The sequence below is a fragment of the Nicotiana tabacum genome, chromosome 5 (genome assembly GCF_000715075.1).
Source record: "Nicotiana tabacum cultivar K326 chromosome 5, ASM71507v2, whole genome shotgun sequence".
NCBI classification, from domain to species: domain Eukaryota; kingdom Viridiplantae; phylum Streptophyta; class Magnoliopsida; order Solanales; family Solanaceae; genus Nicotiana; species Nicotiana tabacum.
In genome coordinates, this window is record NC_134084.1 from 7,737,520 (window position 1) to 7,805,886 (window position 68,367).

The window sequence follows — 68,367 nt, forward strand, 5'->3', positions numbered from 1 at the left end:
GAATTATATGCTTCGGGCATTTTCAATCCTTTAAGGATCTTCATATAGATTTAGCCAAATAAGTCATATATAGGTTAAGACTTGTATCTAAATGGTATGACATCTTCAAGTGTCTGGACTGCTAGTCCGATCCTCACAATCTTTTACAATATTGTGCACTATATTGTATTAAATATATTGTCGACGATCATTTTGTGTCAGTTCCGAAGCGACATAACTTGTGGAGATCTCATCACTTTCTTTATTTTCAGGTACCTGAACTTTTTCGGGAGTTTCATGAAATGTTATGTCGTGGGCTCTTCTAGAGCTTATTTCCTCCTCATTATGATCATTTTGATCATTAGCTCCTACTATTTTTCAAGGATTGTTACCTTTGGAACCGATTGGTCTACCACGCTTCATGCGTACAGTAAACTCTATCCTTCAGGGACTTTAATTTTAATAGGAATATTTGCAGCTGAAATATGATATTTAATTTTGGATCAGCAAATGCTTCTGACATTCGACTTGAATTAACTTCTAAGTGAGGATCATGATAATTCGATTCATATAGCATATTTTTCAACTATTTATTTCATCCCCCAAATGTTAGAAAAACTAACATATATCCCCAATCATCTTTGGGAAACATATCTTTGTGTATTATGGTAGAGAAATTAATCATATACCACGCAACAAAAGATAGTAAAAATATTTGGTTTCTGATCCTAAACCAATTGTGAAGGGAGGACTTATCATATATTGTTGATCTGATGCATACAAGTGCTGTTATATGCAATTTAGAAAATCTTAGACCAACACCTGAAGCTTTGTTCTCATAAGCAATGGTTTAGCCATTAATAGGAGGTATTCAATGCTAAACCAGCTTGGATATAAACCAGCATTATCAAGATGAACTCTCTTGATTTCATAATCTGAAAATTATGCTCTTAATCGAGAAAAGCAATTCCAAATGCCAAACTGCAGGTTGACAATAATTACACATGTAACCATCTCATATATGCACCTATAAGTGGTTCACATGATAGGTGAACGGGCCCATATTCACCTTTTATATATTTCAGAATCAGGGGTCTTAGTCCCAACTTTAGCTGGTATAATCAATTCATTATGAGAACAAGCAACACATGAGAATTCCTGAAGAATCTTCTAGTTCTTTAGTATATGCTTATCTGAATTCTCAAATAGCTCATTTAAAAATGGCAAATGAAAACTTCAAGTTTATCATGTCATGTGCTATCTCTTAGTAAACTTCTGGTTTACTATGACATAAACTTTTGCTTTAGTAAACTTCTGGTTTACTGTGATACATGATATAGTACAAATTAAAGAATAAGGCGGGTAACTTCTCACATACATATTATTTTACCCCCTATGATTGTGGAAATATGAAGATTATCAATCTTCCAATCATTTGTAGTCTCAATATGATAGTCATTTGTATTAGTAAACTTCAGGTTTACTACAACATATGTTTTGACCATAATCATATAATATGAATGACATATTTGTATATAAGCTCTTCGAGAGCCTTCATTTATTATCCACAATCTAATATTTATCTGGCACTACTGGTGTCATGTATTCTTTAGGCAAACATTTAGCTCTTCAGGAGTTGTTGATACATTTTGTACTATCAAATATTGCTCAGACGCTGCTAGTATCATGAGAGAAAATCACAATCAAATAAACAATGTAAAACAATTGTTTAAGCACACGAAAACTCCTCTTCATAATATTTTTCCACTTCAGGAGGCAATTTCAATTGTGTTACTTCTTCAGGAGCAAATTTAAAATACGAAATATTAAGTGTATATTCTCTCAATTATATTAACTCTTCTAGAGGTGAATTGTAATGTATTCACATCAAGAGCGCGTTCATATTTACCCGACTTATTAGTATTGTCACATTCACTTCAGGGAATGGATTAATATTATCAAAAGTTCTCATCCTTCAAGAAATCGAACATAATTATTTGAATGCGCATTAATCACATCAAATTGTGATGCCTCAACTTCTTTTAAAATATTTACTACTTCAGGAGCAAATCGAGGCGTGCATTTAATATAGAGAATATTTATGTAGCTTATCTTCAATTGTAACCATAGAAAGCTTAAATTATCACTTCTGGTGATCATAGGCATATACCACTTCTGGTAGTTAACAAAATATAATTACAATGAGATATACGAAATATAACCACTTCTTGTGGTTGTATATTTCTTGCAAACTCTGTTAGAGTTTAAGTTGATCTAATAATGTTATCCATATTCTTCAAAATGACATAAACAAGATATATTATAGTAAACATCATTATCAAATCATAATTTTTCTTTATGTACAACAATTACATAACCATACTATCTATTACAAATAACAAAAATTAAAATATTTACATTTCTACAGATTCACCACCGATTACATGACTTGTTTCTCCTTCTGGGAGTGCAAGGTAATCAGTTACATCCAAATGCATGAAGTCTAAATTATCTTCAGAAATAAAATTTGCTTCAACATTTTTCTCTGTCTTCTTTAGGGAGGCTTGATAAAGCTCAACCAGGTGCTTTGGCGTACGACAGGTACGTGACCAGTGCCCTTTTTCTCCACATCTATAGCATGCATTTTCTGCATTTGGTGCTTGCACCGCTTCATACTTTTGTTCCTTCATTTTCCACTGCTGGTGGTGAGGAGTGTTCTTTGGTGCATTATTATTACCATGATTAGAGTTTCTTTCCCGACCATGACCATGACCACGACTGGGGCCACGACCTTTTCCACGTTTAGCCTGGTGGAAGTTCGTCTCATTCACTTCAGGGAATGGACAAGAACCAGTAGGTCGTCTTTCATGATTTTTCATTAATAGCCCATTATATTGCTCAGCTATAAAAAGATGTGAGATAAGTTCAGAATACTTTTTAAATCCCATCTCTCGATATTGTTGCTGTAGGAGCATATTCGAGGCATGAAAAGTGGTGAAAGTTTTCTCCAACATATCATGATCAGTAATATTATCACCACATAACTTCAATTGGGAAATAATTCTGAACATAGCAGAATTATACTCACTGATAGATTTAAAATCGTGTAGCCTTAGATGAGTCCAATCATATCGTGCCTGTGGAAGAACGACCATCTTCAGGTGGTCATATCTATCTTTCAAATTATTACACAGTATGACTAGATCTTTAACAGTGAGATATTTCATTTTCAGGCCCTCATCAAGGTGATGGCGTAGGAATATCATTGCTTTGGCACGGTCTTGGTTTGATGCCTGATTTTTGTCTTTGATGATGTCTGCCAGACCCATCGCATCAAGATGAATTTCAGCATCAAGCACCCAAGACATGTAACTTTTGCCCGATATATCCAGGGCTACAAATTCAAGTTTAGAAAGATTTGACATTATTTAAGAAAAGAAAGTTCTTACCTCAGATACTCTCAAAATATTTGCTCGAGATGGAAAAGTCTCGTGCTGATAACGTGTTATAAAACAAAGACTATAAAGTAAAGACAAGTATAAAGAGAAACTGATATATTATTCGAATTCAAACTGATGTACATAATGAACTGAAATCTCTTCTATTTATAGAAGAAAGGAAGTTGTTGTGTAAGCTGCTACTATACCAGATATGGATAATCTTCTACTGAGAGCAATGTTTATCCATAACGGAGTACTGAAAGGATAAGCTTATTATACCCGATATGGATAATCTTCTACCGGGGGTAATGTTTATCCATAACTGAGTACTAAAAGGATAAGCTTATTATACCCGGTATGGATAATCTTCTACCGGGGATAATATTTATCCATAACTGGGTACTGAAAGGATAAACTTATTATACCCGGTATGGATAATCTTCTACCCGGGTAATGTTTATCCATAACTGGGTACTGAAAGAATAAGCTTATTATACCCGGTATGGATAATCTTCTACCGGGGGTAATGTTTATCCATAACCGGGTATCGAAGTAATAAGCTTCTTCAGGAAGCTTATTTCCAATAGAGTACGTAAATAGATAAACATATTTACGGTGGAGTCCCATATGGATAAGCTTCTTCATGAAGCTTATTTACAACGGAGTACTAAATGAACATCCATAATATAATATATTTATAACCCATGATATATTATTACACCTTAATTTTACTTTACAATATTTATGAAAAGTGAATTTTAAAGTAAATTGAAATCTTATCTCAATTAAGTGATTTTTCAACAACAAAAATTATTAATTAATAAATACTTATGAAATCAATTAAAATTCTCAGTCTTGAAAACATATGATTTTATATAGTTATTAATATTACTACTTTCAAATATGTTTAAACTAATACACATAATATGAGAAAAGTTTATGAGATTTTCTTCATTGTAAGATATGAATTATTATTATTTTCACAAGATTAGAAGGTTATCTTTTCTTTTTTTTTACCATTTTAAAATTTAAGTAGACAAAAATTTATACTCTTTATATGAGATTAAGAAAATTATAAGTTGAGAAAATATATGTATTTTTACATAGATATTTTAATAAAATAATAGTGTATGAATTTATTTTACATAGTACCACATGACGTAATAGTACGGTGTATAAAGTGTATTAAAAATAAGTAATTTGATTAAGTAAGTAAGTTTATTAAGTAATTTGAAATAATTCTTAATTATGCAGGTAATTGGTTAATTATCGGATAATGAAACATTACCTAATTACTTAATAAGTGAATAAAAATTAAACTTTCCCCACCCCACCTCCACGTGGCAGCAAGCCACTAAACCAAACAATGACTCATAGTCCCTTTTAATTAGATGGCCATTCTTTAGTTCTTCTGAAAACTTTATAGGCTTTTAGGCTCAGCTTCATCAAATCTTCCTTGCTAAGAAATTGGAGGCGAGGTTGAATATTACCACAACAACAACTAGGCTACTTCCCATCAACCACCTTCACTTTCAACTGCGAATGCCTTCTTATGTAAAGTTCACTGTTATTATTCAACTCTTCCTCCTGTTAGAGTGTTACATTAGTGTAAAAGTGTAAGTATCAATTGTAACCCTCTTTCGTCCAACCAACAAACATTGGATATGGGTTGTTGGGAGATTTTTTTTTTTTTTAAAAATAATCATTTTCTCCCTAACAGTGAGTATCTGTCATAGCTAACAGAATGTTTTTCTCAGAAAATTGCATTTTAGGTAGAGATCATGCATTTTTCTTATATATAAAGTAAGGATGAGAATATTCGATTTTCAACACTGAAGGTGTGGTGAATTTTAGAGGGATTGTCAAGAGAATCGGCCCATATATGTTAAGGTTATCCTTCTTTCTTTTTGGCATGATCCAAATTATATAAAAGAAACGAGCAAACGCACAATTTTCATAAACGACTCTATTCATAGTGATACTAGGGGTCTTTGTGTTCTTGATTCTCCATGTGACATATTATTATATCTTATGTTTATGGGTCTCAGAATAAAACGTAGTTGATAAAGTTTACCCGAAAGGAATAATGAGATTATTAACATATTTTCATGCATTTCATTCATTTATACATGTACTTAGACGGTGTTATATATATATATATATATATATATATATATATATATATATATATATATGTATATATATATGTATGTATGTATATATATATATATATATATATGTATATGTATGTATATATATGTATGTATGTATGTATGTATATGTATATGGGAAATGGTTACGGTGTTATATACGCACCACCACCTGATCAGCTGGTATACGATGATGATGATGCCCACAGTGGCTGAAATAATATGATGGGATGCCCTCAGAGGCTTGACGATGTTGTGTACGTAAAGACCTATGCATTACATGACATTTATATGCATATGCATGACATTATAAATATTTTATGATTTACAGAGTTATCCAGACTTACAAGTTGAGTCCTTTACTCCTGTTTCTTTCATGTTCTTTATATACTGATTTGCATGCCTTACATACTCAGTACATTATTCGTACTAGCGTCCTTTTGTTTGGGATGCTGAATTCATGCCTGCAGGTATAGATAATCAGTTTGACGAGCCTTCATAGTAGACGAGATTGGCTTCAGCGAAGGATCGGTAAGACTCTACCTTATCCAGAGTGCAGCTGAGTCTATGAGTCATCGTATTACAAGTTTACTACAGACTTATAGGTAGGTCGGTACCCTGTCCCATTTTATGTCAAATACTCTTAGAGGCTTTGTAGACAAAGGTTCATTTTGTACAGTATGTCAGAGGCCTTGCCGGCCCATATGTATTCATGTTTTAAGAACGATAGTTTATTAATACAGTGTTGCCCGCTTATAATTATGCATTACGAGTTATGGCCATGTTGGCCCACGATAGATACAAAAGGAATAAGTCTAGGTAACTCGACCTATGTATGTTCTAGTTTTGGTCAAACGATCATGAGTTACAGAGTAGTTCGCTCGAGCCAGCACGGCACCGGGTGCCAGCCACGCCTCCCCCGGTTTGGGGCGTGACAAAATGTTTCCACCAAAACTCTTTGCAACGTGAAATAAGCAACAAGAATCACAATGAGGTACCGACTCGTATAATAAAGAATCATAACCGAGGTACCGCCTCGTATTAACATTTCTCAATTTCAATCACAATCTTTCCTTATTCCGCCACGTGAGCCTTACATTTGAAATAGGTTTTGAAAACAGTTTTCCCGAAATAGCTACACGCACTTTAACCTACCTTATGACACCGTGTGGCATCACATAGTTCCCTACAAGTAAAATGCACATAAATCCCCCCCCCCTTCTACTACCACATTCACATTAACCCCAAGCATTATATCGCCGCATGCGCGTCAAATCACATCAAACTAACATCTCACAACACAAGTGCCCTGTAACGACCCGGCTGGTCGTTTCATGAGTTACCGCTTCGTTTTTCCCATTTCTGCTTCTTATTGTCTTGTTCATCTGCATTATATGTTATCGGGTTGATGGGTTCGGGTTCGGAAAGGTTTTGGTAAGGTTTGAGACACTTAGTCTCTTTTGAGTAAGCTTGAGTTGGAAAAGTCATCCGGATGTTGACTTATGTGAAAAAGGGCTCGGATGTGAATTCCGATGGTTTGGATAGCTTCGAGAAATGATTTGGGACTTAGTAGAGTGTCAGAATGTATTTTGGATGTCCGTACTAGATTTAGGCTTGAATTGGTGAAAATGAAATTTTGGCGTTTTTCGGTCGATAGGTGAGATTTTGATGTAGTGGTCGGAATGGAATTTCGGGAGTTGCAGTAGGCCCATTGTGTCATTTGGGAAGTGTGTGCAAAATTTAAGATCATTCGGACGTGGTTTGATAGACTTTTTGATCAAAAGCGAAATTCGGAAGATTTTGGAACCTTAGGCTTGAATCTGACATGATTTGGTTGATTCGATGTTGTTTGAGATGTTTTGAAGATTTGTATAAGTTTGGATATTGGTACGTGACATGTATGTGCTTTTGGTTGAGGTCCCGGGGGCCTTGGGGTGATTTCATATGGTTGTGAGAAGGTTAGGAATTTGGAGTTACAGCTGAAGTTTATGGCTGCTGTCATAACCGCATCTGCGGTTAGGAGGCCGCAGGTGCGACTCTCGCAGATGCGGAATAAAGCTGCAGAAGCGGCCAATAGGTGAGTTTTGAGGAACCACAGAAGCGGCTAAGGTGGCGCACCTGCGGTAGCGCATGTGCGGTGATGTTATCGCAGATGCAAAAAAATGACCCTTAAGTGGAAACCGCAGATGTGGTGGGTTAAACCGCATAAGCGATAATGGGACCGCAGGTGCGAAAAGCCTGAGTCAGAAAGTATAAAAGATTTCCTTTGCGATTTTTGAGTTATTCTTCACCATTTGCATGCGGGTTTGAGCTTGAAGGAGCTATTTGAAGAGGGATTTCATAGAGGTAAGATTTTTGGACCCTAAACTCATTTCTATGGTGTTATTTCACTGATTTGACTTGTAATTGATAGAAATAAAGGGTTAAAATTGGGAATTAGGGCTTGAGATTGGAGACCTTTGAGTAAGGGTTTGAGGGGTCATTTGTGGTTGGATTTTAGTACTTTTGATATGGATAGACTCGTGGGAGGATATAGATTCTATTGACGTGATTTTTATGGAATTTCGAGACGTGGGCCCGGGGGTCGGGTTTGGCGAATTTCGGAATTTTTAGTATAATTTGATTATTTTCGCATGGGCTTTGTTCCCTTAGCATATTCTAATGTTATGATTCTGATTTTGGGTAGATTCAGTGCGAGTTGAGGCCTAGGCGAGAGGCAAATGCGTCACGGAGTAGTATTTCATCCGGTTTGAGGTAAGTAACCATTGTAAATCTGGAACTGAGGGTACAAAACCCCGATATTTCGTATTGTTTTGATAAATGAGGTGACGCAGATGCTAGGTGACGAGCGTGTGGGCATGCACCGGTAGGGATTGTGACTTGGTCCGTCCCGTAGCGATTTTTAAGCCGCATATTTGATTTGAAATCTTATGATATCACGTATTTTAGAGATTGATACTATATTATGGGTTGTACGCCATTGTTTGGGGGCTTGTGCCGATCTGTTGAGACCCTTAGGGGTATTTTTACTGTTTTTCGTCACTCTATTTGTTTGAAAGCATATCCTCAGTTATGTTTTACCTGTTTATTATTTAAGCCTGGTTTTTATCACCCTACTTCTTAAAATGTGAAACTTGTTTGGGCTGATTTCCACTGTTATGCCCGAGTGGCTGTGAGATTAATGACTGAGAGAGGTTGAGGACCTAATGGTGAGGATCATATATATATATTACAGATCGGGTTGCACGCCGCAATAATATTATATGTATGTATTATGGATCGGGCTGCACGCCGCAGCGATATATATATATATATTGTGGATCGGGCTGCACGCCGCAACGATATATATATATATTGGATCGGGTTACGCGCCGCAGAGATATGACACTTGGGTTGTAGGAGCCCCTCCGGAGTCTGTACACTCCCAGTGAGCATAGTCGACTATAAACTATGGATCAAACTACACACTGCAGCAGTTATTATAATTATTACAATTATGAGATATTATTGAGCCTGAGTGCTGAGTGTGAGTACTGTGTGACGAGAGCTGAGTCACGAGTGACTGAGAGGCTGCCATAGAGGCTATATTTATGAGTGATACCTTGCCCAGGAGCCATTGATGACATTTTTGATGATTTCACTCTTCTTTTAAATTGAGCCTCTATTGGAAAACTGCTAAGCAAATGATTTCAAAGTATTTCAATTGAAACTGAAGTTTTACAAAGTAACTGGCTCTTAAACTGTTGAGTTTGATTTGATACTCTGTTGTGTACTCTTATATATGATTTTTAACTGCTCGTTACTGCACCCAGACCTTATTTACTTTAGTTACTTACTTATTTGACGTACTCACGTTACTCCATGCACCTTGTGTGCAGATCCAGGTGCCCGAGCGGCAGAGTGAGGGTCCTTAGCATTATCGAAGTTTACCGGAGATTGCAAGGTAGTTGCATGGCGTCCGCAGCCCTGCTTTCCTCCTTCCTATCCTTGTTTTTCTGAATTTGTAGACTTGTTATGTGATAGACAGTTAGACTAGTTGTATTTAGAGGTTTTAGACTCGTGACACCAGATTGTTGGGCTGTGTTGGTTTGATGTTTTACTGTTTTCCGCACATTTCAGTGATTTAAATATTTCTTATGAAAAAATGAGACTTAATTAATGTTAGAAAAATGTTTTTATTTAAAAGAAATTTACTGAGGATACTTGTCTGGGTTGGGTTGCCTAGTATTATGATAGGCGCCATCACGACCGGGTACTTGGGGTCATGACATGCCCATATATCACAATTTTCCAATAATCAACAATATCAATTTTTCCGCAACAATAGCCTACAGCTCCACCATATCGGATACAAGAATATCAACAACAATAATTAATGTAAACTGCTCAACAAGGAGGGTGTTTCACCTCAACGTGATAACGACTTTAGCAACTTCAACGCCAATAACTCAACAATGAGAGACAAAGCATAACGACGATGTTAAATAAGAGTAATTCACAATGGAAGAGATAACGTGTAACAATGACTTCAAATAATGAAAATCCACAAGGGAAGGATAACATGAACAATAACTCCAAATAATGATAATCAACAACGAGAGAGATAACACGAATAGTAACTTCAAATAGTGATAATCAACAATGAGAGAGATAACATGAACAATAACTTCAAATAATAATAATAATCAACAATGGAAGAGATAACATATACCAATAATAGAGGCAACAAGTTCAACTAAAGCATGAGAGCAAATTATGACTTAGAATGTATAACAGGTGTTAACAAAATCATTTAAGTCATGTAAGGATAGACTAACACAAGGAAGAATAGATATACTATGAGAACTTAGAACATGATACTACAATTCAATTTAAGCATGGAAAGAGTCTAAGTAGCCTAAACTGGTCAATTAGCACGTACAACCCGTGTACCCACTCGTCACCTTGCGTACACAGATTTCACATAGGACAAATGAATCAATCAATATCAATCCTAAGGGGTAGTTTCCCCATACAAATTTAGGCAAGACACTTACCTCAAGTAGGCCAATTCAACACTCGAAAATAGCTTTTCCCTTAAAATCCGCTTCCACACGGCTCAAATATAACCAAAATCGACTTAATATCATCAAACAATGCTAGGGAAATCAACTACAATAGATAAATCTAAAATCTTTATACTTTTCACAAAAAATCAACAAAAGTCAACTCAAGGCTCGTCCAGTGAAAATCCGGGTCCAATGGTATATTCCAACTACCCATGACCCACGAACTCATATATGTGATTAGTTTCAAAATTCGAGTCTTAATCAACTCTCAAAACTCAAATTTTTCTTTTTCAAAAACTTGACAAATTTTTACTTTAATTCACATGATTTTGAGGTTAAAATTTAAGATATGTTGATGGAATATGATTAGAAATAGGTTAGAATTACTTGCCCAAGGTTTGTAAGTGAAACGCCCCTCTCCAAATCGCCTCCTACCGAGTCCAGGGTTCAATAATATAATAATAAGACTAAAAATCATGTCTCCCTGCCTTTAACCAGTTCCAGATGTTGCATTTGCGACACAGGGTTCACATTTAACGAACCCTGATAGCCTCATGCATCCTCGCAATTTCAAACTATCCATTATCACAAAAGCGAATTTTTGTTCGCAAATGCAAACTATGCTGGAATCTTGTAGCCTTCGCAATGCGAAGGGGAAGCTGCATTTGAAATATCTGACCCCCTACTGTCACCTTTGCAATTGTGAGGATGTTGCTCGTAATTGCGACGACAGCACCAGCACTCCAACAATCCATTTTCAATTTAAAAATATTCTGATACATGTACCGAACTCATCCGAACCCTCGGGGATCCAAACTAAACATCCACACAAGTCTAAACATACGAACTCGATTGTGCGAATAAAATATAAAAATAACATCTAAATCTATAAATCGAACACTAAAACGTAGGAATTTCAAAGTAAAGTTTAAGAATTTCTAAAGTTATAACTAAACGTCTGAATCCTATCAAATCAACTCCAAACGACACCAAATTTTGCAGACAAGTTCTAAATACCATGACGGACCTATTCCAAGTCCCCAAATCAAATTTCGAGCTAGATAACTAAAAGTCTACCTACAGTCGAATGTTTCAACTTCACATTTCCAAATATCGGCAAATCAGTATAAATCAACCTACGGACTTCTAAAATAAATTTAGGGCATACGCCCAAGTCCGAAATCAAGATACAAAGCTATCACAGTCATCAAAACATAGTTCCAAGACTGTTTTCACAAAAGTTAAAGTTTGATCAATATTTCTAATTTAATCTTCTAATTCAAGAGTCAAAGGGTCCAAATCAACTCGAAAACTTCTCGGAACAAAAATAACGAACCCCACAAGGCATAAAATCATAAACACACATGTATGAAGCATAAAAAGGGGTGATTGGGCAAAATTTCACAGAATGACCAATTAGGTCGTTACATTCTCCCCATCTAAAAATAAATATTCATCCTCGAACGTGCATAAGGACATACCTGCAGTGGTGAATAGATGAGGATAATGACTCAGCATGTCGTGTTCGGTCTCCTAGTTTGCCTTTTCAACCGGATGACCCCTCCATTGAACCTTTACTGAAGCAATATTCTTTGATCTCAACTTTCAGTCCTGTCTATCCAAGATTGCCAAAAGCTCCTCAATCTTAGTCAAATCCTCGTCCCATTGGATTGTGCTGAAGAATAGAATATGAGACAGACCCCATAATACTTCCGGAGCATAGATACATGGAACACCGGATGAGTCGCAGATAAGGTGGCAAAGCAAGCTTGTAGGCCACCTCTCCAATCGTCTTAAGGATCTCAAAAGGTCTGATATACCTAGGGCTCAACTTTCCCTTCTTCCTGCACCTCATTACACCCTTTATGGGTGAAACTCGAAGCAAGACTCGCTCTTTAACCATGAATGCAACATCACGAACCTTCGAATCCGTATAATTGTTCTATCTAGATTGGGCTGTACGAAGCCAATCCTAGATCATCTTAGCCTTCTCCAAGGAATCTTGCACCAAATCTGTGCCTAATAGCTTAGCCTCTCTCGGATAAAACCATCCAACTGGAGAACGACATTGTCTCCCATATTGGGCCTCAAAAGGAGCAATATGGATGCTCGATTGATACCTGTTGTTGTAGGCAAACTCCGCAAAGGGAAAAACTGATCCCAAGCACCTCCGAAGTCTTACACAGGCGCAAAGCATATCCTCCAATATCTAAATAGTGTGCTCGGACTATCCGCCCGTCTGAAGGTGAAATTGTGTGCTCAACTCAACCTGTGTGCCTAGATCACGCTGCACAACTCTCTACAAACACGAGGTGAATTGCGTACCCTAGTCAGAGATGATTGATATCGGTATACCATGAAGTCAGACAATCTCGCTGATATAAACCTGATGTAGCTACTCTAAAGAATATGTAGTCACTACCGGAATACAATGAGCCAACTTTGTCAAGCTATCCATAATCACCCATACCACGCCAAATTTCTTCTAAGTCTGTTTGGAGCCCAACAATGAAGTCCATGGTGACATGCTCTTATTTCCACTCGGGAATCTCAAGTCGCCGGAGCAAACCACTCGGCCGTTGATGCTCATACTTCACTTGCTGACAGTTTAGGCACCGAGCTATATAATCCACTATGTCTTTCTTCATTCTCCTCCACCAATAGTGCTGCCTCAAGTCTTTATACATCGTAGCAGCACCCGGATGAATGGAATACCACGAACAGTGGGCCTCCTGAAGAATCAACTCACGCAAACCATCTACATTGGGAACACATTACCGGCCATGCATCCATAACACACCATCATATCTAATAGTAACCTCTTTGGCATCGCCGTGATGAACCGTGTCCTTAAGGATAAGTATATGGGGGTCGTCATATTGATGCTCCCTCATACAATCATATAGAGAAAACCGAGAAACCATGTAGGCAAGAACTCAACTCGGCTCCGAAACATCCAATTTAACAAACTAGTGGGCTAAGGCCTGAACATCCACTAATGGCCTCTCTGTTGACGGTAGATATGCGAAATTACCCAAACTCTTTGCCTTTTGACTCAATACATCGGCCACCACATTGGCCTTAATGGGATGATATAGAATGGTGATATAATAGTCCTTGAGCAACTCTAACCACCTCCGCTGCTGCAATTAAGATCTTTCTATTTGAACATATGTTGTAGACTTTAGTGGTTGGTAAAGCCCTCACAAGGAACACCGTACAAATAATGGCGCCAAATCATTAATGCATGAACAATGGCTGCCAAATCCAAGTCATGGACTGGATAATTCTTCTCATGGGTCTTCAGTTGTCGAGATGCGTAGGCAATCACCCTATCATCTTGCATCAACATTGTTACAACCCATATCCACACGCGTTAGTTCATGCCATATATTAGTTAACATAAATTCAAGAAGGAATTACCTTTGAGATGATAAGAAGTTAATTCTATTGGTCTTAAGTGATACAAGGGTGTATAAGGGTGATTAACAAGTATTAGAAGTTAAACGAATCAAGGATGTGGTAACTCGTATTTTCAGGTAAACCTAGAGGTTCTTAATACACTCAAGGTCATGTATTAAGGTGTTTGAATCATATAATATCCGTATCATAAGTCTTGAAGTCAAACGAGTTATGAAACAAAAGTCGACAAACGTTGTCGCAACTTAGGTTCATAATTTTACTTAAACATTAGGTTAAATGTTTCTAAGCTTTTGTCCTAATTTACAAGGAATTACGGGGTGATCTACCCACCAAATTAAATATCAATGAGTCTAGTTTCTAACGCATTAAACCATTTATCAATACGATCTCGGAGTATAGAGATATTCATATTTTCGCAAGCTTGCGCAGATTGGTAGATGACAAGTAGGTGCATCACCTACTTGCCAAAATGATAGGACAAAATTAAAAGACCTAAGTCGGCCAAGAGAGGACTTTTAAGGGGTTATGAACTCAGTTATTTCATCCATATTTCAGACCCTCAAAACCAAAGTTAAACCCTGTAACTCCTCCTCAAAAATCCCACACAAACCCTAATAGATTTTCCCTCTCTTTCAAGTTCTATTTGAAGGTAAAACCTAGAGTTTGAAGAACCAAGGGAAGAGCTGAGTTATCCAACAAGTAAGGTAAGTTACTGCCATCTTTCATATATTTTTCTCTGCTGTGAATTCATGGTAATTCGTTCTATACATGTAAGAACTCACGGGACAGTGATCGGAAGCCGTGAGTTTGAGTTATTCACTTGTAGCGGACTGTTTTGTGTTGCTATTGGGCTGCGTGTTTTACTACTATTTTGTGGATTTTTGGAGGTGGAAGGGTGTGGAGGAAAACCATATATATGTAGGGTTGTGGGCTGATAGTGATTCGTAACATTTCCGGGTCGTTTGACACGACTACGGTGGTCGTCGTATGTATGATGTAATAAGGTTGTGCGTGGACTGTTTTGGGAGGCTCAATATGTTTATTATTGATGTTGTTTGGGCTGTTTTGTGATTGTTTGGAATGGTGTGAAGTCATATATATATAGGGGAGGTGCTGTCCGTTTCAACGTAAAATAGGTTGTGGTCGATACATAATAGTTATGACGCTTAAATGATAACGATAGTATCGTTTCTCTTATTGTAGACTAAGGAGTTGTGACAATTGCATAGCTTGTGATTGGGGAAGTATATACAAGGTATGTGAGGCTATCCCTTTTCTTCTTTTTCACGACTCCGATTGTACATAATGTAATGAACGAGCTTCCAAAGATACTCTACTCTTAGAAGCTAGCAGTACTTACATTGCTTTCCCTCTTATGGAACGATTGATGTTAATGTTGCTTCTCTTATTCTTATGTTATCAATGTTGTTGGTACTTCATGATTCTTATAAGGTTCGTAATGAAGAGTTGGTCCTAATAACATGTACAGAGGATACCGACCTTACGTCACTCCGAAAGGTTTAGAATGTGATTCCATGAGTCGAGCATGCATTATATATATGTATCTATTTTACTCTATCGAGCCACGCTATATTCAGCCGGGTACGGCACCTATTGTGTAACCACTGATCAGTTGGGTTTCACCGAGCTCCACGTGGCCAGGTACGATTCTACCGAGCCTTATGATGGCCGGGTATGTTTTTACCGAGCCTATTATGGTCGGGTACGATATGATGATGATGATGCCCACAGAGGCGTACGTTTTAAAAGTTTATGTATACATACATATGTATCATGCATTGCATGTCAGTAGCCCTCAGAGGTACTCAGATTTTCCAGGTTGTATATTCTCTATCCGTGCTTACATTATTGTTCGTATTTATAGTTCCCTGCCTTACATACTCAGTACTTTATTCATACTGACGTCCTTTTGTTTGTGGATGCTGCATGTCATGTTGCAGGTCCTAATAGACAGGCAGGTGCAGCTCCCCTACCACAGTAGGCTGTCCAGTTCAGCGGTGATTGGCGAGATCCCTTCTCCGGACTTGCCGTGGTCTTGGTATGCATTTCTGTTATAGACATTATGGGTATGTCGAGGCCCTGTTCCGGCTATGTTGCAGCACTTACGTTCATTTAGAGGCTCATAGACAAGTGTCGACTCATGTATAGTTTGGTATGCCTTGGCGGCTAGTTTTTGTTGTATAGTCTTTCATGGTAGCGTGGTAGCTCATACCTTATATGTAGTTTCTTGATTGTCTGGTCATCCCCTGCTATGTATGTTCATGCCGTCATATTTTATTGCTGGTTGTCCATGATCCAGGTCTACCATTTATATTGATCTCATCAGCCCTAAAAGATAATAAAGAAGGTTAGATGAAATGTACGTTAGTGCTCGGCAAGTATGGTCGGGTGCTAGTCATGGCCCTCCAGTTTGGGTCGTGACAAACTTGGTATCAGAGAAAGTCTGTCCTAGGGATTGTCTATGAGCCATGTCTAGTAGAGTCTTGATTATGGATGTGTAGCGTGCCACATTTATAATCAGGAGGCTACATGACATCTAGGGTTGTTACCTTCTTCCTGAATCTAGATCGTGCGTAGAGTTGAGTCGTAAGTGTTTGTCTCTAATATTCACCTTATTTTCTTTCAGCGATGCCTTCGACTAGGAAGCAAACAATTAGTAGACGGCTTGATACAGCTGCGGGAGAGGGTACCAGTCAGGTGCCCCAAGCCAAAGCAGGCCAAAGTGAGGCTCAGAGTGAGATGTCATCTCATACCTCATCTACCCCGTCTCCTCCAGAGGATATTAGGAGGCACCCAGCACCTCCAGTTCCTCCGTCTGGCACTACAGACCAGGATATGCGGAGTGCTTTGCAGTTATTGACTAGCTTGGTAGCTGCTCAGGCTCAGAGGCAGAATACAGGTGCTGCTGAGAAACCAGTTAGTACGAGAGTTCGTGATTTTATTAATTTAGACCCTCCAGTGTTTACCGGATCAGACCCCAAGGAGGACCCGCAAACTTTTATTGACCAGGTTCATCGTACACTTCGGGTTATGCATGTTAGTGATATAGAGGCAGTAGAGTTGGCTTCTTATCGGATACGGGATTTAGCGGTTCTCTGGTATGATAGTTGGGAGAGATCTAGGGGTTCGAACGCTCCTCCAGCTGTGTGGAAGGAATTTTCTGAGGCCTTTCTTCGTCACTACTTGCTAGTTGAGATACGACGAGCTAGAGCTGATAAGTTCTTGAACCTTAGACAAGGTAATATGAGTGTGCGAGAGTATAGTATGCAGTTCGATTCTTTAGCAAGGTATGCTCCCCATATGGTGGCCGAGATAAGTGATAGGGTGTATTTGTTCGTGAACGGATTGGGACCACATCTGATAAATGAGTGCACGACAGCCTCCTTGGTGGAGGGCCTGGATATTTCCCGTATTCAGGCTTATGCCCAGACCCTAGAGGATCGTAAGCGCCAGCAGAGGGCAGATAGGGAGCAGGATAGGGGCCAGCATAAGAGAGTGAGATTTGCAAGGTATTCTAATGACTTCAGAGGCAGCGTCAGGCCCCAGTCTTCGAGGAGTTCGGCGCCACCTATAGCTAGTGCACCCCCACAGTTTTAGAGGCCTCAATATGATCGATTTACCCATTCCGGTCCAGGTCAGAGTTCGCAGGCATCAGGCTCGCAACATCACAGGGATACTAGTCAGACCAGACCCACAACACCACGTTATGATCATTGCGGCAAGGCCCACTTTGGACTGTGCCGTCAAGGTTCTGATGCATGTTATTCTTGCGGACAGCCTGGCCATATGATGCGGGATTGTCCTAATAGGAGAGGTGATGGTATGGCTCAGCCGACTAGATCTGTGTTTGCTTCTTCCTCATCAGTTCGACCTCCAGCACAGGGTTTTTAACAGTCGACAGGTCGTGGTAGAGGTAGAGGTGCAGTGTCGAGTTTGAGGGGTGGTCAAAATCGAACCTATGCTCTAGTAGGTCGACAGGATCTCGAGTCGTCTCCAGATGTTGTTACAAGCAGGTATTATATCTGTGTTTTCTTATGATGTATATGCGCTAATTGATCCGGGATCTACATTATCATATGTTACACCCTTTGTGGCTAATAAGTTTGGCATTGAACCTGAATTGATAAGTAAACCCCTTGCGGTATCTACTCCGATAGAAGATTTTGTGATTACTAGAAGGGTATATAGATGTTGCACTGTGATAATTTGTAGTCGTCAAACCTCGGCAAATTTATTTGAGTTAGAAATAGTTGATTTTGATGTGATAATAGGAATGGACTGGTTGGCCTCATGCTATGCAAATGTTGATTGTCGTACGAAGATGGTTAGGTTTTAATTTCCTGGTGAACCCATCATTGAATGGAAAGGGAATATTGCTACACCAAAAGGTAGGCTTATTTTCTATCTTAAGGCAAGGAAAATGATCTCAAAAGGTTACATTTATCATTTCGTTCGTGTTAGGGATGCGGAGGCGAAACCACCTACTTTACAATCAATCCCCATGCTCAACGAATTCCCAGATGTTTTCCCAGATGAAGATGTTTTCCCATATGAACTCCCAGGCCTTCCTCCTGAAAGGGAGATTGAGTTTAGCATTGATGTGTTGCCTGACACTCAACCGATCTCTATCCCTCCATACAGAATGGCCCCGGCAGAGTTGCGAGAGTTGAAGGTGCAGTTGAAGGACTTGCTGGATAAGGGATTCATTAGACCTAGCACTTCACCTTGGGGTGCACCATTCCTATTCGTGCGAAAGAAAGACGGGTCGTTACGGATGTGTATCGACTATCGATAGTTGAATAAGTCTACTATAAAGAACAAGTATCCACTTCCAAGAATTGATGACCTGTTTGACCAACTCCAGGGTGCCAAATATTTTTCCAAGATTGATTTACGTTCAGGGTATCATCAGGTGAGGGTTAAGGAGAAGGATATTCCAAATACGGCCTTCCGGACAAGATACGGGCACTTTGAGTTCTTGGTGATGTCGTTCGGGATAACAAATGCCCCAGCAGTTTTTATGGATCTTATGAATACTATATTTAGGCCCTATCTTGATGTGTTCGTGATTGTATTCATTGATGACATTCTAGTATATTCTCGTTCGGAAGCTCTCCAAATGTGAATTTTGGCTGAACTCAGTAGCATTCCTTGTCCATGTGATATCTGACGAGGGTATTAGTGTCGACACTCAGAAGATCAATGCAGTAAAGAATTGGCCGAGACCTACAACACCATCAGAAGTCCACAGCTTCCTAGGGCTAGCAGGATATTATAGGCGGTTTGTGGAAGGGTTTTCCTCTATATCATCACCATTGACTAAGTTAACACAGAAAGCTACAAAGTTCCAGTGGTCTGACACTTGTGAACGTAGTTTTCAGGAGCTGAAGAATCGATTGACATTCGCACCAGTGCTCACTCTTCCTAAAGGAACAGAAGGTTATGTGGTATATTGTGATGCCTCAGGTATAGATTTGGGGTGAGTATTGATGCAGTGTGGGAAGGTGATTGCTTATTGTCACACCTCCTTTTTCCGCACCCGAGTGGGCGCAAGGGAGTTTTTCCCAATTAAAGGACAATCGAAACGGGATTGGTTTAATTATTTCAGAGTCGCCACTTGGGAGATTTAGGGTGTCCCAAGTCACCAATTTTGATCCCGAATCGAGGAAAAGAATGACTCTATATTACAGTCTGCGTACCAGAAATCCGGATAAGGAATTCTATTAACCCGGGAGAAGGTGTTAGGCATTCCCGAGTTTCGTGGTTCTAGCACGGTCGCTTAACTGTTATATTTGGCTTATTTATCTGCTTTTAAGTACAATATGAACTTATGTGCAAATTTTAATTTTTAAACCGCTTTTATCATTTACTGTTATTTTATAAGGCTTGCAACGTCGTGAAAACATATCTCGAACCACATTGCATCAATGCACCCGTGATTGTTGACATATTTCGACTCGGTTGAGATTTGGATTTAGGTCACATAAATGGGCACCCGAATTAAGGAGAATAAATTATTAAGACGTGCCTAAAGCAACTAGCGTATTGTTGTTTTGGGTAAGGCCGAAAAATTCGCTAAACGGCCTGTCCCGAATTCTAAGTGTTTTAATATATATACAGTTAGAGGGCCCCGCAGCTGTGTACATTTTTTGTTTGACGAGGCTCGTCTCGTTCTACTTTTAAAAGGAATTCGCGACGTCATGGATATGCCTTTCGGACTACGTCACAATCGATGTACCCGTGATTAGAAATACATTTCGAATCCGTCGAGATTAGGATTTGGGTCACATAAATGTGCACCCGAGTTTAAGAAGGTAAGATTTATTAAGGCGCGTCCTAAAGAGTCTAACGTATTGTTATTTTAGGAGGGTTGTGAGATTTGCTAAACAACCCATCCTGGAAACTAAATGCTTCAATAATATACATTTAACAAGGGCCCCGCATCTGCGCGTTTTGTTTATTTTCATCGAGGCTCATCTCGTTCTTATTTTTTAAAGGATATCCTATAGCAACTACGTTTCTTGTCGTGCTTGTCTCTATCAATTGAAAACAGTAGATAGTCCTAATTAATTACATGTTTGCAAATTGTTTGTAACAACATTCAGAAAAGCTTGAAAATCAGAAATGAGGCTGCATGTACAGTCAGCCGAACAAATAATCATGGGCCCAAATCCAGCCCATGCGTGATAGGCCAGACCTAGGCCACTGCTTGTTCGATGCGGGCCTACTTGGTTTGCTTCGATTTGGGCTCGACCTTCATGAGGTTGAGGCCCTGAACTGGTTCTTTGTTCTATAAATGAGTTTATCAATTTATATGTGACAATCTGACAAAAGAGGAAAGTACTTTAACTAAAGTGGGTAGTTTTCCTATTTGACCTACGTTAGAGAATATACTATATCATCAGAATAAGTTTAAAATACAACTTATTGCAATGGGAATATTTTCACCTAACAGCATACATATATGACTAGCATTCACTTACCTACATTGATATACTAAGCATGTAGGCTACTTCTATTATCCAAACGAAAATGTAACTATTATATACTACATGACATTTAATACAACAGTCCATGTATATATAAAAACAATCTGCAGGTCCTCTCTTTTGCATTCATGCTCAAACTCTCAGTTACATTGGTGGTATCAATTGTGTACCTGGTAAGGAAAGGAAAGGAAGAAGGAGAGTGATCAGTTGAGTAGTATGCAACGAATACAGCAGCAGCAGACACACAGCAACAACACAGCAACAACCAACCAAACCAAGTGTTTTCCACAACCACAGACAACCAATAATGTCTCCCAGAATACAAGGACTAGCAGATAGTCGAGTACCAAGCCAGTAATCCCATGAAAGAGTAAGGAAATAATAGCAGTAACTGAGGGTTCAAATGCAGTAAAACCACCAGTTCAACAACCACAAACAACTCAATCGATGCAAGCAACAGAACTTGGCCAAGACAGCTTGACCAATATGCACTCTTATACAACTTTCAGGCAGTGTTTGGTCACAATGTCTATTGGAAACCACCTTATGTTTATACTGTTATGATTTGGGACTCACTAGACCTCTCTTCAGACTAAAGTTTTTTCAGCCTTTTGTTTTGCTTTTCTTTTCTGAAGACCAAAAGTCCAGCCCTCTTTAAGTTCTCGAATGGCCTATTTATAAGCCAAATGACCAAGTGCAGCTAAGCTGCCTCCCTCCTCCTTGCAGACTGCCCATACCCCTTAACTCCCCATGCCTAAAGGCATCTTTCTTGGAATCCTTAATCAGCCCCCATGCCCTGTCTTATTACTCTAATCAAGGGTTATGGGTTTAGTTAAGTATTCAATTAATTCCCATACTCTTAGGTCTGGTCCCCCATTGGCATTAATTTAATCCCAAATTAGTACCCTACTTGTCAGCTCATTTAAACTAATCTTTCTGCCCTTTTTAACACCCCAGAATACCCCTGCTTAACCTTGATTATTACTGCCCTGCCCATTGCAGCATCAGGGCATTTTTGAACTGATGAAAGTTCAAATTCAAGACTGCCTGGACTGAACCCTTTTCAGTCATTTTTACACTGCAAACAAACCATTTCAAACAATGCTGGGGCATTCGGTCAGTGGCAAAGTTCAATTAGTCATGTGACGTTATTAGCTCATTCGATTCATTAGTTATAGAAAACTAATCGACGACATGTATCGAGTCGACTATACTAATTATAACAGGTAATAATCAGTCGCTCATATAAACAATACGTTTAGGGACCTAAAGGGCATCAGACAATTTTTGTTCAATTACTGGAGCCTATATGAGTTAGCTTATCTGACGATTAAACTAATCGACGATCATGTTTATCACAGAGTACATTCAGAACATACACATAGGAAATCAATCGACCAAATAAAAGGTCTTTACAGAGATGAAAGAAAATTAAGAAACTATCAGAAAATAACAAACAATTACCACAAAGCATGCTAATGACTTAATCAGCAGTTAATATAAACGAAAAGGGAAAGAAAAACTTACCGACAAAGTTTGAAATCAAAATGACCCAAATCTGATTCAACTTCGAACTTTTGAGGCCGAACAAACTTTAATCAGGGTGTTCTCACATGAGAACACCTTGATTAAGATCTATTAGACCTCAAACCCTTGTCCAGACCGGCCGGCTTCCCCAGGTGCATGTGTTCTAAGGTCTGGATTTTCAGATCTGGATTTTTAGGAGTTGTGGGTAGATTCGGACCAAACCAAGCTTGGTTTGGTCACGAGGAAGGTCAGGGGAGTGTCTGGTATGAGGATGGGGTAGTTTGGCATAGTTCCGGGTTCGACTCAAATCTTCAAATGAAGATTCGAGCCGAAAGAAGATGATTCGAGGCAAATGGATAGCAGATCCATGTTTAGGACAGTGAAGTGGTCTTAGGGTGTTCAGGAGGTGGCCACCGGCGTTCGTGCCGCCGGCTTTAATGGCGAAGGAGACTAGGGCAGCTGCTAGGGTTCGGGGGTTTCAGGTTTGAGTTTGGGGACGATGAAGGGTGGGGTTGGTATAGGGGGTGCGGGGTATGATAGGAGGCTTATATACGGGGAGGCTAATTAGATCTGAGCCGTTAGATCAGATGATCTCAACGGCTTAGATATGATGCTGAGAAATGAGACGGGGTCGTTTGGTAGTTAAACGGGGTCGTTTGGTTTAAGTAAAGGGTTGGGTCAGACTGGTTATTGGGTCGGGTTTGAACACGGGTTGCTGAAGGGGGTCCTGAGCCGTTGGATTGGCCTGGACGGATGGCTCAGATCGAACGCCCTCATACGGCGTCGTTTGAATTGCTGCTTAGGCAGCCGGTTTTGGACTGGATCAGTGCTGGTTGGGCCTGTTTTCGTTTCATTTCTTTTGGGCCCAACCGATTTCCTTCCCTCTTTGTTTTCTAATTTCATTTTTCTTTTAAAACAAAAAAATAAAAATAAAAATAACAAAAATAAATAAAATAACGAAATTAAAACTAAACAACAATGCAACATTTTAACACAATTATCACAAAATATTTAAGTAAGTGAACTAAAAGCCTAGAACGAACGATGCACATATACATATATATTTTTTTTGAATTTTCTTTTAACGACAGGCATTTTTGTATTTTTGTTTAATAATGACTAGATGCAAAATGGACAGACCCACAAATGACCAACAACACATGTTACGGAAAGATCGAAAAATTGTATAGCGAAGCCATTTGCCACTATTTTTATTTTCTTTTGGAGCGATTGTCCGTGAAGCAAAAATCACGTGCTTACACTTATGCATCAAGACAATTGAAGAAGCATGAAAAAAATTATCCAACCCATGATTTGGAATTGGCTGCAGTAATATATGCTTTGAAGATATGGCAGCACTACTTATGCGGCATCCATGTTGACATCTACACAGATCATAAGAGTTTACAATACATCTTCAAGCAGCAAGAGTTGAATTTGAGGCAGCGTAGGTGGCTTGAATTACTGAAAGACTACGACGTCGAGATATTGTATCATCCCGGTAAAGCCAATGTTTTGGCAGACGCTCTCAGCCGTAAATCAATGGGAAGCTTAGTACATATTGAGGCAGGTAGATGGGGGTTGACTAAAGAGCTTCATCAGCTAGCAATATGAGAATCAGATTGTGAGACTCTGATGACGGAGGTGTTACTGTACAGAATACATCAGAATCATCTTTGGTAGCCGAGGTAAAAGAACGGCAATATGAAGATCCTATCTTAGTATGATTAAGAGAGAGCATTCAGTAGTGTAAAAGTACGACTTTTGAGATCGGAAGAGATAGGGCACTGAGATACCAGGGCCGATTATGTGTGCCTAATGTGGCAGGGTTGCGAGAGAAGATTATGAATGAGATTCATCAATCCCGATATTCCATCCATCCCGGCTCGACAAAGATGTATCATGATGTCAAGGAGCAGTATTGGTGGGATAACATGAAGAAGTCTATTGCAGAATTTGTAGCCCGGTGTCCCAATTGTCAACAAGTAAAGATAGAACATCAGAAACCCGGTGGATTGCTTCAGAATATAGAGATTCCGACCTGGAAATGGGAGGTGAATAATATGGACTTCATTATCGGATTACCTCGCTCTTATCATAAGTTTGACTCCATCTGGGTGATAATTGATCGACTTACAAAATGTGCCCATTTTTTTCCAGTTAAGACAACTTACACGGCTGAAGATTATGCGAAGTTGTATATCAAGGAGATTGTTAGGCTTCATGGTGTGCCGGTATCTATTATATCAGACCTAGGAGCTCAATTTACAGCTAACTTTTGGAGGTCTTTTCAGAAGGGTTTAGGCACACAAGTGAATCTCAGCACTGTATTTCATCCGCAGATGACGGACAGGCTGAACGTACCATTCAGACACTGGAAGATATGCTATAAGCATGTGTTCTAGATTTTAAGGGAAATTGAGATGACCATCTTCCACTCATAGAATTCGCCTACAATAATAGCTACCATTCCAGTATTAAAATGGCCCCATACGAGGCACTATACGGGAGAAGATGTAGATCACTAGTTGGATGGTTCGAAGTCAGTGAAATAGAATTATATGGGCCAGATTTGATTCACCAAGCTATTGAGAAGGTGAAAGTGATACAGGAGTGATTGAGGACGGCACAAAGCAGGCAAAAATCTTATTCCGATGTCCGACGTCGTGATCTGGAGTTTGAGGTTGGTGATTGGGTTTTCCTGAGGATCTCACCAATAAAGGGTATTATGCGTTTTGGGAAGAAAGGTAAGCTGAGTCCAAGGTATATCGGGCCGTATAAAATTCTTCGACAGATTGGACAAGTTGCTTATGAGTTAGAATTGCCATCCGAATTGGAATTTGTCCACCCGGTATTCCATGTATCTATGTTGAGGAAATGTATTGGATACCCTTATCGAGTCGTCCCTATCAAAGATGTACAGGTTATAGAGGACCTATCATATGAAGAAGTGCCATTGGCTATATTAGATCGACAAGTCCGCAAGCTGAGAACAAAAGATGTAGCTTCCATCAAAGTATTGTGGAGGAACCAGAATATGGAAGAAATAACATGGGAAGCAGAAGAGGAGATGAAGTCTAAATACTCGTACCTATTCCAGAATGAAGATAACAAGGATGCTGGTGGAACACATGATACATTGGAAGGTGAAATGGCTCTATGAGGTAAGCAATAACTTGAGAATACTCTTCCTTAATACAAAATGGCGATATGCAGATAATGTACATGTCCATAATGCTTTGCATACTCTTGTAAGGCCATACGTTGAGTTAACCGCTTGCAAGTTTGTCCTCTATTTATGGGAGAAACTTGACCGGAATCCACGATGATTTAAACTCCCCATGAACCCTTACATTCGAGGACGAATGTTCCTAAGGGGGGAAAGGTGTTACAACCCATATCTACATACGTTAGTTCATGCCATATATTAGTTAACATAAATTCAAGAAGGAATTACCTTTGAGATGATAAGAAGTTAATCATATTGGTCTTAAGTGATACAAGGGTGTATAAGGGTGATTAACAAGTATTAGAAGTTAAACGAATCAAGGATGTGGTAACTCGTATTTTCAGGTAAACCTAGAGGTTCTTAATACACTCAAGGTCATGTATTAAGGTGTTTGAATCATATAATATCCGTATCATAAGTCTTGAAGTCAAACGAGTTATGAAACAAAAGTCGACAAACGTTGTCGCAACTTAGATTCATAATTTTACTTAAACATTAGGTTAAATGTTTCTAAGCTTTTCTCCTAATTTACAAGGAATTACGGGGTGATATACCCACCAAATTAAATATCTACGAGTCTAGTTTCCAACGCATTAAACCATTTGTCAATATGATATCGGAGTATAGAGATATTCATATTTTCGCAAGCCTGCACAGATTGGTAGATGACAAATAGGTGCATCACCTACTTGCCAAAATGATAGGACAAAATTAAAAGACCTAAGTCGGCCAAGAGAGGACTTTTAAGGGGTTATGAACTCAGTTATTTCATCCATATTTTAGACCCTCAAAACCAAAGTTAACCCCTGCAACTCCTCCTCAAAAATCCCACACAAACCCTAATCGATTTTCCATCTCTTTCAAGTTCTATTTGAAGGTAAAACCTAGAGTTTGAAGAACCAAGGGAAGAGCTGAGTTATCCAATAAGTAAGGTAAGTTACTGCCATCTTTCATACATTTTTCTCTGCTGTGAATTCATGGTAATTCGTTCTATACATGTAAGAACTCACGGGACGGTGATCGGAAGCCGTGAGTTTGAGTTATTCACTTGTAGCGGACTGTTTTGTGTTGCTATTGGGCTGCGTGTTTTACTACTATTTTGTGGAGTTTTGGAGGTGGAAGGGTGTGGAGGAAAACCATATATATGTAGTGTTGTGGGCTGATAGTGATTCGTAACATTTCCGGGTCGTTTGACACGACTACGGTGGTCGTCGTATGTATGATGTAATAAGGTTGTGCGTGGACTGTTTTGGGAGGCTCAATATGTTTATTATTGATGTTGTTTGGGATGTTTTGTGATTGTTTGGAATGGTGTGAAGTCATATATATAGGGGATGTGCTGTCCATTTCAACGTAAAATAGGTTGTGGTCGATACATAATAGTTATGACGCTTAAATGATAACGATAGTATCCTTTCTCTTATTGTAGACTAAGGAGTTGTGACAATTGCATAGCTTGTGATTGGGGAAGTATATACAAGGTATGTGAGGCTATCCTTTTTCTTCTTTTGCACGACTCCGCTTGTACATAATGTAATGAACGAGCTTCCAAAGATACTCTACTCTTAGAAGCTAGCAGTACTTACATTGCTTTCCCTCTTATGGAACGATTGATATTAATGTTGCTTCTCTTATTCGTATGTTATCAATGTTGTTGGTACTTCCTGATTCTTATAAGGTTCGTAATAAAGAGTTGGTCCTAATAATATGTACAGAGGATACCGACCTTACGTCACTCCGAAAGGTTTAGAATGTGATTTCATGAGTCGAGCATGCATTATATATATGTATCTATTTTACTCTACCGAGCCGCGCTATAGTCGGCCGGGTACGGCACCTATTGTGTAACCACTGATCAGTTGGGTTTCACCGAGCTCCACGTGGCCGGGTACGATTCTACCGAGCCTTATGATGGTCGGGTATGTTTTTACCGAGCCTATTATGGTCGGGTACGATATGATGATGATGATGCCCACAGAGGCATATGTTTTAAAAGTTTATGTATACATACATATGTATCATGCATTGCATGTCAGTAGCCCTCAGAGGTACTCAGATTTTCCAGGTTGTATATTCTCTATCCCTGCTTACATTACTGTTCGTATTTATGGTTCCTTGCCTTACATACTCAGTACTTTATTCATACTGACGTCCTTTTGTTTGTGGATGTTGCATGTCGTGCTGCAGGTCCTAATAGACAGGCAGGTGCAGCTCCCCCACCACAGTAGGCTGTCCAGTTCAATGGTGATTGGCGAGATCCCTTCTCCGGACTTGTCGTGGTCTTGGTATGCATTTCTATTATAGACATTATGGGTATGTTGAGGCCCTGTTCCGGCTATGTTGCAGCACTTACGTTCATTTAGAGGCTCATAGACAAGTGTCGACTCATGTATAGTTTGGTATGCCTTGTCGGCTGGTTTTTGTTGTATAGTCTTTCATGGTAGCTTGGTAGCTCATACCTTATATGTAGTTTCTTGATTGTCTGGTCATCCCCTGCTATGTATGTTCATGCCGTCATATTTTATTGCTGGTTGTCCATGATCCAAGTCTACCATTTATATTGATCTCATCAGCCCTAAAAGATAATAAAGAAGGTTAGATGAAATGTACGTTGGTGCTCGGCAAGTATGGTCGGGTGCTAGTCATGGCCCTCCAGTTTGGGTCGTGACAAATACCATGCCAAGGCCAACACTGACACATCACAATACACAGTATAAGACCCCGAACCCGTAGGCAACACAAATACTGGGGTTGTAGTTAAAGCAGTCTTGAGATTTAAAAGCTCGTCTCACATTCCTTGGACCATCTGAAAGAAGCACCCTTCTAGGTTAATATGGTCATAGGTGCAGCAATAGATGAGAAACCCTTTATGAAAAGACGATAATACCCATCCAATCCAAGGAAACTCTAGATCTCGGTGGCTAAAGACGATCTGGTCCAACTCTACACTGCTTTAATCTTCTTCGGATCTACCTTAATCCCCTCACTCGACACCACATGACCCAACAACACTACTGAATCAAGCCAGAATTCACACTTTGAGAATTTTGCATACAATTTCTTCTCCCTCAAGGTCTAGAGCACTAAGCTGAAATGTTGCTTATGATCTTCCCAGTTGTGGGAGTACCCAAGATGTCGTCAATAAACACAACGATGAATGAATCAAGATAAGGCTGGAATATATTATTCATCAAGTGCATAAATGTTGTTGGGGTGTTGTTCAACCCAAATGACATCAACAGGAACCTATAGTGACCATACCGAGTCCTGGAGGTAGTCTTCAGAATATTCGGATCCTGAATCTTCAGCTGATGATAACCTAATCACAAATCAATCTTCAAGAACACTCTGGCACCCTGTAGCTGATCAAATAAGTCATCAATGTATGGCAATGGATACCTTTTCTTCACGTTAACCTTGTTCTCGATAATAAATACACATGCACATAGAATCATCCTTTTTCTTCACAAATAAAATCGGAGCACCCCACAACGATACACTAGGCTGAATGAAAAACTTATCAAGCAACTCTTGCAACTGCTCCTTTAACTCATCCAACTATTCCTTTAACTCCTCCAGCTCCACTAGGGCCATACGATATGGTGGAATAGAAATGGGTTGAGTGTCCAACAACAAGTCAATACCAAAATCGATACCTTGTCGGGCAGCATGCCTAGAAGATCTGCTGGAAATACATCCGAAAAGTATCTCACTACTGGAACTAACTCAACTGTATGAGTATCAGCACTGGCATCTATCACAAAGGCTATATAAGTATCACACCCCTTCTCAACCATCCGCTGAGCCTTTACAAATGACACAACCCTACTAGGAACATAATCCAATGCACCCTTCCACTTTAACCATAGCAAATCTAGCATAACCAATGTCATTGTCTTAGCATGACAATCTAGAATAACATGATAGGGCGGCAACCAGTCCATGCCCAAGATAACATTAAAGTCTACCATACTAAGTAACAATAGTCAAATCTAGTATCAAAACCACCAATAACAACTAAACACGACCGATATACACGGTCCATAACGATAGAATCTCCCACAGGTGCAGACACATATAATAGGAGAACTCAAAAATCATGAGATATGCAGAACAAAGTAAGATGACATATATGAATAAGTGGATCCCTGATCAAATAAGAGTAATGCATCACTATGGTAAACCACCTATAATAACTGAATCTGAAGTAATTACCTTTGTCATATCTGGAAAAGCATATAATGTGACTTGGACTCCTCCTTTAGGGCGACCTCTACCCGTTCATCCCCAACCACTAGCTGGTTGTGCGGGTGGAGCGACAACTGGGGCAGCAACCATGGCCTGAGAATTTTGTGGGCTTGACTGAATCCGTAGAACCTGAGTAGTCTAGGAAGGCGCACCCCTCCTGAGTCTGGGTCAGTCTCTAACCATGTGGCAGATATCACCACACTTAAAGCAAGCTCTTGATGGACGTGGAAGCTGGGACTGACTTAGGCCTGGTCGACTGGACTGACCGTGGAAGGCACCCCGTGTAGGAGGTGCACTAGAAAGTGGCTGAGCAAAGTGTGCAACCTGAGACCTCAGAATACCCGGAACACCACTAGAAGCTGGAAGTGCTGAATGAACTGGAAGACTCACATAGCCTCTACCATGATGGGTTGTAGCTGCAGCGTGACCTCCAACCTCCGTGCAATCTCTAGCACCTGCTGGTATGGGGGTATCTATCTCCAACGCTCTATATCCATGTTGAATATAATACTATAGTTGAGCCCCTCAATGAATCGACAGACTCGCTCTTTGACCATAGAGACCAAGGTAGGTGCATGTCTAGAAAAATTACTGAATTCGAGAGCATAATCCGACATTGTCATAGTACCCTAGCACAGCTGCTCAAACTCCACGCGACATGCATCCCCAAGGGTCTGAGGAACAAACTCTCTAAACAACAAGTCTGAAAACTGAGTCCATGTTAGTGAAGTTGCATCGACTCAGCTACCCTCCTCGTACACTCGCCACTACTGATATGTTGCTCCCTCAACTGGAACATAGTAAAAGTAACCCCACTCGTCTTCACAATACCCATGGTGCGGAGAATACGTTGGCAGTCCTCAAGAAAACCATGTGCATCCTCTGAAGCAAAACCTGTGAAAGTAGGAGGGTAATACTTCTTGAACCTCCCAAGTCTAAGCTCTTCCTCCTCAGGTGTTACTGCCCTAACCGCAAGTTGAACCGAAATAACAGGTTGTACTAGTATAACCTCTAAGGCCTTATCAACCTGGACCTGCTACTCTGGGTACGGACTGCGGGAGTCTGAGCTCCTTCCTCAGCATAAGATGTAGCTGGTGCAAGTGGAATCAATCCCGCCTGAGCTAAGGTACCGAACATGCTCAAGAATTGTGCGAGGGTCTCCTGAAGTACTGGGGTGACAACAGGAGCCTCGTGTGCCTATCCCTAAATCGGAACTACTGGTGGCTCCTCTATAGTTTGTTGGTTTGTGTTTACTAGGAAAGATTTTGGATTTAGAAGAAAATGGTTTGGTCTTCCTAAACTTGGGTGCGAAAGACCTATATTTCGTAATCTCTATATCCTTGGTTATTCATCTCTTAAGAGGCTTTTTGCTACAAGGTGGTAAACCAAATTGTTCACAGAAACTACCTAGTTCTCGACGAGTCTGTGCTCTATCTTTGGCTAATTGTCTCAATATCTTATCATGCCGACAGATTTTGAGAGCGACATGTTGAATGAGACTGGTGAGTTGGCCATAGGTGATTTGTTCATAAGGAATAACATCACCAGAATACTGATTTTGGAGTTCTTCTTTAACTAAATCCCTAAGAAACTTCGGTAGGCCATCTAGGAATTTATCTTTCCAATATGGGAGATTTCCATCAGGTTTTTCGTAGATTCAGATAAGAAAGGAATCTTTATACTATCTGAAATCAAAAAGAGTTTTACATTTAAGGTTGTTAAGTATCTCAGAAGATCTTTCCCTAAAGATACCTGGACTACCTATGAATGTTTTGATAATGATATACATCAGGGTGTTGGTTGAAGCAGGAATGGTAAGTCCATCCTTAAGCAGTGGTTCTCCCATTGAATCAACTCGGACACTTAAGAGAATTTGGTTCTTATCTTCTTCACTAAGATGGGTATCCCAGCATCCCTTAAGTTGACCTGTGAAACCTGTTACTAAGACATGGGTAGTAAGCTAGTCAGAACAGTTATGAGAAGTTCGGTATGCAGTGGCTACCATAGTCATTTGCTGTAGTTTGGCCAAAATATTGTATTCAGAACAACCATATATGTTTCACTCATAGATATTATTGGCATTATAATTGTTTTGCATAACATTAGGTCTTTCTTCTAAGGCTACATCAGGATGGGTAGCTCTAGAATAGTAAAGTCTTTGGGGTTGACGCCAGTTGAAGGATCCTGTTCTAACAGGGAAAATTTGTAGGGAGGATTGTCATGAAATTGTTCTGGCTGTAAATTGGTGTCTTGGTCAGAATTGACTTCTCGGAGAACCTATACAGAAGAATCGTTAGTTGAGATATCCTGAGCTATCAGGGTTTTCTCAATTTCTAGGATCTTACGTTGAAGGTCAGAGAACTAAGGATAGTCTTTAGCTTGGTGGGTCCGAAGTTCCATAGCAAAAGTTCTAGGGATGTCACAAGGTTTATCTTTTTCTAGCCTCTATATATATACTCATGTATAATATATGTATAATTGTGTTGAATTAGCATCAATTATATATATTGGCTAGAAAAAGATAAATAATAAATCACTACGGCTATTTAGGTAAAGATCCGTTAAAAATATTTGTCTTTTACTCTAGATTTTAACAATATGTTACATAAATAAAATGAATGCTTTATATTGAAGATTTTTCCTTTATACAAGTATAATATTTAGTAAACCTGGTTAATTTGCATTTTTGAGAAACAAAAGAGAAAAATTGTTAGGAGAAATTATCCATTGAAAAAAACACGTATGATCCATGATAAAATCTCTTCTTTCACTGGAAATTTTTCTTTGATTTTATTTTGAAGATATTCTAACCAAGTGATGCATTCAAGTCTGATATGATAATGTAAAATAAATAATAGCCAGTTATAATCGGTTAAATTATATTGATTATATAAAATAACTTATACGGATAATATAAAAATTATAATAGTTGATATTTGAACTAGGGATCTCCATATTATTGTTCATGTGTACCTCACCTCAATCATTTAATCATGCCCTTGGGTCAATAAAATAAAAGCTAATTCCTTATCTTATAGAAGAGGGCAGTGGCAAAATTAAATAGACTTGGAAATTTCACTTTCGAAGCTGTGGAAAGACAGTGATGGATCAAAAGTTTGCTTGTTGATTTTTGTTTATTGGTCTTTATATAGAAAATCGGGTATCGCGTACTTCACGGCTAACTGAAGCCAATGCAGATAATTCTAAGGAAGCAAGAAGGAAGGATTTTCTTTCTCTCAATATGGCATGTGCGGCGGAGCCACTATTATAATTACTAATTCGGTAGAATTTAATAATTTTGACTCAAATTATATATTTGTATTAAAACTAATATTTTTAATAATATATAAATAATTTATTCAGAACTCCACCCGTCAAGAAATTGGAAAGATTTTTGATGATTGATGACATATATACTTCCAAGTCAAAGTGTTGCCTTCATATTGTGAAAGCTATATTGTTGGGTTTAACTATATTGGATTTTCCTGTTAGGTCAACAGACAAACAAATGAGAACAAGATAATTCCAATCTTATTTGTATTATTTGGTTGTGAAAACCACCTGTCTGCCTGCATTTTGCAAATCATATACTTTCAATCACTAGAAAAGAGTTTCTATTAATATTCTTTATTTTCTTAGTTTTTCATGCGTTGTCCGATATTTGTATTGTGCTCAGGTTAATTCGAGTTCGCACCGGAAAACCCCATTTTGGGAGTAAAGTGTTTTCTACCAAAGGCGATATCTATCATCAGAGCTCGAACTCGAAACTTCTGATTAAGGATGGAAGAATACTTGCTATTCCACCACAACATTTGATAGTTTATTAATATCCGCACTAGATGAAAAGAATAAAATCTTCCTCTTCCTTTTTCTTATTAGTTTTCAACAAATAAACTAAAAATATTCTACGAACTTAATAATGCAAAGGAAATCCTGTTTTCACACTTCAGAAGGGTGATTTGAACCCCGAAGGCGTTTTTACCAACTGAACAAGCCTTGCTTGTCAAGGAAATTCAGTTAATTATTAAAGTCTACGCGTTTAAAAGAATGAGAATGACATAAATGTTGGGATGTATCAAAGTAACCAGGTATCATGTGTGAACACAAATTAATTAGAAAGGGTTGCTATTTAAGAATTAGCCGGTGCGTCTAGAATATTAGTTTTTCAGTTTAAATTTTTGGGACAAAAATATTTTGAATTGTCCTTAAGATTTTTAGTTTAAAATTTCATGACAAAATAAGTATTGGCTAATATTTAAATAGCATCCCTAAAAATGACTATCTATGCACTTGCTCCAAAATTCTGCTAGAGAATGTCTTCCCCTTAAATAGGTCTTACACAATGCGAATTCGGATATAATCGAGCTCCAATACGATAAAAAACCAACAAAAAAAAGGAAAAAAGAAAGATGTTCCCCTAACTGAGACAAATAGTATATATTAGGTAGTTGACCATGTGAGAACATATGCTCAAAAATTTCTAACTCAAATTGAAGAAATATGCTCTTTTTTGGTCACCTTTTCAAAAGGTGAGAAAATATTCACCTTTGATTTGCCCAATTTTCCACACCACTGTCCACTAGACCTGCCAAAACACTTCAACTTGATTTAAAGAGAAGGAAAAGCTAAATTTAAAGTAAGTTGTGATTTTAGAAGGTAAAATATTAAAATATTTAATACATTAAATCAGCTTTTGATTAGCTATGAATGCCAATCGCCTGATCATGAATTAAATGAATTTAGAGCCATGAGATCTTAGGTTTAAGTTTTAGATGAGGCTTCTTATCTGCTAAGCCTTGGTGAAAAGTCTTACTCGGTACATGTTTTAGTAGGAGATAACAAATACTTTATAAGTTAATTAACAAGCGTACAAAAATGATCCGAACACAATGGTTATCCAAAAATATTAGCTATGGATTTGAGACAGATCAAAAGGACAGCTCGGTACATGAAACATCCCGTATTTACGCATGATCTGGGGCATATTTAGGGCGGCGGGAGGAGGTTCCCCTTTGTTGAAAAATTATACTATATATATAAGGGCAAATCTGTTTTTTCTCTATATATATTATGTTTTAAATCCCCTTGATACAGCCCAAAGGCATAGCTTAATGGTCAAGGGAGTTCAAAACCTTTGTAAGGGCATTGACTCAATTCCCACTAGTTACAATCTTTCTTAATTTTTTTCTTTTTTGAAACCTCTTAGCAGAAATTCTGCCTTCGCCACTGTGGGAAAGGCCGCACCCTAAAAGGGTGTGATGTAGGCAGTCTACTACCTCAATGCAAGCATCACTGAATAAATTCACGATTTGAACCCGTAACCTATTGATCATACGGAGACATCACTCCAAGGCTCCTCTCGAAATTGAGACAAACCAAATGGATTTTTCAGTGGTAATTGCACTGCCACTCTTTGACGGCACGTAACCAAAAAAACCATAGTCAACCACGTTCTCTCAACTGTTAACGATGTTTCACCAAACTTTAATTTATAGATTTAAAATTTTCAAAAAAAAAAAGAAAGAAATCTTTTACTTTGAGTCTCTGATCCATTTTGAATGGTAATATGTACGTACTCCCTAAAATTGATTCAATTAAGTTTAGGATACCATTCCACTCAGAATTATTTGTTAGCAATGGACGTTGACCGGGTTTTAAAAAATTATATATTATAGAATTCATTAAATGAATAGCGATAATTATAGTAGCCGATCTCACATAATTTGAGACTAATGTATAATAATTAATGATTGTATACATAATTTGAACCGAAAACATTAAGTATTTCGCTAGTTGCCGATATTGTAGATTCGCCTTAGTCTGTTCCTCCAAAACGAAAAATAACGAGATTCAAGTATTAGGAATTTAGGACAAATACCAAAAAAAAAAAAAAAAAAAAAATCTTTTACATTGAGTCTCTCATATCAACACAATCCAATCCACATCCACAGAGTTGAATCAGTTAAGTGTAGGATACCATTCCACTCATAATTAATTTGTATCAATGGACGTTGAACCGGTTTTAAAAAATTATATATTATATAATTCATATAATTAGGGTAAAATGAATAGCGATAATTATGTAGCCGATCTTACATAATTTGAGACTAATGTATAATAATTAATGATTGTATACATAATTTGAACCGAAAACATTAAGTATTTCGCTAGTTGCCGATATTGTAGATCCGCCTTACTCTGTTCCTCCAAAATGAAAAATAACGAGATTCAAGTATTAGGAATTTAGGACAAATACAAAAAATTTATCACATTCAAAAAGATGTTCGCAAAGTTGTATTCAAAGAAAGTATTTGAAATAAAGGGTGGGAAAATATTTTTCGGGAATTATTTTTCAATTTTTTTATATTTAGTTGGTTTAAATGTTTTGAAAAATATTTTAACTCATGTTTCCCCAATTAGAGGAAAATATTTTCCCTATCAAAAGAATGAAAAATATTTTCTAAAACTCTTTTTCCCTACCAACCCACCCCCAGACTACCCCTACCTACACACCCAACCCTCTACTCACCCACCACACCACACACACCCCAACTTCGCCCATCACTTACCCTAAATAGAAATATTATTAAAAGTACTTTCTTATGTTGTAGATAAAAAAAATTTGTGGTTGTTTCAACATAGGGATTTTGGGGAAGGTGGGTCGAGGAGAGTAGCATAAAAATAATTTTCCTACAAATATTTTATATACTCTAACCAAACACTAGAAAATATTTTTCGAAAAAAGCTTTTCACTCATCAACCAAACAAGAAAAAATAAGTAATAAAACTACTCATTTTTCAGGAAATATTATTTATGAAAAACAATTTTCTTCCTACCAAACACACCCAAAGAGAGATATTTTTTTTATAAGAATTCCCGCACCATCCTCGAAGAAGAACCAAAGCAAAATGGTTCAGCCTACTCAATACTAAGTGGGCGTTTGGACATGAGAATTGTAAAATTTCAAAATGAGGGAAAAAATTTCAAGTGAAAATGATATTTTGAAATTTAGAGTTGTGTTTGGACATGAATATAATTTTGGGTTGTTTTCGAAGTTTTGTGAGTGATTTGAGTGGAAATTTTTAAAAACAACTTTTTGGAGTTTTTCAAATTTTCGAAAATTTCCAAAATGCATCTTCAAGTGAAAATTAGAAATTTTATGAACAAATATTAATTTCGAAAAAAAGTGAAAATCTTTTGGAAAAAAGAAAAAAAAATTTATGTCCAAACGGGCTCTTAGACGGGGCTCTCCCACGACAATCAAGAATTGCAGTTCCTTCTAACAAGTTGCTGAGAGTTAGCCATGGGTGGCTCGACTATAAGATCAGTAAAGTAATCGCTTAAGGCCCCAACTTTTGGGGGATCCTGTTTTTTTCTTCAAGATATATTGTATGTGTATTCTACCACGGCTTACAAGTTGTCTTCTTCGAAACATTACAACAAGCAATCATTATATTGAAGCAATACAACATTTTTCGATAACATTATATCAACTTATCTTGCTCTATAGTTTCTTGACCATTGATTTATGCTATTATATATAGTTTCTTGTACTTCGATTATCTTATTTTTATGCGATGGCTGCTACTCCTTTTTAGACTGCTACTCCTTTTTAGACTGCTTTATCATGACTTATTCGCTTTCGTTACTTTCATTTTTATACTGCATTGAATTGATTGTCCTTACTAACCTTTTCTTTTTTACCATGCTTTCTCTTGAGTCGAGGGTTTTTGAAAACAATCTCTCAACTTCTCATGTTAGAGGTAAGATCTGCGTACACTTTATCTTTCAGACCTCACTTTGTAAGTTTTCACTGCGTATGTTGTTGTTGTATATTAACTTATCAAATTCTTTTGCCAGTTGTATTATTCTATCATTATTTTTACTTTTTCATTGAAATTTTGTCGTTGATATTCTTAAGGTTCGTTGTCCTTCTATTTTTGTTCGACCACAGTACGATACTTGAACTCGAAGCTACTATTAGAAATAATGTTATAAAATAAAATGGGATGTTTTTTACCCCTTCATTAGTGTACATTTACGAAAACCTACGTTCCAACTTCCATCCAAATATTCAAATCTATTAAAACCTTAATCTTACCTACTCGACTCTCAACTGCTAATTTTCTTAACTATGTTACTGCATTTAATAGAGTGCAAATCTATCTACTCATTGCCTCCATCATTCGAATAAAAAGATCATGTGTTTTTTATGCTTAAAAAACTATTTTGTTTTTTATTCTTTTCAATTAATCATAGACCTCAAACTCCAATTAGTTAATAGAGTTCTATATAAGAATTGTCATAATATTTCAAACTAAACACCCGGTTAAATTAATGCATTACTCCCTCCATTTGATTGTTTACCCGTAAAACGGTATAATTAAATTTATACGTGGTTTTATAAACAAGTGAATCGATTTGATCTCAAAATGATGAATAAATTAAACAAGAATGTAAGATTTAGCGTTAAAACTGAGATAAGACATCAGAAATCCTGATTCCGGAAACAGAGCTTCCGGAGGCAATAGTAATAATATTAATAAACAAGAAGATAAAATATTATTGAACTTTGAACAGCATGTGGTATAAGCTTGTCAAAAAAATCCGTGCCTTACAATGGTTGTTCAACTTACTATAGTTGTTCCAAGGGAACCGGGTTTTAGGATCAAGCCCCTCTTAAATGACAAATATGAGGACCATTGAAGAATGTATAACAGTAGACAATGAATGACATATTCTTTGTAATAGATTACGTACTTAATGCTATAGAATATTCTCCATTAAATGCTACCAGATGACATACTTTTACTTTGTCTTTATGAACAACACCCCTTCAGAAACAAACGTTATTGCTGCCTTCGGATCTGATTGCCATTTGCTTCGCTTTCCATCTGCCTTCGGCTCTACGTGTCGCTTTATTATGCGAACACTTAATATCTGCATATTTTGCGTGGCGAGTTTGAATGCAAGGGTCAAACTATCTAATTTTATGTATTTATGGGGACATAGAAACTTTCAAGTCCTTAAAATTAAATTTTACATGTTTAAAAACTACATAAAATATATTATAAGTTACAATAGTCAATAATTTAAAATATGAAAAAGGACCAAAAATATCCTTAAACTATTAAAAATAACTCAGTTTTACCCTCCTTTTTTTGGTGTCAAATATATCTTTGCCGTTTATTTTTTGGTCCACAATTGCCTCTAACCTAACGGGCGACCATATGAGCCTCTTAGACCTAATTTAATTAGGGGTGAGCATTGGGGCAGTTCGGATTGCATATAAAAATTTCAGTTTGAATTTTTGATTTTCGGATTGAAGAAATGACTATCCACATTCAATCCAAATAAGTTCGAATTGGATCGGATTTTTTAAGTTCAATTTCGAATTAATCGGTTTGGATATTTTGAATTTTTGGTTTTGAGCTTATAAGTTGAGATATTTCTTCATTCTGCAAAAAAATGAATATCTAAATGAGATTCTCATGTTAAATTGCTTGAAAAGTTCTTCATTCTCATCGCAATCATCCAAATGAAGTATTCAAGTAATGATATTATTATTAAAAAAATACAATAAAGACATTAATACGGTCGACAAGAAGTAGAAATAGTAAAACCATGTCCAAATAGAAAGTATTCTCACAGTAGCTTAGTAAATAATATTGAATATATGAAATAATATTTAATGGCTAGAGTATTGAACTTATTACTATTGACATATGGATAATGGACTAAATATAAAGTATAAGAATTTCGAATATTTAGATATTCAAAAATTCGAAGTACATATCCAATATCCAATCTGAAATTCAAAAAAAAAAAAAATTCAAAATACAATCCATAATCCCAAAAATCCAAAAAATTCGAATTTCGATTTCAATCTATGTGCACACCTAATTTTAATACTATAAAAAGTAGTTGACATAATGGGGTGGGGTATTAAGATGAATTGGGTGGGATTCACTTAAAAAATGGGGCGGGTAATTTTTCAATTAATCTAGGTTAGCCACGTGTATTTTTAAGTCGGGATGAAGTTTTTAATGGATAGTAAATTTAATCCACACCACCAGAAGATGTGGTGCAGTTGCTCCTTCCTTAACCAGAGGTCTCGGGTTCGAGCCTTGAATACGAAAAAATGCTTGGTAGGGAACGCTTCCCCCCGAATGGGACCCTAAGCAGCGCGAATTTGAATATAGTCGGACTCCAATACGGATAACGAACACCGAATGAGAAAAAAAAAATTAATCCACAAGTATAGCGCTAGCATAATTATACTAAAAAAACTAAAATAGAAAATAAATAAATTTTATTTTTTTATAATAAAAGGACAAATATGACTCTTTTCCTGATAAATCTATCCCCTACAAATTTCAAAGAGAATCAATTGAACAAAAAGTTAGTACTATAATAAAATATTGTAAAATCGACATCGGACCCCACAATATTAGACTATTTCATCAGTTCGTTGACCAACTGATACACTATGTGGACCCAATATTCCAATTAGTCGAAATATTATCTCTTTTTTTTTTCGATTTAATATTATCTTTTTCTATTTCAAACTTTATCTACTTTAAAAGTATGACGAGGTTTTTATCTTGTTTTTTATTAGAAAAAATAAGATACCCTTCAAAATAAAGACCTTTGGCCTTTCTCTTTTACTTTTTTTTTTGCAATGAATAAAATTCTATTTAAACAACAATTAATGTGCCATTACATATTTTTTTGGTGTTTATACCCTTGACCAAGCACTCAAAATTTTGAATTAAATTAGCTAATATAAGATATTTGTCACATGATAGGAATCAGTATGTTAACAACCAATATAATATTAGTTAATTTAATTTAGAGGAATTTAAATAGCGCGATATGAACAATAAATATTCAGATAGCTTACCTCAAACTTACTTGGAGTTATGTATACTACAACAACGGCCCAATATAATTCCACAAGTGGAGTATGGTTACTTGGAGTTATATATACTATGAATCTCATTTGCCAAAAATATATACTTTGATGAAAACTGCTATATTTACCATTTATTGACTGCATATGGCTCGATAAAGAGGAAAAAAAATTCTAACAAAAATTTCTCAATTCTCAAAACTTGAATCTGAGCTTACTAATTATTAGTTAAAGGTTGATTCAAATTCATACCACACAAGATCTGCCAAATAAGAAATCTCATTGTCAAGGATTTTCTCAATTCTCAACAACAACAACAACAACAACAACAACAACAACAACAACAACAACAACAACCCAGTATAGTCCTACAAGTGGGGTCTGGGGAGGATAATATGTACGCAGACCTTACCCCTACCCCGAAGGATAGAGAGGCTATTTCCAGGAGACCCTCGACTCAAAAAAAAAGGAGCAGATATATTAATACCATAAAAATGCATAATAAATAACAACAATATAAGAGATATGAAATACAGAATACGAAATACGAAATACGAAATAGATGGCTGGTATAGTAAAACTAGCAGGTAAAGCCCTGCATCAATAGACGACCAATGACATTCTTCGTCTAACTCCTAACTAGCTAGTCTCACTCTATTGTGCTGTAGAAATATTCACAACTTTCCCCTTAACTTACAACCTTAATGCCCGACCTCCATAATTCCCTGTCAAGGGCCATGTCCTCAGTAATCCTAAGTCGCGCCATGTCCTGTCTGATCACCTCTCCCCAATACTGATCACCTCTCCCCAATACTTCTTAGGTCGCCCCTACCTCTCCGCGTGCCCACTACAGCCAGTCGCTCACACCTCCTCACCGGTGCATCAGTGCTCCTCCTCTGAATGTGCCCGAACTATCTGAGTCTTACTTCCCGCATCTTGTCCTCCATGGGGGCTACACCCACCTTCTCTCGAATATCTTCATTCCTAATCTTATCCATCCTTGTATGTCCGCACATCCACCTCAACATCCTCATCTCTGCTACTTTTATCTTCTGGATGTGTGAGTTCTTTACCGGCCAATATTCAGTTCCATATAACATGGCAGGCCTAACCACTGCTCTATAAAACTTACCTTTTAGTAACGGTGGCACTTTCTTGTCACACAAGACTCCCGACGCTAACCTCCACTTCATCCACCCCACCGCTATACGGTGTGTGACATCCTCGTCAATCTCCCCGATTCCCTGAATAATCGATCCAAGGTACTTGAAACTACCCCTCTTGGGAATGACTTGAGAGTCATGCCTCACTTCAACTCCCGCTTCCGTCGGCTCAACTCCAAATTTGCACTCGAGGTATTCCGTCATCGTCCTGCTCAACTTGAAACCTTTAGACTCAAGAGCATGTCTCCAAATCTCTAGTCTCTCGTTGACGCCGCCTCGTGTCTCGTCAATTAGAATAATGTCATCAGCAAATAGCATGCACCATGGCACCTCCCCTTGAATATGATGAGTCAGTGCATCCATCACTAGGGCAAATAGGAATGGGCTGAGCGCAGACCCTTGGTGCAACCCCGTAATAACTGGAAAGTGTTCAGAGTCGCCTCCTACTGTCCTAACCCGAGTCTTAACTCCATCATACATGTCTTTAATCACCCTAATATAGTCAACCGGGACCCCTTTATCCTCTAAGCAGCTCCATAAGACCTCCATAGGAACCCTATCATACGCTTTCTCCAGATGAATAAACACCATGTGAAGATCCTTCTTCCTATCCCTGTACTGTTCCACCATCCTCCTAATAAGGTGGATAGCTTCTGTGGTAGATCGCCCCGGCATGAACCCGAACTGGTTGTCTGAAATAGACACCGTCCTTCGCACTCTCTTTTCTACCACTCTCTCCCAAACTTTCATGGTATGACTTAGTAATTTGATGCCCCTATAGTTGTTACAGCTTTGGACATCACCTTTGTTCTTATACAACGGGACCATTGTACTCCACCTCCACTCTTCAGGCATCCTATTAGTCTTGAATATAACACTAAACAATGCAGTAAGCCATTCCAAGCCTGCTTTACCCACACATCTCCACAGTTCAACCGAAATTTCGTCTGGCTCGGTAGCTCTGCCCCTTCTCATCTTACGCATTGCCTCCATGACTTCATCAATCTCAATGTCATATTTTGAATTTGAACAGCAACAATAATAATATACTTTATACAATTCTACAAGTGGGATCAAGAAAAAATAATCTTTTCGTAGACCTTATGCCTACCTTGTGAAGGTAGAAAGATTATTTTCAATAGAACCTCAAAATCATATAAAGAGAAAAATTCATGTAAAGAGAAGCAATAATCACAACTAGAAAAAATAATAACGAAAAAAAAAATAGATAACCGAAATTAAAGAAACAATTATTATCATCAGAAATCTAAGAATATGAAATACAAGATCACACTATTACAATAGAAAAATAATATAGGTAGGAAAACGAATAACGCTACTCAATTAATGGTTAAAGATTTCATCCATCCGACCAATATATTTTGGAGATATCAAACACTTTTTTGGTAGACATAAAATTGGTTTCGTGGCCGTTTGGACATAAGAATTGTAAAATTCCGAAAAAGTGATTTTTTTAAGTGAATAGTATTTGAAAATTAAAGTTGTGTTTGGAAATAAATATAATTTTGGGTTGTTTTTAAATTTTTATGAGTGATCTGAGTGGAAATTTTGAAAAATAACTTTTTGAATTTCTTCAAAATTCATCTTCAAGTGAAAATTATAAATTTTATGACAAAACACTGATTTTAATTTTTTTTTAAAAAAGGCAAAAAAATTCTTATGTCCAAATGGGCTCTAAAAGCTGTTCAAATAATAAAAAAGGAAAAAATATCAAAGGAGTAAAAGGGTCATAACAATATTTGGAAACGGTTCAATTTTAGTGTCATAATTTCAACGTAGGCTTGACCTTTGGACGTGTAAAAACAAAAACAAATAGTCAGACCCAGCAACCCAAAAATCAACGATAAGGACAAAAGAAACCCATAAAGACAAAATATGCCCTCGATTTCCCTCCACGTTGACCCTACTCCTTTCTTTAAATGCACACTCTACTATCCCTATCCCTAATTATTCCAAAATTTAAAAATAAAGTGTTTCGTATTCACGCAGAGCCGGAGAAAAGATCACAATTAAGGTGTTTGATATATATAGCCTATCCTAATATTAATATTAGTAATTGCTTTTAGGGATCCATCCTCCGACTTATGTCACTTGAACCCAATAGATTTTATTCAAATAGTGTAAATGTGTTCGAAAAATTTACTAAATATTTATAAATGTTTGAATGTGAATATAGTTATTGTAAAAAATTTATTCGAGGTCGTTGCAGAAACCCAAATACATTAAATTTTAGATCCGCCTTTAACTGTATTCTACGACTTGAATCTATAACTTATAGGTCAAACGAAATATTTTACAAAAATTTCATAAACAAACTTTACCGTTCTTTCGAGGCTTCGTTCAGGATCTCTCACACACTCTCCTTATAGAAATAAAAAAAATTACACCAGCAGTAGCACACACACGTGGTGGCAAGTGGGTTTAATTAAATTTGATTCATCAAAAAATAATATTGTGTATATACATAAATTATGATTAAAGCTGCATAAGTTTTGGATATAAATATTTTATTTGAACCCAGTACACGTGTCGTCTTCTCTATTTCATTCTTTTTGTTTTCCAATAACTTCAATATCCCGCAAAAAACATTACAAAATAGATTACTCCATTTTCTCTGTCTAGAAATATTGTTTCTTCTCTCTCTAAAACTCATTTTCTTTCACAACAAACTCAAACAAAATTTTCTTTTGCCTCTCTGTGTAACTCTGCTTTTATAGAGAAGAGATATATACATATAACAGTGGTTACTGTTGGGGAGGGGGGGTATGAAATGAATAGAACGTGAAATGGGAGGCGGTTTTTCGTGTTTTACCAACCCGGCGGTGGTGAACCGGACTGAACCGGAGGTAATATTCACGGGCAGCGAACCGCTCGACGAAACCCTAGGTCATTCCTTCTGCTACGTTAGGTCATCCGCCCGGTTCGCTCTCTCTCCGACAAACTCGGACCGGTTTGTTTCACCTTCTCAGTCACTCCGGTTCGATAATGAACCGGCTCCTTTAAGGACCGAAACCGGATTCAGAGCGATTTCAGGTGCGTCTGTTAGTGCAAATACTTCTACTCCCCGAACTGTCCTCCAACTTGATAATATTTACGACGATGGTACTGGTAGTGTTGTGAATGGTTTTGAAAGTACGTCTTCCTTTAGTGCTTTGCCTCTTCAACCGGTTCCTCGAACCGGTTTAAGCAACGAACCGGCTGGTCCAATGGAAAGAGAGAGGGCTTTCTTCATGTCCGGTCCGATCGAGCGAGGAGCTCTATCCGGTCCACTAGATTCCGCCGTTCCATTCTCAGCTCCGTTGGGTGGTGATGGCATTTATGTAAAAAAGAGAAAGTTGAAGGGCATTAATGGAATTAAAAAAGCCTTTAGACGGCCGTGGGTGGTGCCAGTGAGAAACTACTTCACAGGTAAAAAGGAAATTAACTGTACACGTGATTATAATGGATGGCATTTGCGTAATAATGTGAATGTTGAATGGGCATTAGGAAAAGCAGGGGAGGATCGTGTACATGTGGTTGTATGTGAAGAACATGGATGGCTGTTTGTTGGGATTTATGATGGGTTTAATGGACCTGATGCACCTGAATTCTTGATGAGTAATCTGTACAAAGCAATGAACAAAGAATTAGAGGGTTTGTTTTGGGATAGTGAAGATACTAGTATTAGTAATAATAACCAAGAAAGCAAAAAAAATGCAAATATAGAAAATGAAGTGATCATTGAGGACTCAAATGAAGCTAATTCAAATCAAGTGCATAAGGAGATGAGTAGGGGGGATAGGGGAGTAGAAGAAGCTGAAAATGAGGTTAATTTGGCTCAGATGGATAAAAGGTGTGAAAAGAAGGTGATATTTCAATCAGATAATGCAAATATAAAAAATGAAGTGATTGGTGAGGACTCGAATAAGCCACATTTTAATCGAGGACCTAAGGCCACAAGTAGGGGGGCTATGGGAGTAGAAGGAGGTGAAAATGAGGTTAACTTGGAGCAGCTAGATAAAGCCCGTAAAGGGTCGGAAAATGAAGTGATTGGTGAGGACTCGAACAAGCCAGGTTCGAATCGAGCACTTGATGCCACAAGTAGGGGAAATAGGGGAGTAGAAGAAGGTGAAAGTGAGGTTAATTTGGGACAGATGGATAGAGGGTCTGAAAAGAGAGTGACATTTCAATCAGGGGAGATAGAGGTTAGGAGGAGGAGATTGTGGGAATTTTTAGCAGAAGATGAGACAGAGGATGGTCTTGATCTTTCTGGTTCGGAGAGATTTGCATTTTCGGTAGATGATGCATTAAGTGTAAATAGTGCAGGTTCAGCGGTTAATAGGAGGTCGTTGCTGTTGTCGAAGTTGAAACATGGTTTGTCAATTAATAAGAACAAAGAGAGTAACAGGTTATTCCCATGGAGATTCGGATTGCAAGCTAAAAAGAAGGTTGAAGTAGGGGAGAAGAGAGTGGAGGAAAGGATTGATAGAAGTGAAAGGAAGCGTAAGGTGGGTCCGGTTGATCATGAGTTGGTTTTGAGAGCAATGTCAAGAGCTCTCGAAATCACTGAGCTCGCATACTTGGATATGACAGATAAAGTTCTTGATCGGTACCCTGAGCTTGCATTAATGGGTTCTTGTTTGTTGGTTGCTTTGATGAGAGATGAAGATGTGTATGTAATGAATGTGGGAGATAGTCGTGCTATTGTGGCTCAGTACGAGTCTGAGGAGGTTAGTTCTAGTTCAGAACCAATAGTTCCAGGCAATTGCGAGTTGGCTGTTGAGAGCATTGCTGAAGAATCTGTAGTTGCCGGTGATGAGGAAAATAAGGCGACGAATGAGATACCTATTCACGCTACGAAGCTAACTGCCTTGCAATTGTCAACTGATCACAGCACTAGCATTGAAGAAGTAAGGTTCCTCGGTTTCTTTGTTAGTCAATAGGTTGTTTCTGTTGCTTCCTTCCATGTTTTAAGTTTAACTGATTTATGAGTTATGATATTTTAAGTAATGGAGTACATAATTATTTTACTCTGTAAGAATCACAAAACTTCAGAATGATGAATTCATGTAAATTAAAAGCTGTTTCCTTTATATGGTGCTCCAAAATATTATGCCCCTTGTGCTCATCACTGGATTTACTGATCTAAGATCATTGAATGTAGTAGGTTATGAAATTAAATGGGATATAATTTCTAAATAAAAGTCTCTGAAGCAAAGAGGTCTCAAAGTCAGTTTCTTGCTTTAGTTACATGCAGAGCAGTATCATATATGCGCCTGTCAAACTGGTTTTTCTGTAGGTCTGGTGTTTTGAATCTTTTGGTCACAGTGTATTGAACCATTATATTGTTGGGTTGGCAGCATTTAGCTGGTATAGGCAGGTTCTTAGAAACAGTTCAGCATTTAGCTATAGTTTGACCCTCTCAAATGGTTCCTTTTCCCATAATCACTTATTCCTTTCCATGTCATAAGCTTGGTCTTCTTCATTATAGTAGGTTCACTCTTTACTGCTGTGCTCACTTTAGATGAGATGCTGCTCCTTTAGCTCAAATCTCTTTCTTTGCCTCTCTCTCTCTCTTTCTCTCTCTCTCTCAAAGATTTTAACAAATGTGAGTGTTCCAAATTTTCATGAACTTGTGCTTAATCTCGATGAGTGGATCAGGAAAGCATTCAGATCCTTTCCGATATTGATTGCCTTCTAATCTTAAAACTTTCTTAAAATAGAGTGCAATACTGTTCCAAACTTGTGGTTCATAAGTCGTAGGGATATTTTAGAAGGTATAATTTTGCCACTCTTTAGTGTAATTGTGACAATGTCACCAAACATCAAGTTGATACAATGTGCAGCACAAGGAGTCCAATAAATATTTGGGAAAACTCCTTTCAACATGTCACCCACTTTTTTATTCTCACTTGCGTTATCAGTAACAACTTGAACCACATTTTCCGGTCCAACTTTCAATATTGTCTTCTCAAACAAGTTTGAACATTTTATTGGAATTGGTTGAGGAGTCACTAGCATCATAAGATTCAAGAAACACACTACTTCTCGGAGAATTCACCAAAACATTAATGATCATTTTTCCATTTTTTGCAGTCCATTTGTCCATCATAATGGAACAACCATAAATTTTCCATTGCGCCTTATGCTCCTCGACAATCTTGTCTGTCTTCTCCATCTCCTTTTTAGACAAGGAACTCTTACTTCGTGATAGGTAGGGGACTTCATTCCTGGGCCATATTGGCCTACGACCTCAATGAATTCACCAAAACTATCGGTGTAATTCACACAATTAAAAGGGAGCCCCGCATCATACATCCACCTTGCAAAAGCATCTACAACACGCTTCCTTAAACTCTTCCTACAAGAATCTAAGTCAATAGCTTCGCCCTTTCTCTTTTCATTTGGTTTTTGTGAGAAAAAAAGATTAAGAGGACCTTTCACATTGCTACCGGCAGTGGATGATCCACTTCCACTTGTTGAATTCTTTCTTTGAGATTTAGAGGGAGGTGGCCTCATTATATCATTGACTTCAACGCCATCCTCATCCATTTGACTATCTTCATCAAGAAGATTAATCATAGATGCTCCATGGCTCATTGGATTTTTTAACTCATTTTTTTCTCAACATACTCTCATTTCTTTCTTAATAGTAGCCGGAACACTTGGACATCTCTAAAACCACCGATTAGATGTCTCTTGTGACGATGTATTCCACCGTTATAAATTTTTTGACAAAAGATACATTGCACTCTTGAGTTATTATTGCCAACTGCAACTCCATACACCCAAGCTGGATCTCTTTTTTGGCTTGATGCTATTGAGTAATCAAATTAAATTTACTACAATCAACAACCAAAAAAAAATAACAATTAATTTACTGATAAATTGCAGAAAACCAAGCATAAAGCAGCATAAAACAAAGCACTTTTAATAACAGAAGAAGAAGAAGAAGTCGTTTAGGGCAAAAAATGAGCGCTTAAAAAGTGAAAAAAATTGAAAGAAGAAGAAGAAGAAACTTACCGAGATCTGGAGAAGAAGTTGTTGGAGCAGCAGTGGTCGTCGCTGGAGTTCGCTGGAGTAGAATTCCTTGAAGAGCGTATGTTTTGGTAACAGATGGTACCGGCTCGCTTCTCGCTTAAGCGAGAAAAGCGCACACTTTTTGAATGTGAGTCGCCTTTTTAACAGAAAAGCGCTAACCCTGCGCCTCGCGTCGCTTCATCGCTTAAAGCGAGAAGCGAGCACTTATAATAACACTGCTCCTGTGTTTGTTGGGCCTTTTTTTATCAAGACATTAGGTGAGCACAAATAATATATATTGGCTCCAATTTGAGGCCTGCACATTCAAGTTGATCTTTTCGTCTTTTATCTCAATTGCCCCCATACAAATTGCAATTCACTGATTTGGCTAGTTGTTGAATGAGCTAGTAGCTGTAACAGCACCTGTATTGCTGACACATATAATTCTAATCACTCTTTACTCTGACATAACCATTTCTGATGTCCAGATACGGTTAATGATTCTCGTGTTGTCTGTTTCGGTTCTACCAAGTTACAGCTTCTCATTGTTGTTAGTAAAGTGTGTTTGACCAATGAATGCGATTGGCACTTTCTGTCTCATTTGTCATTGTGAATTCTGTAATTTTTAATTGTTTGTTGCTCGTCACATTTTCACGTTTGTATCTTAATCAGTCAGGTTCTTAAACAGTTTGTTTCTTGTAACAATTTCCAGGAAGTTATTAGAATCAAGAATGAACACCCAGATGACTGCAATTGCATTGTTAATGATAGAGTGAAAGGTCGTTTAAAGGTCACTCGCGCTTTTGGGGCGGGCTTCCTGAAAAAGGTTTGTCATTTGCTTTTCTTTCTCCATTCTGGTTTCCAATCCCAAAAATCTCAAGCAATTGCATCAAATTGCACATCTGCACATTCGGAGCCTCGTTTTGCTTTAGATATTGTGGTATCAGAGGACCCTCTTTGACTATTTCTATTTCTGGTTTGGCTGAAATTCTGTGGATCTCTAGGAGATGGAATGCCTTGCACTCTTAGTCCTAGCATTCCATCTAGTACAGAAATATATGTTTCTGCCTGTAGTTACTCTGGACAAGTAAAGTTCGCCACACGTTTAATTATTTAAATGAACATCCTACGTTGAATTGTTGCTGTAGACTTATATCCTGTTTTGACATGCTTGTTGCCAATCCGCTTAATAGTTTGAGATGTGCCTGTGCAGCCTAAATTGAATGATGCATTGCTAGAAATGTTTCGGAACGAGTACATTGGGGATGCTCCTTATTTATCTTGTAAACCTTCACTGCGCCATCATAGACTCTGTCCTAAGGATCAGTTTTTGGTGCTATCCTCTGATGGCTTGTACCAATATTTGAGCAATCAAGAGGTGGTTTGTCATGTGGAGAATTTCATGGAGAAATTCCCTGATGGGGATCCTGCTCAGCATCTTATTGAGGAGCTCTTATTCCGTGCAGCCAAGAAAGCTGGTATGTATTCTGTCTAGTCTTTCTGTGCAGAGTTAAGGGTAAAAAGTTACAGTTTTGGTGATTTTTTACGTTTTCAAGTGGTCGCACGCCCTTAATTTTTGCTAGGAAATTACATTTAAATTTTCAGATTTTCTCAATCATCTTCCTTTTATTCTCCAATTGAGACCAATTCTGTATTAGGTGGGAACATTAAATTGGACCCGCTCCGATTCTGTGACACATTAACGGACAATTGCTTATTCTGGATTTATGACCAGATAATCTGCCATGGCTTAGTTTGTTTAAGTCTATTCTCTTTAACTGATGGAACAAAGATACGTCTTGAGGTTTGAGAAACATCTTTGTCCTTTACTCATTTAAGCTGTTGCACTAGCTCTGATATTTGATAACTATAAAAAGCCTATTTGCCCCTGAATTATATTCCAATTGAATTGTACTAGTCCTCAGTCCTCACCTTATGACTTGTGTCTGTGGAAAGTGGAAGTCTATTCTTTTGGGGAAGAAACGCTAGTAAAAGACTAACTACCCTTATGCAGGTGTCCATGTAAAGCCTTGGTAAATGTCTCCTTATCTAGTAGTTTGAGTTTTTGCACCTATGTACTGCTCTGACACCTAGTTCGTGGGAACACTTGGTGGATCGAGTGTATAAATGAAATGTAGAAATTGATAGATCAGATAACAGAAAGTCCTTTTAGACAACTCCAGATGAAGTCATTAGTTTCATATCACTTTCTGAATGGAAGGACTACTAAATACTTTGGCTCCATCTCCACAGTAATCATTAGTTTCTCATTTAGTAGCATGTTTTTTCTCTACCATTTCGTTTTATGTATTTTCGCGGTTTAGGTAAACTATGATTTCTAAATCTGATTTCATGGTTATCTTATGATGGCCTCTGTAGATAACTTGTTTTGTGTTGTGGCATGCAAATATTACATGTTTTCCAATTGAGTTGTTAATGTTTTCTTGCAGGAATGGATTTTCACGAATTGCTGGACATCCCGCAGGGAGATCGTAGGAAGTACCACGATGATGTTACTGTTATGGTGGTATCTCTTGAGGGAAGAATTTGGAAGTCGTCTGGGAAGTACGTCTGAGTTTTTACAATTTCCATGTATAGTGGTGCGCTGCAATTTTGATCTCTTGAGCTGGGATGTTGGGAACAATGGTGGGAGCTGGATAGTCGATCAAGCTCGCTGCTCTGTTTATACCCTTGACAACAGCCAAAACTGGTGCTAGAAAGACGACAAGGCTCGTGAAAGTAGAAATTTAGTAGCTGGGATTGCTCAGAACTGCTCCTAGAAAAGAAAGAAACAGGATCTCTTCATTTAGTTTCTTTTTAGATTTGCACAGTAGAATAGATCTTTCCATTCTTTCAAGTTCTTTCTTTCTTTTTGCCCCCATCTCATCTACTCTTTAGAGCCAAAATCAAGTAATTGTGACCAGGTGGGTGGCTTAGTTACTGAGTTTTAGCCGATATATCTGTATTTTTGAGGTGGATATCCACCAATGCGGTTTACAGAGGAGAGAATTCTTGTTGAACCCTTTGTGTAAAAAGTTCTATCATAGAATGGGGCAAAGGGAAAGGTACAACACACTCTTATGCTGATTACTGATCTTCTTCCCTTCATCCCCCCCCCCCCCCCCAACACACACACCTAGGGGTGGCAAACAGTCGGGTCGGATATGAACAGGTCAAAAATGGATAAGTTATCCGACCTGACCCATATTTAATACGGATAAAAAATGGGTTAACCGGCGGATAATATGGATATCCATATTATCCATGGGTTCTTGAATAAGATTATTTTTGGAAGAATTTCCAGTCTTCCAAACTTATGGAACCCTCAATTTGAGACTTTACAAATGTAAAAGTTAAACTCATTAGCTATTCATTTTCTAAGTTAATAATATGATTCTTATCCATATTTGACTCGTTTTTAAAATTTTTATTATTCAAATCATTTTTAATAAATAATATGGATGAATAATTATTTTCTTTTAATTATTTCGCCACCCCTATACACCTAATACCATCAAAGTCAGTTTATACTTCTTAAACCATTTTACTGTCTTGTAAAAAAGATTACACTTTGGCACAGTTGGCGATAGTACAATATGCGCTTATCCCATGACCAGCTATTGCAGTAAAAATAGCATGAGCTAGCTAGTTTTCGGACTGGTCATTCAAAAATAGCCAATATTTGTAAAGTCATTAAAAAATAGCCAATATTTTGCTACAATACGGAAAGTTCTAGCATAATATACTGGAGATCGGTGTACCTGTATATGAACTTCCAGCATATTATGCTGGAACTCCAACACGCGAAAAGTTCCAATATAATATACTGGAGATTGGAACATCGGTGCTCCAATCTCCAGTATATTATGCTGGACCAGTATATTATATTGGAGTATTTTTCCGGATTTTGAACAGTGTTTTCGTTCAGATTTATCTTTATATAAAAAGTGGCTAAATTTCGATTACTTTAGAAATTATGACTATTTTTGAATAACCACTTGTAAATATGGCTATTTTTGAATTTCTCCCGCTATTTCTATCATTAGCAGTGTATACCTTAGCAGCATTTTCCCTTGCATTTATGCAAAAGAGATTGTTTTCACATCTCGAACTTGTCTCACAGAGAGAATGGTAACAGAAAAGAAGCTTGAGACCCATGCGAAATCGCCAAGAATGGATGACTAGTGAGACAGAAAATGTTTCAAGTAGCATAGCCAATGGATTCAAATAAACATAACCATATTATTTCTATAATACCAAAAAGAATTACATTTAATATAAAGAGGATTACACTGAAAAGCTGCTTATTTTCGTTTATTAGAAAACGGACTTTCATTTGTTATCATTAGTGCACAACGGAACTAAGAAAGAAAAATGCGCCACATTTCAACAACGTCTCACCATTAAGGGCGTGAGGGATCTAGCAATTCTCTAATATGAGTTTCAACTTTCTTCCGAATTGAAGCATTTGGGAAACGGTCTACTACTTCAGCAGCAAACGAAAAGATCAAAGCTTTTCTGGCAGTTTCAACGTCAACACCCCGTGCTCTGAAGTAAAACAGTTGGTCCTCCTCGAGGTCACTGATTGCAGCACCATGAGAGCATTTGACATCATCAGCGATGATTTGGAGATTAGGTTTGACATTCACAGTTGCTCGAGGCTCCAAAAGGAGGCTCCGTGTAAGTTGTCCTGCATCTGTCTGCTGCGCGTATCTGCAACATCATTTATAATAACAGACACATTTAAATCTCACGCATTAAACAATAATCAAAACCATTGACACAAATTGACAGTCGTGTGCGGTATCTTGAATAAAGACTTGTGTAATCCAATGCAGTTTGTGTAAATTAAAGGAGGAGAGAAGGTGAAGTCTTTCCTAAGTTTGCATTGCATCTCTTATTGATAAGATAAAACTCAAAAGCTGAGACACCAGCTCTTCTAATAGATTGGAAAAGTCGTTATAATCAACTGAAATACTCTGGTTTTGACTATTGGACACAACCACACAGGTACTTAACATAGATTCATCAACTATTTTAAGGGGAAAAAAAGGGAAGCCGGTGCACTAAGCTCCCGCTATGCGCGGGGTCCGGAGAAGGGCCGGACCACAAGGGTTTATTGTACGCAGTCTTAACCTGCATTTCTACAAGAGGTTGTTTCCACGGCTTGAACCCATGACCTCTGGTCACATGGCAGCTACTTTACCGGTTACGCCAAGACTCTCCCCTTCTCATCAACTGTTTTAAGAAAATCCATACAAAGTACCCATGTCCGTTTGACATGGATAGAACAGAGGATTTGAGGGACACAACTAGCAAATGACACCTGATCCATTGACCACCAAAAAGCAAGAAATGTCGAGGCTGCTAACTTTAACTGATGTCGTGGAATATGCCACTTCCATTCAGCCTTATACTATCTTAATATGTTGGAATATCTTTCTAGATTGCAGAACATAATCCAAGAGTTGACTAAGATTATACCATAGTGAAATAGTAGTGAAAGTATTTTGAACAATGTAAAGTTGGGACCCTCCAAGAAAAGATATCATCATATACATTCTTAGGATATCTTTAGGATATCTTTCTTAGGATTCATAAATAATTTAAAAAGAAAACCACGTAAGAGAACGTGAACGGAAACAGTACCATGAGATATAGAATACAGAAACAAAACAATATCAGTATGTAAATGTTCAACACTGGTGATTTGTAGAACGAGTCACTCAAATAAACACCAAAGGTGAGACAGAATATAATACCTATTGACTTGAACGTTTCCATCAAAAACAGCCTGTCCAGACGAATGGGCCACAATGCACTTGTGGATCTGCTGAGAGACACCTCGAGGGTGATCTAGGACTAATCTACTGTGTAGATCTTGCGTTTGATCAGAGATACACATATGAAATGTAGATAACTCAGTAACTGTGTCTGGACCAACTTGCTGGATATGAATATTGTGCCTACTCAACTTTCCACCAGTGCTTACTTCTATATGCTCGTATGTGCTAGTTGATTCCTGAAAATAATCAACTCAAGTATGAAGCAAACTTAAATCTCCCCATAAGACAAATAAATAAAAATCTGGAGTTGTTACAGTAGTTGGGAATTGTTTAAAGCTAACAATAAAACTTTAAGAAGAAACGGTAAAGTTGTCTCTATGACCTATAGGTCACGGATTCGAGCCATGGAAACAGCCACTAATGCTTGCATTAAGGTAGGTTGTCTACGTCATACCCCTTGGGGTGCGGCCCTTCCCCGGACCCCGCGTGAACACGAGATGCCTCGTGCACCGGGCTTCCCTTTTGCCTTAATAAGACTTTCAGAAGGAAAAATACACACTTCTGCATTAGCTCTGCTCATGGAGGGAAACGTAACATTAAATGACTCACAGTTACCATCAAACTAAAGAGATAAAAGTCTTCATTTTCAACAGACATTACTAGGCTTTTCGTTTGATATTTAAGCAACAAGTTGCGGAAGAGTGTTACACATCAGAACCAACAAGTTGTACCCAAGCCTGGACTAGTATTCACATCGCTAGCATAAATTGTTGGAATGACCGGACAGAGGAGAAAAGTAAAAATTGTTTTGTTTTTAGTTTAATTCAAAGAGAGAACAGAAGGAGTCTGTTCTTTTCAAAATCCTAATATCTCTTCTGGCATAAGGAAAATATCACGGAAATAATAACTTTCCTTTCTCTCTATTTCAGCTCGCCTAGAGCTGCTGTAGCGTAAAAATCTAAAACAAAAGAAGATAAGCTGTTATCACATACTCTAGTTTAGAACCCACCAGTCGTTAAAGTACCACCACCCTACCATCCAATAACTTACCCCTAAATTTTATTACTTTTAGTTCTATATGTGTGGTTCGGGTTTTCATTTTAAAAAATCTCCTATTATACACAAAAAAAGGTTTAGTCATACTTAGCCATATATACCCTTTCTCATGACTCCTTTAACAATAATGACTACTACATGACAGATTCACAACCTACTGTAGAAGTTTCATATGGTCGGGGGCTAATACTATAACAAAGAAAGCTCTTGTGTCTTGGGAGAAGATGTGCTTACCATGTGCTGCTGGAGGTTTTCAACTCACCAATATTAAAATCTGGCATAAAGCTGCTATCGTTAAAGTGTGTTGGGACCCAGAGCACAAGGTGGATCAAATTGATACATGCCTTTTACATTAAAGGGCAATAACTGGACTCTATCGCTATACCACAACAAGCTAGTTGGATGTTGGGGAAAATATTGGAGAACAACTGAGACAGATACAAGGCGCTCCAAAAGGAAACCAAAGCTTGATTAGACATATCTATCTACAGTTGTTGGGAGATCATGCCAAGGTACCGTGGAAACATCTGATGATTAACACCAAAGGGAAGACTCTACATGCTCGGTTGCTAAGAATGATATTTGCAGAACATGTTCATGCCATATGGAATGAAAGAAATACCAGAATTTTTTAAAGAATAGAAAGAGTTGTGTAAACCATAGCAAAAGAAATTGCTTGCGTACGCAGCGTGAGGGTATCAGGAGTAAAGAGCTTATTGCAGCAGCGCTACTTCTAGAAAAAAAAAATTCACTAGAGAGATGCTAGGAGAAAGAGAGTAACATGTAATCTAGGAGAGACATTCGTGAATATTTCGCAGCCTAGATAGCAATTTTGTTTGTGTTTGAGATCATTATTTGAGAACAGGTGGTTGGGATGTAATCAAGCTGAGAATTGTAAATATTTACTTGGTGATTAACAAAGCCTTTAATTACCCAACAATAATAATAATGACTTAACTTAAAACTTATTCTTCATATCAAATTGATTATAAGTATCTTTGTGACTCGAGGAGATAATAGACGATTGCCCAATCTCAAAAATGATTTTCAGGTTCAGCGAAGGTAGGCCAGAGCATCCTGTCCAAAATATTAAGGCAATATATGAACCTAAAACCTTTATAAATCCCGTTTCATGTCCTAACATACTAGATATGAGACATAATATAACTCAACAAGCACCAATAGCCAATCACGTTATATGAGAATTATCTTGAATTATGCATAATATGCCAATAGACCCTCGGCTCGACAAAAAAGCATAATATGCCAAGTCATATTTAGTAAAAAATAAATAAAAAGGAACAAGTTTACCTGCTGAACCCAAGTCCACTTGATATGTGCAGCATTTAAAGATTGATTTTGGAGGTAAGAATGGCTCACTTTTGCCCCTTCACCAACAACCACTTCTATAACAGAATTTGACCAGTAACATTTATCTTTTTCTCCACCTACATACTCCTCAACTATACTAATCTCCCCTCCCTTTTCCACCAACACCAACACCCTCGGATTCGAAAAGGGCAAAGCTTTTGATCCCTTATCGCTACTCTCACCTGAAATGTACCTCAAAACCAATGTATTCTCAACTTTACACCCTTCTGGCACATACACTAGTAATACATCAGGGGTACCAACACCATTAAGTGACCAAAACAAATCACCCTTAAAATCAGATTCATACTCAGACACCCTTTTCAATATGGCCTCAGATTTCACACTCAAAAGACTACCAACATAAACACCACTAGCCAATTCTTTTAACTGAGACAATTCATTCATAATATAACCATCAAGAATCGAAATTGTAGGCAAAAGGGTATCTGAAAATACATCCAAAGAAGAACTCTGAATCTTTGGAGGCAAAATTGGTTCAATTCTTGAATTTTTCAAGAATGAAGTGTCAGTGAATCTAAAAGGTTCATCTTTACGAGAAGGCCAAGGGGTTGAAAGTAGGGTTTCTGAGGAAGTTTCCCTTAATTTCTGAAGTGGTGGGGAAGATAAGGAAGGTAAAGAGTCTTCAAGGGTTTCAGCTATTTGGAGAACATATGGGTCTGAAAATGCTGAAATTGGATTTAATTTAGGTTTAGTAAAGACTCTAACTTTAGGATTTTTCTGGTTAATTCTTGTTGGTGTTGAGAGAGATGAGTATACAGATACAGAGGTTGATTTAGTAGAAATTCTTGTTGGTGTTGAGAGAGATGAGGATACAGATACAGAAGTTGATTTAGTAGAGAAGATTGGTGCCAAAGCAGAAGCCATTGAAATATCAGCTTGGCGTTTGGGGTTTGCGGTCAGATTCCAACTTTTAAACTTATTCCAAAACTGAGACAACTCAATTTACTTGGAATTAGGAAAGCTTGTCTCGAAATTACTTGGACTTTTTTTTTTTTTTTTTAATCTGATTAGAATTACTTGGGGTTTACTTGGATTCTTCGTTCATTCTAACTATCATCCGTTGATCCCCGAACACGATCCCGGCTTAATTCCTTGGGCTTTTACTCAGACTTCAAAGCTCCAAATCACTTGAATTCATTCTGTAACATCTAGATAGCTCGGAATCACTCCTTCAAGGCATAAAACACATAATTAGTGCAAAACACTAGCGATTAAAGCTCAAACTCAATTAAAGTACAGTAATTAGAGGGTAATAAGCGACTAAAATACGTAATTATAGCCTATCATCACATTCCATATACGAGTTTATACTAAGTTATATATTTTTATACATGTACAACATATGTGGACTTAAAACTAAAATTAAATTTTTTCTTACTTTTTCTCGAACAGTCAATGTATAAGTCAATTTTTTGTTGATTTCTCTGCCAAATGGTGAATTTGTAGCAATTTTTTTCAATTTTTATTTTTTATTTCTTTTGTTTCTGCTATTTAGAACTTGGGACAGAAGAAAATTTAATTTTTTGCCAAGTTGCATTATAGTTGGTTTGCATTGTTGTAGTTGCAATAGGAATGTATATGATCGATTTAAGTTGGTTGTTGTATTGGGAAATAATTGAGTTTACATATTGAAGTGATTGAAAGATGACATGTCATGACACGAGGGCTGGTCAAAGAATGATAATTAGTAAAGAGACACGAGTCGCGACAGATACGAGCAGAGGTACGAGCAGAGGCACGAGCGAATACTCAAAAGACTCGACGCTCATATCTATTTAGATCCGCAAATTAAGGAGAATAAATCTGACAGTGCAAGAGAGTACAAATACAGTATTTAATAGGCATTAAATACTGAAAACGTTAGAAAATTTGTATTAAATTACAATGATTATGTAATGTAACATTTAATGCATTTAATTATCTATAATGACCTGATTATGACAAAGGCAAAACGTATATCTTAGAGATAGCTATAAAAAGGAGAAAACTGGCCATTTGTAAGGACACAAAATATTATCTGAATACACTGGTATACTTTGTTTTCTTCTGCTTATCTGATTGTTAGCAAAATCATTTCCTTTACTCATTTTTGATTATCAGTAACCCGAGTTCTTCTAAATTAAAGCTTTGACCGAAATTCCACTTTTTGGTTAAACAAATTAGTTCCGTTACCGGGAATTTGGTAATATATTCTTTCTTAGCCTAACCTTTTTTGTTGCATCAACCATGTCAAACATTAATGACAACACCCAAGGAAACCAAGGAAACCAACAACTCCAGGGAAATCCACAGGATGATCACACCCCGGTCCCTTCTCCACAAAGCTCCCCTCGGCGGTCTCGAGAAGGCACTCCTGAAGGATCTTATGCAAACGGAAATGCTCAATTTGAAAATGATAAAGCTGTCAATGAAGCTTTGCAAAAACCAATCGCTCAACAGGTCAATAAAGCTCTTGAGGCTTTTGTTAGCCAGTTACCTGTCGCACCCACAACACTCACTCCAAATGACAACACTTTGGAGAACCCTCGTTCTGGGCTTGCCAGTTCAGGAAGTGGTGGAATCCCCACCGAGTCACGAGATGGAGAACCAAGTAACTTAGTCAATTCTGATTTACAAAATTTAGTACTAACATTGCAGAAACAGCTCAAAGAGCAAAGTGATCGCATAGAGCAAATACCTGGAGTACCACCCGTAATCAAAGGGATAGATATGGATAAATATTCACAACAACCCTGGAAGCCAAGTGCTGCTCCCCTCCCAATTCCAAAGAAATTCAAAATGCCCGATATTATAAAATATGATGGAACAACTGATCCACGAGACCACGTGACTGCATTCACAACAGGCGTAAAAGGCAACGATTTGACCAAACAGGAAATTGAATCAGTACTGGTCAAAAAATTTGGTGAAACACTCACTAAGGGAGCATTAACATGGTATTCTCTTCTACCTGAAAATTCCATAAATTCTTTTGCTGAGCTTGCAAATTCATTTATCAAAGCACACTCGGGAGCTCAAAAAATCAAAAAAAGAATGGAAGATATTTTCAAAATCAAGTAAGGGGGCTCAGAATTGCTTAGAGAGTTCATGGATAGGTTCCAGCGTGAAAGAATGACGTTACCGCGCGTACCTGACAATTGGGCAGCTATAGCCTTCACTAGTAATTTGAATGAAAAAAGCTCCAAAGCCACGAGGCGACTCAAGAAAAGTCTTCGTGAATTCCCAACAACAACGTGGAATGACGTTTACAATAGGTATAACACGAAGCTAAGGATAGAAGAGGATATTATCTCATGATCTCAAAAAGAAGAAAAGTGAGTTCGAGACGGACGAAAATCGAAAAAAGGTCTGGTAAAAATAGGTACGAACCATATATGGGTCCAGTGGGAAAAGATTCACGGTCAAAACAGGACAATCCAAGGTATGATCATAGGTCGAGGAATAAAGAGCCGGGCTCGTCATCAAGATTTGGAAATGATCGAAACGCGCGAGAGTCACGGGATGATGATAGAAACTTGAAAGCAAGATTTGGCGGTTATAATTTTAATGTTAGCACTTCCGAGCTCGTAGCTGTTTTAAGAAGCATGGGTGATAAGGTATGGTGGCCAAAAGAATGAAATCGAATCCAAACAGGCGCAACCCTGATCACTGGTGCGAATTTCACATCGATCACGGGCATAAAACGGTAGACTGTAGGTTGCTACAAGGTGAAGTTGATCATCTATTAAAGCAAGGGTATCGCACTGAATTATTCAGTGAGAGAGGTAAGCAAGCATATATGAAGAATAGGCAGGAGCCCCCAAAACCACCTTCTCCCAAAGGACCGTTAATGTCATAAGTGGAGGTGAAAACATCAATGGTGTGACGTACACAACAGCCAATAAAGTTTACAAAGTCACAATTACCCACGGGAAGCGGGTGCGCATGTCTTAGAGGAAGAAAGTATTACGTTTGATGATGCAGATGCGGATGGCATATTATCCCCACATAACGATGCACTGGTGATATCTCTACTTGTACATGATACTAATGTGAAACGAGTTTTGATTGATCCAGGTAGTTCCGTGAACATTATTCTACTAAGATTACTACGCGAGATGCAAGCCAAAGATAAATTGATACCAAAGGCGCATACCCTGTCTGGATTTGACAATTCCAGCATAGTGACGAAAGGGGAGGTAATACTTGCTACATTCGCAGAAGGAGTTGTCAAAGATACAAAGTTTCAGGTGGTAGATATGGAGATGGCTTACAATATGATCCTTGGGAGACCATGGATCCACGATATGGATGTTGTTCCGTCAACCTTGCACCAAGTTATTAAATTTCCATCACCATGGGGAATATGTCAAATCCGTGGGGATCAACATACATCCAGGAGCATCAACTCTGTAGCAGATTCAAATACGAGGAACGAAGAAAAATAGCAATTACAAAATCCAGTTGAGGGTACCACAACACAAACCTCAACAGAACAAGGACAAACAGACGTGGACTCAAGGCCAGATGCCATTCAAGAACCAGAGGAAAATGAAAATATCAAAACAATGATTGAAGAACTAGAAGCTGTAATATTATTTGCACAATGTCCTGAAAGGAAAGTCTACGTAGGGGCCAATCTAAGCCAAGACATGAAAGGTAAGTTGATTGAATTTTTAAAAAACTAACGTGGATTGTTTTGCTTGGTCCCACTCTGATATAATAGGAATACCACCGGAGGTAACGACTCACAAATTAAATGAAGACCCATTGTATCCCCCTATCAAACAAAAGAAGAGAAAGCAAGGAACTTTCAAAAATCAGGTGATTCAAGATGAGGTTCAAAAATTACTAAAGATTGGGTCTATCCGTGAGGTAAAGTATCCTAATTGGTTAGCCAATACTATTGTGGTACCGAAGAAGAATGGACATGAATTGTTAAGCTTTTTAGATGCGTATTCAGGATACAACCAGATCAAAATGGATCCAATAGATGAAGAAAAAACTTCATTTATAACAGATAGTGGGACTTACTGTTATAAAGTAATGCCTTTTGATCTCAAAAATGCTGGTGCAACATATCAAAGACTAGTGACTAAAATGTTTCAAAAACATTTGGGAAAAACAATGGAGGTCTACATAGATGACATGCTCGTTAAAACTCAACATTCAGGGGATCATATATCGCACTTGTTTGTTACGTTTCAGATCTTGCAAAAATTCAATATGAAATTAAATCCGGAAAAATGTGCATTCGGTGTTGCATCAGGTAAGTTTTTGGGTTTTCTTGTTTCTAACCGAGGTATTGAAGTGAATTCCGCACAGATTAAGGCCATTGAAGAAATTCCTGACATGCTTACAAGTAAAAAAGAAGTGCAGAGGTTAACAGGAAGAATTGCAGCCTTGGGGAGATTCATTTCTAAATCATCAGAAAAGTGCTTTAAGTTCTTTTCAGCTCTTAAAAAACAAGATCAGTTCGAATGGACTGAGGAATCTCAGCAGGCACTCAAAAATTTAAAGACATACCTGTCAAATCTGCCATTGCTCGCAAAACCAAAGGCTGGGAAAAGACTACTCATCTACCTTGCTATCTCAGAAGTAGCGGTAAGTGTTGTTTTTGTCCGTGAAGACCAAGGTAAACAATCTCCGATCTATTATGTCAGCAAATCTTTATTAGATATGGAGACGCGGTATCCTCAATTAGAAAATCTTGCACTTGCATTAATCATGGCATCTAGAAAATTAAGGCCTTATTTTCAATGTCATCCTATTGTTGTAGTAACTGCTTATCCATTACACAATATATTACATAAGTATGAGTTGTCAGGTAGGTTAGCCAAGTGGGCTATAGAATTAAGTGAATATGACATCACATACCAACTTAGAACCGCGATAAAATCTCAAGTGTTAGCAGATTTTGTGGCTGATTTTAGCCAAGGAATGCGATTAGAAGCAGAAAATGAATTACAAGTGTTCAACGGATCTAATCCGGGAATTTGGACCTTATTTACTGATGGTTCATCTAATGTGAAGGGTGCAGGCTTAGGAATTGTTTTGGTACCACATACGGGTGAAACCATTCGACAAGCCATTAAATGTCATTATATAACTAACAATGAGGCAGAGTATGAAGCTATGATTGCAGGTTTAGATCTGGCACGAGAACTTGACATTAAACAGATTATAATCAAAAGCGATTCGCAGCTCGTAGTTAATCAAATGCTGAGGACTTATACGACCAAGGAAGCACGGATGCAGCAGTACTTAGAGAAGGTAGGGGATCTGATTAGGCAATTCCAAACCTGGAAAGTTACGCAAATACCAAGAGATGAAAATGTCGAGGCAAATGTCCTAGCTAATCTCGCATCTGCGGCAGACGTGGAAAGCAATAAAAATGCTTCTGTAATTCATTTGTTTCATTCAGTGCTCGATCCAGACAAAAATGAGGTAAATTTTAATAACTTATCCTGGGATTGGAGGAACGAGATTATTGCATTTTTGCAGTATGGTACCGTCCCTAAAGACAAGAGAAAAGCTCACGTGCATCGAAAAAAGGCTGCTCGATATTGTTTAAAGCAAGGCAATCTTTATCGAAAAATGTTCGGTGGTCCCTTAGCAAGATGCCTCGGACCTTCTCAGACGGAAAATGTAATGAGAGAAATACACGAGGGGCATTGTGGAAATCACGCCGGAGGAAGATCACTAGTAAGAACCATAATTAGGGCAGGTTATTATTGGCCCAAAATGGAAGAAGAAGCAAAAATTTTCGGGGCTAAATGTGATAAATGCCAAAGGTACGGTAATAACATGCATAGACCTACGGAGTTGTTACACCCGGTCATTGTACCGTGGCCTTTTATGAAATGGGGGATGGATATTGTGGGTCCGCTACCACAAGCAAAAGGACAGGTAAAATTCTTGCTCGTACTCACTAACTATTTTACTAAATGGGTGGAAGCAGGAGCATTCAAACAGGTGCGAGAGAAAGAAGTTAGAGATTTCATTTGGCGAAATATCATATGTCGATTCGGTGTGCCAAAGGAAATCGTGTGTGATAATGGCCCTCAATTTATAGGCGCACAAATCACAGAGTTCTTTCAAAGTTGGCAGATTAAAAGGATTACATCCACACCTTATCATCCGGTGGGTAATGGACAAGCTGAGTCAACAAACAAAGTCATTATCAACAATTTAAAGATGCGTTTGGAGGAATCCAAAGGTAATTGGCCAGAACTGTTACCTGATGTTTTATGGGCATACCGTACAACAACAAAAACAAGTACGTGAGAAACACCATTTTCATTGGTTTATGGAGCTGAAGCTTTAATTCCAGTTTAGATAGGAGAGCCAAGCACAAGGTTTACACAAGCGTCAGAAGAGTCTAATGACAAAAAAATGCGCATAAATCTTGATCTACTTGAAGGAAAAAGAGAAGCTGCATTAATAAGAATGACAGCACAAAAGCAGGTCATAAAACGATACTACAATCGAAAAGCACACCTAAGATTCTTCAAGATTGGGGACTTCGTACTCAAAAAAGTTTTTCAATCTACGAAGGCAGCCAATGCGGGAAAATTAAGTCCAACTTGGGAAGGACCCAACAGGATTCATGATATCGTAGGGAAAGGAGCATACGAGCTGGAAACAATGGATGGCAAGATACTACCTTCACACTGGAATGCCTTTCACCTGAAGAGATACTATTTCTAAGGAATACCCACGGTCAGGTATCCATATTTTAAAATTTTATTTTTGAATTGTTAAAATTTTACTAACGATTTTAGATGATAGGCAAAAAGCTAGCCCGCACTAAATGATGAATCACGACCTACAAGGCACGTGGAATAAATTAAAATTCCCGGTCTAGGGTTACAACTATTCTGATAGATATTCAGACGAGTTAAGCAGTCTTCATCTATAATCGCACCTCCGAGTCCCGTGTGTTTTTCCTTTTCAGGGAAAGGACCAAATGAGAGGAATAATCAAGTGCTCGAAATTTCATACTTCAAAGCTCAAACACTTGGGGGACTATATAATATACATAGACATGTGTATAAAGAAGGCAAAAAGATTGGGAAATAATCAAAGATCAAGCATGAGAAGTTCACTCATTAATGAGTCAAGTACAGAGCAAAGTCACGAGCTAAGGCCAAAGGAAAACCTTATCATAGTTAGGGTAAAGGCAATGTACTGAAACGAGTTATAAGTAAAAACCTTGTATCATTTTGTATTCATTTTCTTTTTTGAAATCTGTTATAAGGAAAACAGTTGCGAGAAAGTTATAGAAGTAATTCAAATACATGTGAAGTGTTATTCAAAACTTGACAAAAGTTCAAATAAAAACTTGTCGAAGTTATTCCAAAAAACATGTGTATTCCTATTTCTTTTATCGTACATTAACACCATTATGAAGTTGAGACGTCTTCTTCATTAATTGTCGAATACAAAAGGGCCCTCTTTTATAAAATTCATGATTAATTCAAGTATTCATAAAGTTAACAGAAGCATTTTTTTAAGAATAAAAATGCAAGTTATTCAGTAAGTCCTTAAAAATAAAGGCAAGAATAAACAAAACAGAAGTTCAAACAGCAACAGAAAACTTCTTAATATTAAAAAGTTTAGACTAAGCATGAACTTAGTCATAAACCAGAAGTTGTTTATACAAAGTGCCCCATAAAAGGTCTGGGGACTTATCGTTTTCAACAAACACTTAAAAAGACCAAGGGTCACAATCACATACCACCAAAAGAAAAAAGAAAAACACAAAGGAATTCAAACAACATAAACTTTTCACTGAGAAGATGAAGGGACTGAAGCAGGGTCATCAGCAGCAGCGGGCTCAACTTGACTTGAAGGAGTGGGGATACCCATATTATCTTCAACATTTTTAGAAGCTTCATCCACGGGAGAAGAAAAATCTTGGTTCTGCTGAGTCTTCTCAATAGTCTCTTTGATCTTGGCTAACTCAGATTCCAAGTTAAAATTCTCCTGGCTAACTTCAACGAGGGCATCATGGCGAGAATTTAAAAACGCCCAACTCACTTCAATGACAGTTTTATCTTCAAGGATCTCGTAATCTCTTTCCCAGTCAACAATTTCATTTCTTAACTTTTCATTTTCAGCCAAAGTAGATTCATAAGAACTTTGAAGAGAAGCGTGGGAATTCTCTAAAGAGCAAACCTTATCAGAAAATACCCGAAGGTCTTCTTGAGTTTGAGTCAAACTCTGCAAGAGTTCACCAACATATGCTTCTTTTTCACTCAAGAGAGCTCTTAACTCTCTAATTTCTTCACTTGCCTTGGACAGTTGCTCGGAAAAAGAGGTTTCCAGACGAGCCTTTTCCTTACTTGCTTGATTTGAAGAAACTTTTTCAACTGTCAACTCTCAAGTCAAAGCCCGTACCTACTGCTCTAAGGTACTTTTACGTTCTTCTAAGTTTCCACGTCGATCTGAAGACTTTCACATTGTTCCTTCCAATTATCCACCTCCACTTAGCAGTCACGCACTAATTGCTCTGAGAGGGTAACCCTTTTCATCATCTCCGTGCCAATTAGATTGACCTTAGAAAAAAAAGATGGAAAAAATGAGAATCCTGAAGATAGAAAAATGACAAAGTAAAGCTTGAAAAAGGAATACCTTTAAAGAAGCATGCACTATATCATTCATCAAGGTCACAGAACTATGGATATCAAACTTAGCCCTCTCAACTGGACCAATCAAAGGCTTTAGCAACACGTTAGCTTGACCTGATTTCCTTAAAAGGTTACCTTCAGCGGGGACTTCGATGGTAATTCGCCTCATAGAACCACTCCTACGTGAAGAACCAACTTCTGTGTAAGGAGCAGTTGAAGGAGAAGTAGTCGAGGGAGGAACTATGGAAGTAGTCATAATATCCTGGGGAGGAACGGTAACAGCCACGACCGACAAAGGAGGAATCATAGGAACGGGAGTAGAAAAAGAAGCAAGAGGTGCTTCATCAGAAATCGGACCTAAATTTTCACCACCAAACCCGCGGCTAAAAAGTTGCTTAACTGAATCATGAGCAACAACGGGAACTTCATCATCAGGGATCATCACCGGGATTTCAATATACTCGTTATGAGGAACAAAATGAGGGGGAGATGCTTCATCATCAGAAATGATTCGCCTACGAGCTCGTGGTCTTTTTACCAATGAACCCCCATCTTCCTTTTCTTCAGAGTCTTGGTCACTAGCAACTTTCCTTTTCGATGAAGAACCCAAGATTATCTCTTGGGCCATTTCCAAAGAAATACGGGAAGCTAAAACCGCCTCAGCACTAATCCCTCGAACAACAAATCCTGATAAAAAGAACGATTAAATTAAGTTCTGGAAAGGACAATAAAGAGTTAAATAAAAAAACTCTTACCATGAGTTTTCACTTTCCAACCAAATCGGTTGGAAAGATTTTTCCAAGATCTACCCTCCATTGGGGCTATATACAATAATTTTCCAACCCGACCACAGAAATTGGAAATTTCATCAACAATCCCCATGGTTGCTGGAAAAGAAAGGGGAAAATTAAGATAATGATCATCAGAATTGAAGAAAAAAGGTATGAGAAAAGTTATTAAAAAGAAAACTCACGTGCAAAATTCCACTTCTCAGGGAAGGGAACATTTTCATCACCCATTAAACCAACAGTAGGGCTGCAACAAACCTGTCATACCAGCCACGGTCTCTGTCATCTTCTGGACTGATTAGAACTCTTTTGCTCCTTGCTACTAAAGTAAAAACACCTTGGCGAAAGAGTCTGGGAGAGTAAAGGTGAATTAAATGGGCAAAAGTGAAAGACACACCGGCTATGTTAGTCAAGTGCCTCAAACAGGCAACAACCCTCCACACTATAGGACCAATTTGACCTAAACAGATGTCGAAAAAATGTCAATAGCAGGTTTGAAACCTAATGTGAAAGGGTATGTATAAACAAAAGAAAACCCAATTAAATAAGAAGTGATTCTTTGATTCGCATTGTGAATTATG

The 68,367-nt window shown here is 37.9% G+C and overlaps 2 protein-coding genes across 2 annotated transcripts; one reads left to right on the plus strand and one right to left on the minus strand.

Annotated features, from left to right (window-relative positions):
• Window positions 1-44,771: 44,771 nt before the first annotated feature.
• Window positions 44,772-52,237, plus strand: LOC107805930 (protein phosphatase 2C 29-like). The gene is made up of 4 exons (XM_016630036.2): window positions 44,772-47,040; window positions 49,863-49,976; window positions 50,364-50,628; window positions 51,601-52,237. The coding sequence occupies exons 1-4, from the start codon at window positions 44,938-44,940 to the stop codon at window positions 51,723-51,725; spliced, it is 2,607 nt and encodes an 868-aa protein (XP_016485522.2). The 5' UTR covers window positions 44,772-44,937; the 3' UTR covers window positions 51,726-52,237.
• Window positions 52,238-53,372: 1,135 nt separating this feature from the next.
• On the minus strand, window positions 53,373-58,301 carry LOC107805931 (protein ABCI7, chloroplastic). Its single transcript, XM_016630037.2, has 3 exons — window positions 57,304-58,301; window positions 54,913-55,172; window positions 53,373-53,863 (listed from the first exon to the last, which is right to left on the minus strand). The coding sequence occupies exons 1-3, from the start codon at window positions 58,249-58,251 to the stop codon at window positions 53,554-53,556; spliced, it is 1,518 nt and encodes a 505-aa protein (XP_016485523.1). The 5' UTR covers window positions 58,252-58,301; the 3' UTR covers window positions 53,373-53,553.
• Between the last annotated feature and the right edge of the window lie 10,066 nt (window positions 58,302-68,367).

Bases quoted from the DNA above. Each gene is read 5' to 3' on its own strand.
- LOC107805930 (XM_016630036.2), top strand. From the start codon at position 44,938: ATGGGAGGCGGTTTTTCGTGTTTTACCAACCCGGCGGTGGTGAACCGG. The intron at 49,977-50,363 runs GTTTGTCATTTG...GTGCCTGTGCAG, and splicing joins GGGCGGGCTTCCTGAAAAAG to CCTAAATTGAATGATGCATT. The intron at 50,629-51,600 runs GTATGTATTCTG...GTTTTCTTGCAG, and splicing joins CCGTGCAGCCAAGAAAGCTG to GAATGGATTTTCACGAATTG.
- LOC107805931 (XM_016630037.2), bottom strand. From the start codon at position 58,251: ATGGCTTCTGCTTTGGCACCAATCTTCTCTACTAAATCAACTTCTGTA. The intron at 55,173-57,303 runs GTAAACTTGTTC...GATTATTTTCAG, and splicing joins AGTGGACTTGGGTTCAGCAG to GAATCAACTAGCACATACGA. The intron at 53,864-54,912 runs GTATTATATTCT...ATGATGTTGCAG, and splicing joins GGAAACGTTCAAGTCAATAG to ATACGCGCAGCAGACAGATG.